At 37.8% G+C, this 72,089-nt stretch overlaps 1 non-coding gene across 1 annotated transcript; it reads left to right on the top strand.

Annotated features, from left to right (window-relative positions):
* The first annotated feature begins 55,620 nt into the window (after positions 1–55,620).
* LOC116271837 lies at positions 55,621–55,781 on the top strand. The gene has a single exon (XR_004180597.1). It is a non-coding gene; the product is annotated as a U1 spliceosomal RNA (small nuclear RNA).
* Positions 55,782–72,089: the final 16,308 nt, after the last annotated feature.

The following is a 72,089-nucleotide window of genomic DNA, read 5'->3' as shown; positions in this document are numbered from 1 at the left end:
AAGAACAAGTTCAAAGTTTTAGTGCCTTCCACATCACTTTTTTCTCTGCTTTGTGAAAAGGGAGCCCTGCATTTTTATTCTGCACTGAGCCCTGCAAATGGTGTAATGAACCCTAGTTCTAGGTATGCAGAGAGAGTCATAGAGATGGTGTAAAACGTGAACATTTCCAAGTTGGGGAAGAATGACTGTGAGTATTCACAGTGCAGTCTGTGAACTGAAGCTGATCTCTGAAGTGTTTCATGCTGAGATGTTAAGATGCAGCAATTGAGAGCGTTTGGAAAGAGTATAGCAATTTGACAGAATAATTTTATGTCTGTTGAATCTAGTCTGTTTAAAATTTTTATCGAAAAATAAAAACATTTGGGCTTGTGTTTTGTAGGTATTTGGGGTGTCTAATTCATTTTCTAGCCATTCACTTTTTATTCTATCTTACAAAAATATCAGATCATTACAAGTGGGAAATTAAAACAAACCAGTCAACAAAAACCTGCTCTTTCCTTACAGATCGTTTGAGAAGTCTTGATCTCTTCCTGCACTGTAGATTGTATGTGCTTTATCCACAAGCTGCTTTTGCTTATAGACATATTATTTTGTTTCTTCAAGGATGTGATCATTTTTAGGACAGATGTTTATTTCTTTCTAGAAGCAGTGACAAGGGATTGCTATTATTGTACAGCTACTTCTGGAAGAAACTGGCCTATAATAATCAAGAATGTCCCTAGTTAACCACAACATCCTCTAATGCTTTCTTTTCCTCCACACTTTGTCTGCTCCCAAATCTGAGTCTATAGAGCCTCCATCCTTTCCTGTCTTCCAATGCTACCCATTCAGCTCTCCCTGTCCTCATTGTGTGAAGGAAATACCTACAAGAAACTTTGATCCTCTCCCTCTTTTGTCCTCCATCTGGATTTGCCAAGTCTGGTGGGTTTTCATACCTGGCTACCTGTTACAATCACCTGGGGAGCTTTAAAAAAAAAAAAAAAAAATCCTAAACTTCACCTTCAGCTTTTTAATATTATTGCTCTGGGATAGGTCCCAGGGCATAGCGTTTTTTTAAAAGCTCCTTTGGAGATTCTAATGGACACGCTCACTGAGGCCCTTGGAAAACTCAATATTCATTTCCTCTGCAGCTACATTTCTGCTGTAGTTACGTTGTCAACTACATAATTTGCAGGGCTCAGTGCAAAATGTGAATAAAAATGCAGAGCATTAAAGGTGACATTAAATGTACTGAGGTATAAACCCTGTTGATTCCTTCCATGGGCTCTCTCTTGACTTGTTTTTGATGTTATTTGTTATTTAATGTCATTCTAAGTAAATAAAAATTAAAAATTTTAATTATTGGTCTTTGGGCTGCAGAACATGATAAACAGTTCCACAGTGGACCAATTCATTCTAATCCTAATGAAGTGATATGGTTCACCTGTGCCATCGGGGTTGCTGGTCATTGCTTTTGCTTATACCCAGTGGACCACTATCAGGAAAGACTGCATGTCTCAGAGAAACCTGTTCCAACAGGATTGCCTTGGGGATGGTGACTGTGCTGCTTCCTAGCTGTGTGACCTTGAACAAGTTTCTTAGCCTCCATGTACATCAGTTTCCCCATCTGTGAAATGGAGGTAATAATAATACTTGGGATTGTTTAAAATATTTAATAAGCAAATACAGTCATCTGCTGCATAATTATGTTTCAGTTAATGACAGAGCACATATACAGTGGTGGTCCTAGGTGTATAGTAGGCTATACCATCTAGCTTTGTGTAAGCACAGTCTATGACGTTCACACAACAATGAAATCATCTAACTATGCTTTTCTCAAAACCTATCCCCACCATTAAGTGATTCATGACTGTTTAAGTAAACTACTTTTATAACAGTGCTTGGTACATAGTAAGCAATGTCAATGCTTGTTAAAATAATAATAAATCAGATTTTCCACAGTACCTACTCAAGTGTACTTTAGGATACCTATCCTTAGTTCTCTTTCTCTCATTATGTAACTTAGTACCATATTGTATTGATAACCTTTGACATGAACTGCCTTGTTTTTTCTCTCTTTCAGTTAAATGTTTCTTTTTCATTTCACCTGTTCTTCTCTTTCCTGCCCGTCCCTGAGATCAATGTATTCTTGGTTCCTTTCACAGGTAACCACCCTCACCCATGAATTTCTTCCCATCTCTTGTTTCAAGGCCTTTTTCCAAACATTGTCGTCCCTCTCTCTTCTCTGTGGTTAGATCACTAGCCACACTGTAAAAACACACTCACGTCTTCTCACTCAAATAAAACCCTTCTTTCATTCTGTCTGCTGTTCAAATTCTCATTTTCCCTTCCTTTCGTGGCCAAGCTGCTTTTGGTACTCTTGCTGAAAGTTTCGTTGTGAGCAAGTTTCCTAAACTTATTAAACTTCTAAAGATCAGTTTGTTTTTATAAGTCTAATACTTCTGCTCAAGAATTCACTCAAGGCCAGGCTGTGGTGGCTTACACCTGTAATCCCAGCGCTTTGCGAGGCCGAGGTGGGTGGATCAGCTGAGGTCAGGACTTTGAGATCAGCCTGGCCAAAATGGTGAAACCCCTGTCTCTACCAAAAGTACAAAAATTAGTCGGGGGTGGTGGTGCATGTCTGTAAGCCCAGATACTTAGGAGGCTGACTCAGAATTGCTTGAATCCGGGAGGCGGAGGTTGCAGTGAGCCAAAATCATGCCATTGCACTCCAGCCTGGGCAACAAAAGTGAAACTCTATCTCAAAAAACCTTTCTCCTTCTTTGACTCTCATGATGTTCCATACTCCACTTCTTTCTTACCTCTCTATTCCTTTGCTGTCTGTATTTTCCTTGGCGAACACTCTAATGTGGTGTTTCCTAAAGATCTGAGTTGGACTCTGATATTTTATCTTTATTCTCTCTGCCTTGATAGCCACATTCAATGTCTTGGTTTCTTTATACAGATAAAATGGAATTCTCTCCCCGTTTCAGCCTGTATTTTCAACTACCAACTGGACATCACTACCTTTTCTAAGCCTCCTGTGTTTCCCAATTTTTTGAAATACATCACCTTCCTGGTGGTAAAACAAACTTGAAACATCAGTGTTAAATAGTAGGACGTCACTTTCCTTAGTGTTCTCTCCCTGCACCCCAGAATAAAGTCTACCAATTCTATCTCTACAATGTCTTTGACAATCAATTTCTTATTTCTGTTCTCACTGCCAAAAGCAGATTTCAGGACTTTGTTACCTCTTGGCAGAGTTTCTGCAATGACTTTGACTTTGCCTCTGGTCTCCCCATGTCTAATTTATCTTGGGCAGTATTTGCTACCGCAGAACTCTGATCATGTCACATTCCAAAAGCTTCAAAGGCTCCCTATTACCTAAAAAGTGAAGAATTAATATCTTAACCCAGTAATTGAGGTCTTCCGCAATCTAGTCACAACTTACTTTCCAGTGCCCTAAGCTAGAGCCAAACCCAACTACTCACTATTTCCCATCCATGTACTGAAATATCTTACTTCTGTGTTTTCCTACCTCAGCACCCTCTACCAAACTCCATTTACCTGACTATGTTCAAATTCTACTTGGGTTTTTTTTTTTTTTTTTTCTGTGTATGTGTGTGTGTGTGTGTGTGTGTATGTGGGTGGGTGGCTTGTGTGGGATTTAGAAACAAGGCCAGGGCCTTATCCCCCAAGATAAGGGCTGTTTGGCAACTGTAGCTGGAAAGGTAGACCTATCTACCTTAGGTCTCCATGATGTCAAGAGCACAGTGACATCATGGGTGTCACTCCACCTGGGTGAGTGATTCAGATGGTGCTCTAAAGAAGGTCAAAAAATTGCCGGAGTGAATAATGACTAGATGCTGAGAATTCATCTGCAACAGAAATCAGCATCTGGTAACAATAACAGTATGTGGATTGTTAAAAAGTTTATACACACACCTACACACAATACTTACAATCACTAATGCTGTGATTTTATCATTTAAAATAACATAAAAGACATAGAAGAGTATTTCAGACTTCATGTCCAATGGATGGTATTGTATTATGGGGGTGGATAGAATGATAGCAGTAGAATGCCTGAGCTGTATCTTATTCCAGCTTTGTCCCTTCTTTCCAGAACTCCCTGACACATCATGTCTTCTTTTTGAGCCTCATTTTTCTCACTCAGGGTTAGCCACACAGCTCAAGAGGTAGCTCTACCCCAAAATACAGCTCTCCCTACCTCTTCTCCTCTGCACCCTTAGCCTTTGCCACAGGCCACCCCCATGAAAAGTTTATTACCAATCACCTGATTCCTTTGGGGGAATAAATATGTACCCTGATTATACAATGCCTTTATTTTTCAGTTGATAACTGAGCTTTTCCAAGAGTTCAGTTTTACTTTAATAAGAACTTTTAAACTTTGCCAACTGAATGCCTTCTAAATGTTCCAGAGGTCAAATATATGGAGCAATAGGACTAGAAATGGAAAAGGAAAAAAAATTAAGATAAAATACAAAGGGAAAAGAGAGAAAGCATGGAGGGAATTGTGAAAATTAGAACTTAAGCCATGTGTAAAGTTAATATTTTGGAGAAAAAGACTATAAATTGAGGTTACTTTTGTAATGGTCTCCAGTGCACAGCCCAGCTAGGCCCTTCTTCCTGCACTATTTATGCTCAGATATTGCAAGGCAACAAAACATGTTCTCTTAAGTAGAGAATGGATATTTAAAGTCTCTTTGCTATAGGTCATTTTTATCTCTCTCAAAACACCAAATTACATCTAGTCGTTAGAACCATAAACCCTTGGGTTAAATTGCTTCTTATAAACGGTTCATGATATAAGAATGTGACTTACACTAAAGCAAGAAAAGAAGAGGCAGATAATTTGAAAATCCCAAAGCTGACTTCAGGTGTGACCGTGGAAAAGTCATGAAGCCTCTGGGCCCAAGTTTTTACACCATGGAATGATAACTTGGATTGTTATGAAAACCCTTTGAGCTGCTCTCAAAGCCAGCATATGACAGGGAATTTTTCCCAGCAGCCAAACATTCTCTATAACTAATGATGGCTTGATTTTTTTCATGCACAGAAAGATAGACACAAATATTAGAGATCAGTCAATGATTAAAGTTTTCTCCTGCACAAAATAATGATGCAAGTCTCCGGGACACACAAAAACTAAGTGTAATAATTCTACTAAGGTTTAAATACTCAGAGACTACCAAGGCAAAGCAATTTGAGCAGCATCAGAAACACATACACACCGTGGGCAGCAAACAGCCGTTTTACATTTAATTAGGCAAAGAAACTCCAGCTGAATGGGTTAAAAATTGCCACTATTTCACAGTAAGTGATTTTCTTAACCCCCAAGGGTTCAAATTACTTTGGCAGGAAAAGCAATTATGCAATTAATAGGGGAAAAATCTCAAGAGCTCTGTAATTTTCAAAGAGGTAAAGGTTCTGCGCTGGCCTGCAGGGGACAGCTGAGCTCTGAAGCTTTTTTCTTTTCCTTTCTTCTTTTTTTTCTCTTTTTCATTTTGACCACACCCGAAATAAAAACCAAGGATATTTTGAGGAGTAGGAAAGCACAACAGCTCAGATAATGTCCCCGCCAGTATATTCATGACAGGCTCATCAGAGTGGATGCCTGCAATCTGAAGATTAAATACCCATTTAGCAGCATCAGAGGAGAGTTTGGTTTTATAATGTATTGTCCTCTATTCCCCAGGAGGCTGCTTTGTTTGATAAAATGCTGAGTGTGGTGTAAAAATATCCCTCTCTCTGTAATTTGCACTCCTCTCCATTTAAAGCTATTCTTGCTGCAAACGAGAATTGAAAGCTGCTAAAATTAAGTGGTGTCAGTTCTCAATGACACTTTAATGATAGAGCGCTCAGCAAATGAGATGAGAATGAATTCCAGCATCTCTGCTAAAGATAGTAACCAGCCCCAAACACTATAACGTTCCAACTGGGCCACACTTCACCTGCTTCATTCATATTTAGTAGAACTGAAATAGAGAAACTATAATTTAAATGGTTATAAAAAGAAAGGTGAAAATAGCTGATGGCCATTGGTTCAAAGTAATTGAAGTTTGGGGTTGCAAGTCTAAGATATTCTCTCTGGCTTCTTCACCAAAATATTCTCAAAGATAAAGGGCATTGCATTTCAAGAGAGTAAATATCCTGTTGACCAAAAAAGTCTTCTCTGATTACGTAACTAAGAGGACATGAGGCACTGATTTATTTTATTGAATGAGTAAATACTCATTCGGATTGTTGGCTCGACGTTGTATTGGTGTGCTCCGACAGACTCAAGTGTCTGAAGCGCTTTTGTACTCTCACAGTATCAGTGAGGGAGAAAGATGATTCTGTTTTTACTATGATGGAGAAAAGAAGTTCTGGAGCAATAGCAGCAGTTTTTCTGAGTCTCCTCCTGTATTAGCCAACACCACACAAGAAGTGTCCTGAATAAAATTAGAGTCTAATTGACTCACACTCCTGTTCAGGGGCCAATTCACTAACATTTTCTCTCACAGGCATACAACTCAGTTCAATGATTAATTTCAGTGTCTAAGGCTACAAAGCCCACCCTAGGAAATTAAATATATATATTAATTAATTAAAAAACTAGACAACTGTTTATTTCAAATCAATACACAAACATGTCTACACCAAAAAGGTGCAGACTAGACGGATAAATATGGGAGGAAAAGAGCACTTTGTAACTGGCGAGGCCTTTGGTTGAGAATGGCTTCCTGGAGGAGGTGAACTGGGGGTGGTCCTGGAGGAAGTTAAAAACCTAGTAGATAAAGGAGAATAAGAAAAGTGTCTGGCAAGGAAAAAAAGGTGGAACACCGAAATGGGAGGACTGCCCTAACAAATACAGCATGAGCAGGAATAATGAAGGACAGGTTGACTGTCTAAGGTGCATATTGCCTGAATCCCTGAATTTTCATCTAAGGAGCTTGAATGTGACCTGATTAGTAACAAGAAGTCACCATAGATTCCTGAGCACCTCATGAGTGCATTGTAAAAACTGAATGAGATAACATATGTGAAAGCAACCAGCGCCGTGGTGCCCAGTAGGCAATGCACAATAAATGTTAGTCTGTTGCAGTGTTATTTCTGAATAGGGCTCAGATGTAATGAACACGATGTTTCAGGAACAGTGATCTGTGCAGGATGAACCAGAGGCGGGGAGAACGGCGGCTGTTGCAGCAAGCCGGCCACGGGGTGACAAGCCTGCCTCACCACTGTGCATGCAGACCATATGTCACTAGGTTTCCGAAAAGCTGCCATCTGCCAAGGTAGCAGTCTGATGGACCTCTGCTGCCTATATGATGCTAGCCAGGGACCTTTTGGACAATGTATCCTACTGTAAAACGTAGTTCACACATGTTTCTTGAAATTACAGCATGGTTATAGAAACAGGCAGATGTGCAGACAGGAAACTGAAGAAAATAGGCCCACTGATTGCTCTTCTATGCTCGGGCTTCATTAACAATCTGGAGAACCCTGGAATTCCTTATGGCAAGGTGTGTGAGTGTTTGTAAAAAAAAAATGCTTCAATATTTTAAATTTTTAAAATGAATGCCCACTTTGTAACTGTATTATAATGGAAAATAGCAAAACAATTTTATTTCTACAGCTCTTGAGAGCTTCAGTGGTCTGGCAACACAGCAAGGTGAACTGAAATCATGCTAGCCTCCTCTGAGCTTTCATCATCTTGGACATCCATCTATATGAGCTTGGCAACACTCAAAGAAGGGTTACAATGCATTATGATTTTATGGTTGCTAAAGGTACTAGCAATATGCTTGGCACCTGTCTATGTGACTATAATGTTTTACCTTAAACAATATAGGTAAACAAAGTGGTTGCAAGTTCTTTCCTTAATTTCAGGAAATGAGGGACACCCAAGTGAATTGCTTCATTTTGTTGAATTGTCTATAGTTTGGGTTTATTTTATTTTATTTCATTTTACTTTATTTTATTTTATTTTATTTTATTTTATTTTATTTGAGATGGAATCTCACTCTGTCGCCCAGGCTGGAGTGCAGTGGTGTGATCTCGGCTCACTGCAACCTCCGCCTACTGGGTTCCAGTGCTGCTTCTGCCTCAGCCTCCCGAGTAGCTGGGATTACAGGTATGTGCCACCATGCCTCTCTAATTTTTGTATTTTTAGTAGAGATAGGGCTTCACCATGTTGGCCAGGCTGATCTTGAACTCCTGACCTCAGGTGATCTCCCCACCTCCGCCTCCTAAAGAGCTAGGATTACAGGTGTGAACCACCACACCCGGCCTGTTTGGGTTTATTTTGAACTCATGGCAACTTTTTATCAGCTTCATGAAGGTATGATGTATGTGCTATAAACTGTATTTTAAATTTACATTAAGTGAGCTTTGACATTTGTATTTATCCCCGAAACCAACACCACAATCCAGGAAATGAATATTTTCTTCACCCCCAAAAGATTCCCTGTGCTTGCTCAAAGTCCATCCTTTCTTCCACAACCTCAGGCAATCACGAGTCAATTTTCTGTCACTATATATTAGTTTGCAGTTTGTAGGAATGTTATATACATGGAATCATACAGCATATACACATTTGTGTCTTGCGCCTTTCATTCAGCATAGTGACTTTGAAATTCATCCGTGGTGCTGCATGTGACTGTGGTTCATTCCTCTCTATTGTTCGTCATATGGATCTGCCACATTTTGTCTCTCTATTCACCTTGTAGTGAATTGTCATAATTTTATGTTGCCTCAGCATCTATTTTGAATATATGTTGGACTTTCTCATACCCGAAGCAAGATTTGGTCACCCTTGACACAGTTTCCAGTTCTCCCCCATCTTCCTAATTCTTCAATGTGGTGGATCCAGATGGCTGCATTATACAGCTGCTTCCTAGTGACCACCTCCCTGTGAGGCTGCTGGAGTAGTCCTACTCGATTTGCCCCACTGACTCCCACCAGCCCCATGGACTGCACCTCTCAGTCACAGCAGGATTCTGCAGAGCTCATACCTGCTTGCTGTAAACCCACCATTGAAACTCCCCGAGGGAAAGCTGCTGGGTAATGCCCTAAACCCCACAGGTGCCTCACTCTGTCTCTTGCTCCCCCTCCACCGGTTGAGCAAGAGCTCGTGTCCCAGACAGCTCCCCATTCCTCGCTGGGCGCGTGAGGCATGGTGTCCTCTCCTCTCTGGATCTGTAGGTAATAAAAACTGCTTCTGTTATTTCATGTATTTTGTTGTGCCACCTCCTCTGTGTCTCACTCGACTGACACAGCTAAACCTAACCCTCTTCCTGGGCAGGGCTTTCCTAGAGAGTGGCTGTTCGGGTAGGAATAAGCTGGACACAGATCAGAGAGGACCCATTAAGGGCATCTTCCAGCATAAACAAGTTTCCTGTGAGAGGAGGACCCGGTTGCAGTTTGGATACTTAGGCATTAGGCCATCTACCAGGATAAAGTAGTGTCTTGGAGCTGGGCACAGTAGCTCATGACTGCAATACCAGCACTTTGGGAGGCCAAGGTGGGAGGATTGCTTGAGGCCAGGAGTTCCAGACCAGCCTGGGCAACATAGTGAGACTCCATTTCTATAATAATATATTTTTTTTTTTAATAAAGGAAAGCCTTGAGAGCTATATTATAGGAAAAAAGAAATGAAAAAAAAAAAAAGTGCCCTGGGAAAGGTACACTGTAAACATTCACAACCAAATTCCTGGTGCCTATCAGGGCTGGGCTTGAGTTCACAATCACTCTGAAGAGGGAGACCTCAAGACCAAATGGAGTAAATTAACAAAATACCTGTTGGCAGGTATGCCGGTTGACTAGAGTTGCCTTAATAAATTGCCATTTAGTCTGAGTGACTTTTTAAAACGAAACAGAAATTTATTCTCTCATAGTTCTAGGAGTTGGAAATGGCCACACTCCCTCTGAAAGTTCTGGGAAGAATCGTTCCATGGCTCTCTCCTGGTTGCTGGTGGTTGCTGGCAATCCTCTCCATTACAGATTCATCACTCTAGTTTCTGCCTCCATCTTCACATGGTGTTCTTCTTCCCTGTGTATAACTATGTCTCTATGTCTGAAATTTCCTCTTTTAAAAAAAAAAAATTTTTTTTTTTTTTTTTTTGAGACTTGAGTCTCGCTCTGTCGCTCAGGCTGGAGTGCAGTGGCATGATCTCAGCTCACTGCAAGCTCCGCCTCCCAGATTGACACCATTCTCCTGCCTCAGCCTCCCAAGTAGCTGGGACTACAGGTGCCCACCACCACGCCCGGCTAATTTTTTGTATTTTTAGTAGCGACGGGGTTTCACCGTGTTAGCCAGGATGGTCTCGATCTCCTGACCTCATGATCCACTCTCCTCGGCCTCCCAAAGTGCTGGGATTCCAGGCGTGAGACACCACGCCTGGCCAATTCCCTCTTTTTATAAGGAGATTCGTCTTTTTGGATTTAGGCCCCACAGTAATCCAGTATGGCCTCATAATTAACTTGATTTCATCTGAAAAACCTTATTTCCAAAAGGGGTCACATTCACAGGCACTGGGTGGGCATAAATTTGGTGGGAGTGGCAGGGGGACATTATTTAACTTAGTACAGTGGGCATTTGATGTTTGTAATTTGCGCTATTATGAATAAAGCTGATATATGCATTGGTGTATAAGTCTTTGTGTGAATGTATGCTTTCTTTTGTCCTTGGTAAATATTAGTCATGGAATGTCTGGTTTGCATGGTAGATGTGTATTTAATTCATTAAGGAACTGCCAACAGTTTTCTAAAGTAGTTGTGCCATTTTACTTTTCTAGGAGTAATGTATGAAAGTTTAGTTGTTCCACACCCTTGTCAACACTTCATATGATCAAGTTTTTTTATAGAGTTCTCTTCCAGGTTGATATAAATCCTTCATCAGACATTCGATTTGAGAATATTTTCTACTACTCTGTGGCTTGCCTTTTGTTGTCTAGATGGTATTTTCCTAAGAGCAAAAGTTTATAATTTTGGTAAAGCCAAGTTTATCTATTTTTTATGGTTTAGCTTTTTATAGCCTAAGAACTGTGCCTATTATAAGGTTGCAAAGATTGCCTCCTTTGCTTTCTTCCAGAAGTTTTACAGATTTAACTTTGATATTTAGGCTGACATAACTTTTGAACTCCTGCCACTTTATTTTTATTTTACTTGTTTATTTATAGACAGGGTCTTATCATGTTGTCCAGTCTGAACTGGCTGTTCACAGGTGCAATTACAGTGCTCTATAGCCTCCAACTCCTGAGCTCAAGCAATTCTCCTGCCACAGCCTCCCAAGTTGCTGGGACTACAGGTGTGCACCACCATGCCTAGTGCATTTTACTTTTTACTAAAAGTTTCATAGGTTATATTAGTCTGTTTTGTGCTGCTACAACAAAATACCTGAGACTGGGTAATTTATAACGAACAGAAATGTATTGGCTCATAATTCTGGAAACTGGGAAGTACAATATAAGATACTGGTGTCTGATAAGAGCCTTCTTGCTGCATCATAACATGGTAGAAGGCATCATATGGTGGAAAGGCAAAGAGAGGGCAACAGAGAAAGCCAGAGAGGGCAAACTCACTCCCTTAATAACAGATCTTCTCTTGCAACAATGCATTTTGTCCATTCATGGAGGTGGAGCCCTCACGACTTAAACACCTCTTAAAGATTCCACCTCCTAATACTGGTACAATGCCGGTTGAGTTTCAGTGTGAGTTTTGTAGGGGACAATCATTCAAACCACATTTAAAAACCTTCAATAATTTATTTTTATGTTATTGCCTTTTGGATGATAGAAACAACACATGCTTACTGTAAACCATTTTGAAAGTAGCACAATATATAAGGAAAAAGAACATAAAAATACCTATAATTTCACTGTATTTCAGATGACAGTTTCAGCTGAGCCTAGGCCTTCCGGCTACCCTCACCAAGAGGTCAGATATGTGAGCAGATCATTTTGGACCTTAAAAAGCAGTCCAGTTACTCGATGAATACTATTGAATGGCATCAGTCGATGACACTTGGAGTCAAAGAATTGCCCAGCTGAACTCTGTTTAAATTTCTGACCCACAAAATAATGAGAGATAGCACAATAGGTATGTTAAGCCACTAAGGTTTGGAAGCAATTTGCTAATTATTAGCAATAGATAACTAGGACAGTATCTTTAATTAATCCACTGAGTTTAGCAAGTACATTTAATATTACCTGTAAACCTGAGTTCTTGTGATTAAAACCCATTTTATAAAATTGTAAAATATGTTTAAAAATAAATAGCAGTTTTCTAGTTCAGCAAGCCTAATGTAAGGGAATCCATCAGGCTGGTCCAAACTTTTGCACCAGTCTGATAGATTCCCTTAAGTTAAGTTTGCTGAATGAAGATAACTTCTAGACTGAAAGAAAATATTTCTTGAACTAAGTGAAGCTTGTTAATGAATTGAGTCTAGATGAGCACCAGACTTTGAATCAAGTTTCCATCTCCAGCCTTCCCACTTGCAAGCTGTATAGCTTGAGAAATGCATTTAACCTCGTGTTGATTCTTGCAATGTGTATGAAAACTATTACCTTTAGTTTTTTGATCTATTGACATTTCTAATTAGTTCTAATAGTTTTGCAGTTGATTCTCTTGAATTATTTTTGTGCTTACCTTCACTATAGTCACTTCAATTAATTTGTCTCTTTGCAGCCAGTGATCTCTTTAAAAAGCAAATCTGATCATACCAATCCCCTTCTTGAGCCTTTGAATAGCTTCTTACTGTCCTGGGATAAAATCTCACCCATGGCCTCAAAGGCCCTGTGTGATCTGGCCCATGCTCCTCCTACCTGTACTCCAGTCAGACTAGGCTTTTTATCAGACCGCTGTATCCCGCCTTGCTTTAGCCCACCTGGGAGCCTTTTGCATATGCTCTTTCCTCCATCTGGAATTCTCCTTCCTCCACTCTTGACTCAGTTAATTGATACTCATCCTTAAGTTCTCAAACTTCACATTATTTCCCTAGAGGGGGCCTTTCCCAATCCTCCAACCCAAGGGTTCAGGTAACCTGAAATTTTCCTTTCAGGAACCTGTCTAACATCCCTCCCCACAGTCCACCACCAACCCAAGGTTAGCTGCAGAGAGCAGGTACTGTGTCCAGCCTAAGAGAGGGCCTAGGGTGCTGCAGCACTCTTTTAATACTCAAGGACAGAATTAGATGAATGCATGGAAGACAGAAAAAGCATTTTGTGGACTATAAAATGCTAAATGTATTTCAAAAACCATAGTGCCAGAAATAATAGTGTTCTGCTGTATGCATCAGTTTATTTCTTAAAGAAAGACCTTATATAACACAACTGTCTAATCTATTTTCTCCAGCACCAATAAAATGTGAAAGTTGGTAATTAATTTTTCTAATATCCCAACTTACAGGGAAATCTGTTATTATTAATTCTGCACTATTGATTTGACCCTTAATCAAATACTGTCTTTACATGGCTTCAATATTACTACCCTATTGCATTATTAAAGTTTTGTTACATAAGTTTCACACAGGCCTCCTAAATGTGAGCATGTAAATGGAATTTATATTCTCCAGGTGAGGAGAGACTTGCTTTTTATTCCCTATAATACTGGCCCCAATACTCCAGCCAGGGCAATGGCATCCGTTGTCAAGTGTTTCATTACTCAACCATTAAATAAGAAAAAGATAAATTTATTCAATTTTTCTGAGATTGTGCTCTCTTAAATTAACTCAGTTAAACTCTTTCTTTTTGAAATGAATTTTCCATAGATGGGAAGGGAAAGATATGCCCTTAACCAGGAAAAACAAAAATAGACAAATCTATGTCAGTTCCATTTTAAATTTTATTTCATACATTTTCATGAAATCACAAAACCTAGGAACTGCTGCCTTACACACACACACACACACACACACACACACACACAGCATTCAAAAATATTTCTTAATTGACGAATAACTGAGGGAATTATGCCTTTCCACTTTCTTAATCCACAAATTACTTCCTGTGGGAACTGAAGCAGTTACATTCTTCCAACAGGCATCAGGTGGTTGCTTTGTGCATTTGATGGTCCTGTATGGGCATATGTGGGTCAGTTACTACAAGGCAAGTTTGGGACTTCCTGTGAATTACTAAATTGTGACTTTTTGAGATCAAAAGTACAGTAAAGATTATCTGTACCAACCACTCTTCCACTTGCCAGTTTTGAAGAAGAGGAGACTGGAACTTGGAGACATAATAGGGGCTACAGAAAGCAGAGACAGGTTAGAAACCAGGAATCCTCCTGTCCCTGGTAAGTTCTAACTTGTTTAATCAAAAGGACAGCTGGGGCCTAGCACGGTGGCTCATGCCTGTAATCGCAACACTTTCGGAGGCCAAGGCAGAAGGATCGCTTCAGCCAAGGAGTTCGAAACCAGCCTGGGTAACATAGCAAGACCTTGTCTCTCCACACACACACACAAATTAGCCTGGGAGGTCAAGGCTACAGTGAGTTGTGTGGGCTGTGATCATGCCACTGCACTCCAGCCTGGGTGACAAAGTGAGATACAATTTCCAGAAAAAAAAAAAAAATCATCTGGACTCGTGTGCCTATGCAGGTGTATTGTATGAATTTCACAGGACAGACAGAGAATAGACCTGCTAAGAGAGACTGCAAGGAAATGACCCCTGATATTTTCTAAAGCTGAGAAGTAAGTGCTGAAGGCAAGCCTGAACATCTGCTATAGCATCATCAGTATTGATGACAATAGAGTCCTGGGAAAAACATTAAACCAAGGGAATTTGGCTTTGTTACCTCCAATCTCCATTAATTTTTTTTGTTTGTTTGTTTTGGTTTTTTTTTTTTGCCTTTCTTCTATTTCATGACTCCTGACATTTCCTCCTAGCTGGATGATGCCCCTTTCTCAAGAATGTTCACCAGGCAGCCCTTTAGAGAGTACACCATTCTCCAATACTTTCTCCCCAAATCTGAACCAGAAATGGGCTATTTTAGCATGCTTTAAGAAAAAATAAACATGGTTAAAGAAACTCATATATAATGGGAATGAAGTGAAAATCTCACCCTAAGGATACCTGCTTTTTAAAAAAAGAAACTTGGCCAGGTGCTGTAGCTCATGCCAGTAATCTCAGGACTTTGGGGGACAAAGGCAGGAGGATCGCTTGAGCCCAGGAGTTCAAGACCAGGTGTAGGCAACATAGGGAGACCCCCTTCTCTACAAAACAGGACGAATTATAAAATGAATTAGCTAGGCATGGTGATGCATGCCTGTGGTCTCAGCTCCTCAGGACCCTGAAGTGGGAAGATCTCTTGATCCTGGGAAGTTGAGGCTGCAGTGAGCTGCAATTGCACCACTGCACTCCAGCCTGGGTGACAGAGCAAGACCCTGTCTCAAATAACAACAACAACAAAAATAACCCATTGGGAACCAAAGGCGATGCCTTATACGTTGTTGGTGGGATTGTAAATTAGTTCAGCCCCTGTGAAAAGCAGCTTGGAGACTTCTCGAAGAATTAAACATAGAATTACCATTTGACTCAGCAATCCCGTTACTGGGTATATATCCAAAGGAAGATACATTGTTCTACCAAAGACACCTGCACTCCTATGTTTGTCACAGCACTATTCACAATAGCAGAGACATGTAATCAACCTAGGTGCCCATCAACTGAGGATTGGATGAAGGAAATGTGAAAGAAAACTTAAACATCATGGAATACTACACAGTCATAAAAAAGAATGAAATCACGTCATTCGCAGCAACATGGATGCAGCTGGAGGTCATTATCCTAACTGAATTAATACAGAAACAGAAAACCAAATACTACATGTTCTCACTTATAAGAGAGCTAAACATTGAGCATACATGGACATAAAACAAGGGAACAATAGATAATGGGGAATACTAGAGAGGGGAGAGAGTAGGCAAGGGTTGAAAAACTACTTATTGTGTTCTATGCTTACTCTCTGGGTGATGGATTCAGTTGAAGCCCAAACCTCAGCATTATGCAATATGCCTATGTAACAAACCTGCACATGTACCCCTGACTCTAAAATTTAAATGTTTAAAGAAACTTCTTAACTTATGTTACTCTTTAAATGGGTTTTAGGAGAAAGAAGTTTTCCTCCTCATTCCCTCCTCTCTCCACTCCACCATGTCTTCAAGTTAGATGTAGACCAGAAACACAGAAGTAAGCCAACATACAATTTCTGAACACTTTTGTGTATATTTAGTTTTGTTTTTGTTTGTTGGTGCCAAATGGAAAGAGAACATATAATCACTGGAGCCAACATAAAAGTTGTGATGTGCTGATACGCAATGATTTTTTTGATAACAAAACTTGGCAATTCATAAATAAGCAGAATTGGAATGATTTACACCAGTTTATGTGCAGTTTAATAGATAAGGAACAAATTATTTAATGCACTTTTCCCCCTAGGAATTGTATAAATTACTCCAAGCATGATGTTAATCAAACAGATGGGATCCCAACTTTTCAATTTACTATATGTTGGACTAAGGGAACATTACTTGAATTCATGATGCACCAGGCTCCTCCTCATACCTTCAACAATAAATGTATTGATTTCCACCAATTTTCTGCGCACTCTTTTAGGCCCTTGGATATATCAGTAAATGAAACCAAGGTCCCTGTCCTTGTGGAGCTTACATTCTCATGGGGGGAGACAATAAGCAATAAATGCAATGGATTTGCAACTTTATAGGATGTTAGATAGTGGAAAGAAACAGGTATCATTGAGAATAGGGAATTTGAGAAAATACGTGAAGGACTTGGGGGATTTGGCCATGCAGATATCTGGGAGACGGGTAGGTCAGGAAGAGGAAGCAGTCAGCACAAATGTCCCGAGGTAAGAGCATACTGGAGTGGAGTAGGAGATGTAGTCAGAGGAGAGAAAGGGCTGGATCAAGCAAGACCTTGTAAACCATTCTATGGACTATAGCTTTTACTCTAAGTTGAAAAAAGGAACTGTAGAAGGGTTTTGAGCACAAGTGTCACATCATCTGATGTACATTTTTAACAGAACCATTCTAGTTTTTTTTTTTTTTTTTTTTTGAGAATCCACTGAAGGAGGTCAAAGGTAAAGGAGGCAAGGAGACCAGCTATGAAACACTGCAGGCATCCTGGCAGGAAACAATGGTGGTTCAGACAATGGTGGTACGATGGAAGAGGCAATAAGGGGTGAGATTCTTTACATATTTCGAAGCCAAGCCAAGGAATTTCATAGTGAAAAAAACACATTTATATATATGTGTGAGAAATAGTGAAGCCAAGGATGACTACAGGATATCTGACCTGAGAAACTAGAAGGATGGAATAGTTAACAACAGAGATGGCATAATTACAGGTAATGCAGGATACATCAGATGGCCAATGTTGGATATGTTGAGTTGAGGCTCTCAGTTAGATATCCACTTGGAAATATCAAGTAACTAGTTATGTTTAGGGGTTGGGAGAAAGCTGTGGCTGGAGACATATATTTGGGAGTTGTTGGTATAAAAATGTATTTAAAGTTATGAGACTAGATGAGATCAATAAGGATATTACTATAGATTAAGAAGAAAATAGGCCAGGCTCGGTGTCTCACACCTGTAATCCCAGCACTTTGGGAGGCTGAGGAGGGCAGATCATGAGGTCAGGAGATTGAGACCATCCTGGCTAACTCAGTGAAACCCCATCTCTACTAAAAATACAAAAAATTAGCTGAGCATGGTGGCATGCACCTGTAGTCCCAGCTACTCAGGAAACTGAGGCAAGAGGATCGTTTGAACTCGGGAGGCGGAGCTTGCAGAGAGCCAAGATTGCTCCACTGCACTCCTCCAGCCTGGGTGACAGAGTGAGACCTCGTCTCAAATGAAGAGGGGGAGGAAGAAGAAGAAGAAGAAGAAGAGGAAGAGGAGGAGGAGGAGGAGGAGGAGGAGGAGGAGGAGGAGGAAGAGGAAGAGGAAGAGGAAGAGGAAAAGGAAGAAGAAGAAGCAGAAGCAGCAGCAGAAGCAGGAGGAGGAGGGGGAAGAGGAGGAGGAGGAGGAGGGTGAGGAGGAGGAGGGGGAGGAGGAGGAGGAGGAAAAGGAGAAGAAGAAGAAAATAAGCCCAGGGACTGAGCCGGGACCACTTTAACAATAAAGGAACTGGGAGAAGAGAAGAAACTAGCAAGGAAGAATGAGAAGGAGTTACCAATGAGGCAGGAGAAAAGCTGGAAGAGTGTGGTGTCCTGAAAGCTAAGTCAAGAAAATTTGTCAAAGAGGAAATGATCAATTGTCAAATGCTGATAGGCCAAATAAAATGAAGACACAACATCAACCACAAGCTTTCTAATGGAGTTTATTAGTGACCAAGACATAAGCATTTTAGACACAGGAAAAGAAGTGGATTAAAGTAGGTGTAGTAGAGAATGGAGGATATTAATTGGAGACAGCAAATATACACAATTCATTTCAAGAGTTTTGCTGCAAAGTAATAGTTCAGTAGCTGGTGGAGAAAATGGAATGGAGAGATTCATAAATGCAAGTTACCTTGAAAAACTCTTTTAGTAGTTGTACACATTGATCAAAATGAATGTACATTAGATCCGAGTTGCGCAGATTACAGTACTTACTATACAGACAGAGAATTAAATACATTTGACTGGTTGGGAGTAAATATGGCTGGCTGGAGGTCACATTGGTTAGGACTGCTTTGATTGCAAATAACAGAACCTTTCTGAAACCACCTTAAGCAAAAATGGAGTTGATTATAAGAATATGAGTGTTTTGCAGAATCTGAGGGCACAGATGTAGCTGGCCTTTGGAACAGGTGGGACCTAGGTACTGGATACCTTTAGTACTCATTCTTCATCTGTATCACTTCTCATCTCTGTGAATCTGCTTTATCTATTTTATTTTGTTTCACAGGCCAGTTTCCTCTACATCTCCTGCTGAAGTCCTGAAGCACATCTCCCTCAGAAACCTCCCCAGTTTACCTGTCCTTTGCCCACTCCCAAAACCAGTTTTCCTCATTGACCAAACCTATGTCAAGTGACCATCTCTGACCCAAGCAATTGAAGTAATGGGGGTTGTCTTACATTGTAAAACCATGGCTGAAAGAAACAACTCCTGTGAGAAGAATGAGCAAATTCCAGACTATGTGGGAGCTAAGCCAGGGGTAGACAACATAAACTGTAAACACTACACAGGTGAGAAATCTGAATACAATGAAAGTGGGGGGAACAATGATGAATGTCAGCCAAAACAATTAATTTATACATGTATACATAATTAACAAAATATGCACGTATATATGTGCATATGTATACACATGTACATAAACATGCATATATATTTGGCTTGAGATTGTATTATATAACTTTACTGGAATATTTATCATCTTAATTGTGATTTACTAGGATTATAATAAAATATCTTTATATTCAATTAACAGTGAGTTTAGACAAGATAGAAATGGATGGATAAAGGAAGTCCCCAGTAGTTACCTACACATGCATCCAATCGCATTTTCCTGATGAAGGTATTGAGCTATCAATGATAGTGACAGGAGAAAGACAAGTTCCTAGGCAGACAAGGATGAGTTCCCAGTGAAACTCGACCTTCAGGTCAAGGACGGTCGGAAGCCTGAAAACTGAGCGGCCAGTTCTGGATAGAGTCCAAGACTGGAGTGAGAAGTTCCATCCCTGTCTTACCCACTGTCTCTCAACTGGTTCCTTCTGAATGATCCCTTTTAACCAATCGAATGGCGCCTTTTCCAAGGGCATCCATGAACCAATCAGCACACATTTCCCCCATTCTAAGCTCATCAAAACCCTAGATTCAACCTCACAGATGGAAACCCGCTTTCGGGTCCCCTCTCACTGCTGAAAGCTTTCCTTCTGTGGCTCAATAAAATTCTATTCTGCTTTACTCACTCTACGATTTCCACGTATCTTATTCCTCTTGATTGTAGGACAAGAACAAGGAACTTGTCAATCTGCAGGAGTGAAAGAGCTATAATGCTGCCATTCGCCAAGCTGCGGGAGGCGGAAGGGAGGAAGCTGCTGGGCGCCACTTCCTTCCATTCACTGAACTGTGGGAGACAAAAAGCTGTAACACTGAGAACTAAAGTGACATGCTTAAGACCTTTCAGCTGGCTCACAGAAAACCAGAACTTTTTTCACCTACTTTAATCCTACCAATTGGGTAAATACTGCCTGAATCTAAACTTTGAAAGTAAACACGTAATATTACACAGGTAACTAAGGTATGTTTATAAGAAACTATCTTCATTTTTCAAGATGAACTGATAAAGATCATAATTGTTGTGAAGATTGAAGTTAAAAGTATATATGTATAATTTATATGTATATATATGCACCTTATATATATGCACAGACCCATATGTATATATGCACCTTACAGTTTACTATGCTTAGAAAACAACTGTCTGCCTGATTTGTAGCTGTAGCAGCATTTTATAAATGTGAGAAAACCAACCTTGAATTAAATGCATATTATAAGAGGGGACAGCTGGGACTGCCCCTGAGGCAGCCTGGAGCCCTCTGGGAGCTGGGAGATGGCCAGTCCACAAGAGCAGAGGAGGCAGCACATCACTTGCACCAAGTTCCCTTCAGCTCCAGCATGTCCTCCAAGTGGCAGCTGACCCCTTCAGACACTGTTAAGAGAAAGAGCAAGAATGTCCTCTTGTTGAGCCTGTCACAGAAAACATCTTACCAGCCTAGTTAGCAGAGTCATCTTTTCCTAGATCTTGTGTCACATCTTATTAGATTTAGGATACTATTATCCTACTTAGGAAATTTGAAGTGTCCTTTTGATGGCTAATGCCATAGGTAAAATGTTAAACTATAGACATGTTAGAATAAAGAATCAGACTTGTCTCCCTAAAATTATACTGGAAAACTCTCAGGGTTTCTTTCAAGTTTGTCCTGGGTTCCAAGTTGGTCTTATCAGCTCTTCATAATTGACACAATACTTACTCTTTCTGAACCTCTCTTCAAAACAAAGAAGATAACAATAGCTACTTGATCGAGTTGACTTCAAAATTAAGTTAGATAATTTATCTAATGTGCCTAGCTTCTAACTTCTGCTAAAACAGAACACAACAACAAAAATACTTTTTCCCTTGTTTCCACACTGCTATGGTCTGAAAGTTTGTTTTCCTCCAAAACTCATATGTAGAAACCTAATCACCAATGTGATGGTATTAGAAGGAGTGGCCTTTGGGAAGTGATTTGGTCATAAGGGTTGAGCCTTCATGAATGGATCAGTGGGCTTATAAAAGAGACCCTAGAGAGCTGCCTTGCCCCTTCTACCTTGTGAGGATACAGCAAGAAGTTGGCATCAATGAACCAGAAAACTGCTCCTCACCAGATATGGAATCTGCTGGCACCTTGATCTTGTTCTTTCCAAGCTTCAGAATTGTTTATAAGCCACTCAGTCTATGGTATTTTGTTACAGCAGCAATAATGGACAAAGATACCACCCTTCATCCTTACCATATCATTTCCGCCCCTACTCCTGCCCCAATCTCTTCTAGTTTATGGTAGAAAGAGTGAGCATTACACAAGTTTCTCAGAATCTCACTTACACCTAAATATGTTATTTAATGCACAAATCCTGTCACATTTTACTTCTTATTTAACAGAGAACTTTCATTACAAATGTATGATTCTAAAAAAAGGTAAAGAATCTATATTAAATTAGCCCAATGATGACCAATTTAGTCATTGCTTTTTTGACTATCAAAAACCAGTCATTTGTCTTTTAAGTCGTTCAGCTAAGAAGAAATTTGAATGGGACCGTAATACTGTGAAATATATACTTGGTCTTTGTCCTTGTTTCCCTGATGAATAACTCCTACAATCCTTGGAATCTCCAGAGTGATAAATGTCTTTTGTATGCTAATGAGATGATTAGTGTCTGGGAACCCCTAAATAGCTTCAGGATGGGGGCTGGTTGCCAAGGGAACCAACCAAGTGATTTAGTCCCGCCCACCAACCTCTGAGGAAGGAAGAGGGACTGAAGGTTGGGCTGACAAACCAATGACCAATGACTTAATCAATCACGCCCAGGTGATGAAGTTTCCCTAAAAACCCAAAAGGATGGAGTTCTGGGGTCTTCCAGATAGCTGGGTCCAGAGAAGTTCCTGGAGGGTGGAGTACCTGGGACAGGACTCCACCTCCATGCCTCTTCCCATACCTGGCTCTCTGCATGTCTCATCTAGTTGTTCATCTGTAACCTTTGTCATATCCTTTCTAATAAATGAGTAACTCAGTGTTACCCTGAGTTCTGTAAGCCACTTTAGCAAATTAATCGAAACCAAAGAGGGGGTCGTGGGAACGATTTACAGGCAGTGAGTCAGAAGCATGGGCCACACCCTGAAATTTACAACCAGTATCTGAAGTGGAGAACAGTTCTGTGGGTTTGAGCCTTCTACCTGTGAGGTCTAGTGCTATTTCCGGGTAGACAGCATCAGCACTGAACTAAATTAGAGGACACTTAGCTGGTGTCTACTGAAAAATCAGCTGCAGAATTGCTTGGTGTGTGGAGGGAAAAAAACCCACACATCTGAGTCAAAGAAGTGTTCTGTGTTGTGAGAGTTCAATAGGAAAAACTGACTTTGTTTATTCTTATATCCTTACGGGGGCAATCATATCAAAAACCACAGCAGAGGTCCTCACATAACTGCCAATCTTATTTTAGTTATAAGAGAGTCTTGGTTGCTTTATGGGCAGTTCACACTTAAAATATTGAGTCTGTGCTTTTCCTCAACATTCAATCAGCAAATTTTACTTGATACTCTACTACATGCTCATCCTAGTTAATAAGGGATACATCACATGTACACACATGCATGTAAGTATATACATATGCATATACTTACGTATGTGAATATATGCATAAAGTTTTGTTTTTACTCAAGTGACTTACAATCTAGCTAGGATATTCTTTATTTTTTAATCTAAAAACCTAAGATTCTCCATAGCTGGGATATTCCAACAGTAAAGACTAATAGGCAAGTCTTGTGATATAAATTATACTACAATTATAATATCAGTAACAAATTTTTATGCTATGGTTTAAAATTTTTAGCAATATTTGAAGCAAAATAAAGGTAAGAATCGGAAGAAGATGATCTGCATGGTCTCATGAAGCGTATACTTTCTTGTAATGCAATATAATTTGTAATACAATGTCAATGTGGTAAATATGGTGTTTTAGTCAGTTTCATATATATGTATATATGAGTATATAAGTATATATATATGAATACATATATATACATATATATGTATATATGAAGAGAGGGAGAGGCAGAGTCTCACTCTGTTGCTCAGGCTGGAGTGCAGTGGCATGATCATAGCTCACTATGGCCTCAAACTCCTGGTCTCAAGCAATCCTCCCGCCACAGCCTCCTGAGCAGTTAGAACTACAAGAACATGCCACCACTTCTTAAAAATGTTTTTATATGAAATCTAGTTTAAATTCTTATAGGATACTAAATAACGGCTGCTTATTTATACCAAGAAAATAAAATGTATGTGTTGCAACTAGGCCAGATGTATTCTTCAGGAGTTGGAGCCTTTGAAAATGGGCCATTCCTATTTTTTGAGGAAAGCATAAAAATATTTCATCAAATAAAAGTATTCCAATGAGCTTTGGCTGTTTTGATTTCTGGATTCAGAAATTATATTGCATATTTTCTGACTTAAATCCATAGATATTCAGGGAATGAAAAATAAAACAGGATACCATGTGGCTGTTTCCAATATATAAATAGTTAATTGATGTTTTGTATTTTCATTGTATAGTGTAACTACATAGACATAGCCAAGGAGTTTTATCATCACACATAAGCTGTTTATGTAGCGTTTACTAAATTCTCTCAATTGAATCCAATTTTTGTTTGTTTTATCCTTATAGTGCAGAAATTATATTAATTACATGTAAATATGTTTCCAAAGAATCCAGGGACCCATTGCAGAAATTCTTTCATTCAGCAAGTATTTATTCTGTGGTTGCATTCACCAAGCACTGAGATATAATAGTGAGCAATAACAAGTAAGATCCCTTCCCTAATAGAGCTTACATCCTAGTGGTTAAGAGAGCCATCACTCAAATAATTATAGAAATCCATGTAAAATTGCAGCAATAAGTACTATGAAAGTTTGCGGTGCTACAGAAGTTTATCTTAGTAAAATCTGATTTTGTCAAGGACATCAGGGAAGAGTTTTCTAGAAAGTGATCCTTGAATTAAGCTCTGAAGGCATCCATTAGGAAAATAAAGTTCCAAGGAGAAGCACTAGAATGTGCAAAACCCCTGGATACACAAATCTGATAAGGCTGGGGCAGAAAGAGATCAACGGTGATCTTTGTTTAAGAGCATGCAGAACAGGTGCATTCAAACATGACCATGCAGATCATTTGATAAATTTTACTTTTAGCCTAAAAGAACTGTGAAGCATCTAAGAGTTTTAAGCAATGGGGTGGCATAATCAGACTCATATATGATAAATAACCCTCTGACTTCTGCTTAGAATGACAGATATAGTGTATAGGAAACAGAGTAAATACTGGTAGACCAATTACTAGGATATACAATCAAAATGAAAAATAATGGCAGCTTGGAGATACAGGAAAGCAGTTATATTTAAAAAAAAATAGTTAAGAGATTCTATTTTCGGCCATGGTAGTATAACTGTTATCAGACTTGTCTTTCTGCAGTAGGTAAGTATAAAACTGGGCAAAATGTTCAATGCATTGTTTGCAGGTATTAAATAACAGAGAGAACTTGAGAGAAGAAAAACTCATGAAGTGAGCTTCATAAATGACAGTCCTCTGAATGGGGGCACTTTCTCTACTGCTAGCACAAGAGGAAGAGCTCAAACTACAGCAGGCACACTGAGCTGAAGGAGAGAGATGCGTATTAAGGCAGCTGAAGTGGCTGGGATTTGCAGGACAAGGTACATGAGAAAAGGGAGTTGTGCAAGGGTTGGGGGAAGTTCACCATGAGTCTTCATTAGTAGTTCACCATGAGCCCTTACTTCAAGGTTAAGCTGTACATGAACAGGGAAAACTATGCAAGACCTAGCAGAGAGTGACAGCTATGGGATGGAATGTCAAATGATGGTGTCGAGTCATACAGTATTGGGAGACATTTGAGGCCCAGCTCAGCCAGAGAAGAAAGAATTCAAAAGCCCTTTGTGCATTTAGCTGAAACTCCCAAAAAGACACAATTTTGGAGTAAGGATAATGCCACACTCAATGACTAAAGTAAAAATTCAAAGAGATTCACCCTCATAAAAAAATACAACCATGCTTGACATGTTCAAAAGAAACTGCCAGAAATTTAATTGTCTTCCAGAACAAAACTAATTAACCAATTAACAGACGCTAACATAACCCAGTTAACAGATGCTAACATAACCCAGAACCTCTACAACATACCACCCCAAATGTTTAACATAGAATTTTGACAAATCCAGACTTGTAGGAAAATATGATCCACAATCAAGAATAAAAGCAATCCACAGAAACAGAACAGGAAATGTTTCAGGTCTTGGAAATGGCAGAGAAAGACTTTAAAGGAGTTATTGTAAATACGTTTCAAGGCTTAAAAGAAAAGATGGCTGAAGTGAGTGAAGAGATAGAGTTTCTCAATACAAACATGAAAATGATAAGAGAATCATTTGAAAAATCTTGATCTGAAAGTATAACATCTGAAATTTAAAATCAAAACAAAACACAAAAGGGCCCAATGGTAATATGAACACGACAAAAGATCCAGTGTATATGAGAAGAGATCAGTAGATAGTATTAGATCTAAAGGGAAGAAAGAAGACTAAAACAATCCTCGACAAAACAAAGCACAGAAAAACAAAGCCTCAGTTACATGTAGGATAATATGTTGACGTCAAATGTTCATGCATGGAAATGTTCCAGAGGGAGAAGGGAGATGAAACAAACCAAAAAAAAGCCTAAATAAAAATAGCTAAAAATTTTCAAATTTTGTAGAATTATAGTACAAAAAGAACCAGTTAGGTACATCATACTCCAATTGCTGAAAACCACAGATACAAAGAAAATTGTATAAGCTTACACCTCAAGAAGCTAAAAAAAAGAAGAGTAGTGAACTCAAAGTATATAGACACAAAAAATAAAGATAATAGCAGGATATCAATGAAATCAGAAAAAAGAGAAAATTAACCAAGAAGTTGATTGTTTATAAAGTGTAATAAATTGGCAAGTATTAATATTACCAATATCAGGAATGAAGAATATATACACTGAAGACATTTGAAAACTAAAAAACAAAGAAACAAACAAAAACTGTGAATAACCAATAATTAACAAAAGTAGACATCGTGGACAAATTGTCTAAGGAACACAATTAACTGAAATTGACACAGGAAGAAATAGAAAACTTAAATTACCCTATATCTGTTAAAGCATTGAATTCATCCTCTAAACTTTCCCACCAAAACACCCTCAAAATCCAGATGGCTTTGTTAGTAAATTCCATCCAATATTTTAGAAGAAACTAATGCCAGTTCTACAGAAATTATTTTTTAAGATTAAAAAAAAAGAGTGAATTCATTGTATGAGGCCAGCATAACCCTAATAACAAAAGCTTTACAGTAAAGATGTTACAATAAAGTAAAATTACAGACCAATATCCCTCATGAACATAAATGTAAAAAAGAATAAAAAAAGAATAAATTGCTGAAATTAAAAACCATGAGGCTCAAAAACATGTTGAATGAAACAGGCCAGATCAAAAAATATGTATTTTATAATTTCTTTTGAAAAATGTTTAAGAAAAGGAAAACAAAATCTGAAGTCAGAAAAAAGAGATGTGTACTTTCTTGAGGTATGGGAAAGAGGTGGAAATTGGTCAGCAGGGAACATGAAAGAACAATCTGGGACGCTGGGTGTGTTCTATATCTTGATTGAGGTGATGATTAAACAGCTATATAGGTATAGATATAGATGGACATAAGATAGCTAGCTAGATGTTAATAAATAGAATAAAAACTCATCAAATAATATACTTAAGATCTGTGCATGCCCCTTTACATATATTTGACTTCAATTTTTAAAAAAGATGACTAGAAGGCAAAATAATTGTAATTTGGTGGCCAATTACAAATAGTGTGTGTAGAGAGAAATGCAGTTATCGAGTAGAGATACTCAGGAAGCAAAGTGAAGTTTGAGAAAACGTTTTTCCTGCCTTAAAACTGCTGAAATTTCTCTACCTGGTGTGTACAGATGATGATGGATGCAGAACCAAATAAGAAATACCTTAAAGGAGTTCAAAACCAGCAAAGGAGTGAGAAACATATGTAGTTCTGATGTAGTCAACTGTAACTCATTCATTCTATAATTGAAATATAACAACATCCAACAGGAAATGGAATAGGTTGTTGATAGTCTGTGTAGCCAAGAAGTTTGCTGAAGTTCATCTACAAAAGATTTTCCTGGCTTTTAAACTGCAAATCCTAGAGGTTGGTTTTTTTTTTTTTTTTTTTTTTTTTTTTTTTGGCAAATAGAATGTGCTGCACACAGAAAAATGATTACTGCCAAAGAAGGGGACAGTAAAAGAACAAAGGGAAGAAAATAGCACGGGAAAGCATTGCTTTGTAATTCTACTACATGTTGATTGATAGAACTGGCATCTTTCAAGCTCTGTCACAACTGCATTATAAAGCCATCACTGCACAGGATATTGATGAATACTTAAAACATGCAAATAGCAGGAGAGATCATTTTTCACAAAGTTTTGGTTAATCGGGATGGCTTGAGTCCCCAGGGGAAGGGAAGGGAGGAAGGTCGGCCTTTGCATTCATTCAGAGCAAAGCCATGCCACCCCGCTGTGCTTTAGAAGTTATGATGAGTTACAGGAGCTCTCTGCCAGCATCCCCCTTAGAGTGGGATGGGAATCTGCAGCCTCACCTCCTGCTAATTGGAGAACACAGACTCTAGTTTAAAGAAAATTCTCTTTTCTCTTACACATAAATGTGTGAATTACACACAAATGTATAAGAATTCTCTTACACACATTTGCAAGCATGATAGCTTGTAGTTTTTTCTAAGAAAAAAGCACAAAGCACATAGTTCAGATATGTCATATCTAGCATCCTGTCAAAATCAACAGAGGTATGAAAGGATAATATCAATGATTAGCCATTGCTATGTATTTAAAAGTAAGGTCAAATCTAGTATTAATTTTTAAGAATGTGAATTAAGTCAAAAGACTTATCTTGATATTTCACCCCCTCAATCTGTCTTGTAAGTTGAAATTGTTTTAGAATAATAAACCCAGAGATAGAAATTAAGATAAATATATGTGTATATATTTGTATACATGGATATATGTACATATAGAAATACATATATGTAATTCTCTATTATTATAATAATGCTTATTATAAATAATCTCTATCTCTCCAAATTTTCATTGAGTTTATTTAGAATTTTAGATGTGATTTTAAATAATTAATTTTATAGGCTACGTATCTTTCAGGAATTATTTTGATATTTGCATTGTTTCATAACTGTGCTGGAACTAATGTGAATGGAATCCCACGGAGATATGCACTGGGTTGATTAAGCATTTTATGGCCCTATTGCTCAGCACTTTCTTTTTTAAACTAAGTCTCTCTCTCTTTCTTTGTTTTTTTTCAAGATGGGGTCTTACTCTGTCACCTAGGCTGGAGTCAGTGGCATAATCATGGCTTATTGCCACCTTAACCTCCCAGGCTCAAGCAAACCTCGCACTTCAGCCTCCAGATAACTGGGACTACAGGCACATGCCACCATGCCTGGCTAACTGTTTTTATTTTTTTGTAGGAACAGGGTCTCACTATGTTACCCAGGCTTCTCTCCCTTTCTTAAATTCTTTATTGTGACTCATTTCTCAGTCTTCTGCAGATTTCTTTTCAAAGATCATCTTTTCCAAAAAAGTTTGAGAATGATATCTTTTTATTTAGTCCTTTCATGTCAGAGAAACTTTATGTACTTGTTTTTGTTTTTTTGTTTGTTTGTTTATTTGTTTGAGTCACAGTCTCACTCTTTTGCCCTGGCTGGAATGTACTGGCATAATCTCAACTCCCTGCAACCTCTCCTTCCCAGGTTCAAGCAATTCTCTTGCCTCAGCCTCCCAAGTAGCTGGGATTACAGGCATGTGCCACCACGCCCAGCTAATTTTTTGTACTTTTAGTAGAGACCGGGTTTCACCATGTTGGCCAGGCTGGTCTCAAACTCCTGACCTCAAGTGATCCACCGCCTCGGCCTCCCAAAGTGCTGGGATTACAGGCATGAGCCACCGTGCCCAGCCTTACATGCTTTTACATATAAAGAAAAAATGGGCAATAGAATTTCTGGGTGATAGGTCTTCCCATCAAAATGTTGGGAAATTTCAAAGGTTTCTGTTCATTTAGTGCAAGGAGAAATCTGATACTAAAAGGAAGTACTTTTGTTTTACAGAAAATATGTTTTAATTATTTTTCTTTTCTGTATACGTATAAATGTGTTTTTCTTATATTTTCAATTCAAACATCTCACCAGCAAACATAAATATAGACCTTATTCACTGATTTTTCTCTAATCCTCAGTGAGCCCTTGCTATAGAATTTATTTAACAAATACTTATTAACTACCTTTTTTGTGCTAGTCACTGTTCTAAACTCTAAGAACACAAATATGAACAGAAAAGACAAAAATCTTTGCCTTCATGAAACTTAGACTCTAGTTGGAAAGAAATAAAACTAAATAAGCAATAGATTATGCTAAATGAAACTGCTGTTTTTGTAGGTCAAAACGGTTTACTGTCAGCTATTTCATATGGCTCAACATATTAAATTTATAGTGGGTTAAATGGTGGTAAGTGCTAGGGAGAAAAACTATAGCCTGATTAGGGGAAAAGAGAGTACCTGGGAGAAAAGGTGTTCAAAATTGTTAGTGGTTGTCTGTACTCTTATGATGCATATCAGACCCATAACATGCCCTATAAGGCTTTACCCGCCCTAACCCTACATACCTTTTCAGCCTCGTCTCAAATCATTCTCCACTTCTGCTCCTATCGCATCATCTGTCATACCCGCTATTGAACATACCCATTCTTCCTCTTCTAGTCAGATGTCTCTTTTACTAAGTTTAGTCTTTCACTTGCATTTCAAACCCTGCTCTGATCATATGACTGAGTTCTACCTGCTCATCTCATACCCTTCCCTTCAGCTTCAGCTGGACTCAAAATCAGCTGGGAACCTCAGCTCCTCCAGTTCTGAGAACTGTTCTTGCTGGTTTTTGTCCCTCTAGTAGTTAACATTACACCCTAATTGTTTTCAGTCCTGATGGCAGATTTTATTCATTTGGAAGCTTTTTAATATTTATTAATTTCAGTTCCATCCTAGATTGGCTAAATCAGAAAATCTAGAAGTAAATCCCAGTATAGATATATTAGCTTGTTCTCATGCTGCTAATAAAAACATATGCAAGACTGGATGATTTATAAAGGAAAAAGATTTAATTGACTCATAGTTCCACATGGCTGGGTAGAAGGCAAATTACGAGCAGTCACATTTTACATGGCGGCAGGTAAGAGAGCTTGTGCAGGTGGGCTCCCCTTTATACTAATCGATCTTGTGACAATTATTCACTATTACGAGAAGAGCATGTGAAAGACTTACCCCCATAATTTAATTACCACCCCCCCCGCCCCCGCCTCTGGGTCCCTCCTAATACATGTGGTAATTATGGGAGCTACAATTCAAGGTGAGATTTGGGTGGGGACACAGACAAACCATATCAATAGATAGTGCTTAAAAATTACCCCCAGGTGATGCTAGTTTGCTTATAATTTTAAAGAGCTGTATAAAATCCTGACACCTGAATTCTATACCCCTCCTCCTCCATGAGACTCTGATTTTGTTGCTTTTGGGTTGCAGACTGGGCATTGAGATGTTTTAAAGTTTCTTAGGTGATTCTACTGTGTAGCTCAGGTAAGAACAACTGGTTTGGGTGGTGGATGGTTGTGACCTATAACAGGACCAGGAAGAACCTACAGAGGAAGAAGTTACTGATTTTGTAGGGGGTAGGTGGGGAGTATAGGAGAGAAAACAAACATTTTCCTCTACCTTCTTAAATCTGCAGCTAGGCCTGTAAATTAAACTGACAAAGGCAGGTTAATAGGAGAAAAGACTTAAAATTTTTATATGGTGTTAACATTTTAATTTCTATGTTCATGGAGGCCTATGTAGGAAAGAAGTAGAGACTCAAAGAAATGGTTAAAAGGCAGATAGCTTTTTCTGTGCTTGCTTTTATTTGGTTGCCCTCAGCTCAAAATAATTTTTATTCCAAAATCAGGTATTCTGGGGATTGCATATTCTAATTCCTTTCAGGGGAAGAATGTTAAATATACATGCAAGAAGTAATTATAATGTCAGCAACTAAGTACGTGGCACATAGTAGGTATCAGACAGTTTTCTAAGTACTTTGTATATATTTACTCATTTATTCACCACAAAAAATGTGATTCTGTTCCTCAATTTACAGACAAGAAGACTAAGAAAAAATACATGTAGTTTCTTGTCCAAGATCTACATCTAGTAAGGAGTCAAGATTCAGAGCAACTCATGCCAGAATCTACTTTCTCAATCACTGGGCTAGACTATCTTACCTCTAAGTGGCCTAGAATAGCTCCAAGACTTATTTATTTATTTATTTACTTTTGAGACAGGATCTCTATCATCTAGGCTGGGAAACAGTGGAGTGATCTCAGCTTACTGCAGCCTCAGCTTCCTAGGCTCAGGCAATCCTACAACCTCAGCCTCCCAAGTAGCTGAGACTTCCAGGCCCCTGCCACCATGCCTGCCTAATTTTTATATTTTTTGAAGAGACAGGGTCTCACTATATTACCCAGGCTGGTCTCAAGCTCCTGGGCCCAAGTGATCCTCATGCCTTGGCCTCCAAAAGTGTTGAGATTACAGGCCTGAGCCACTGCCCCTGGCTTCAGAGACTATTTTTATGTAACACTAAAACAGTTTTTATTGAAATTAACTCATGTTACATTAAAATGGGAACAAAAATGCATTTATAATTACCTTTCTGCAAATGCTTTGTACCCAAGACAATCCAAAAACACACCTGAACTCCATATTCTAACTTGAAGAGGGTTCCAAGCATGTAATAAAATCCAGAAGTGACCTTTATGACAATCTAAGACTATATTTTCCAGTTTCCCTTCAAGATAGTAAGAAGAGTAGTCCATGAGATATTTTCAGTATTTTGAAAGCACCAGTGGAAATTGTATATGTACCTAGCCCAATGTGGGCCAGCACAGGCCAGCTAAGACATTGAAGTTGTTTCTGGCTGAAATTATATCAAATCAGAAGAGAAAAACTGGTATCCCAGCTAATCTAAAGTTCTAGTGGTGGCAAAAAGCTCCAAGACTGCATTTGGTTTGTGTTTAGTACATACATACTGCTAGCGAAGAAAAGAGTACCTTTTTCTTGCATACTCTAGCAAATGATTTAGGAGAGCTTGCACAGGACAGGCCTGAGTCATAAACCCCCTCTGAGAGCCTGGGAGCAGAGTCAGCCCCACCTAATTCCAGGACAGGCTTTTTCCCAAGAAGGTCCTGCACTGACCAAAAGGGATACATCTACCAGAGAAAGAAACTATAGCTTAACCAGATGATCTTAAACAGCTGTAAATATCGAAGTTATTCTAACTCTATTTGACATTACATTCTGTGAAAGTTTTTCTGTTGACCAGAATCATATGGAAACTCAAGTGAAAGGAAATTACATAGTTAAACCATAAAGTTTTATATTCCTTAAGACATATTAACTCAGTTAATTCCAATAATATTTTTTCAGGACTTTAATTATATGAGATATATTACATTAAAAAAAAAACTTTAACATACTGCTTTCACATTTCATATGATGATCTTGGCCTCTATTCTTCTTTGCAAAACAAAGAATAAACTTTGAGATTCAAATTGGACCTGGATCGAATTGCTCTAAACACATTATCATAGGGAGATCCAAACTCTCCTGCTTAACACCCAGGGTATTCAGACACCATTCTCATCCCTTTCAGACATTCAAAGTGAGTTGAATCTCACTTAATGTCAGAGTAAGCCTTTAAAAGCAAAGAGCAGGAACTGTGCTGGATTTTGCATTTCGGTAAGCCAAATGGAAAAATAGAGACTGAAACCCAACAATGAGAATTTCTCATGCTTCTGCTTTTCTTGAAAATGAGCCTCCCCTGTTTGCTGGATGTCTTTAACCTTCAAACTGTCCTTTCCCCAACAGCCCCACTCCTTTAGAAGATACATGTTTACTTAGAGAAATCTAATTTGTGTTTTGTTAATGTGTGCTGTCTTTACTTGCTATATTACATTAAACGAGAAATAGAGTTACCAAAAAATCATCTTACTTGAAATCATTCATAAGCTATCAACTGGGGAATCCATATACCAATTTCCTCTTTGCTTTATAACTATCCACAGCACTAACTTGACCTTTACCTAAACAGGACCATAATTGCAGTTAAGATTATATAATTTACAATAACAACAAAAAAATTACTTTGGAGGAACTGCTACTGGGCACAAATGTCTCACAACCATTAAGTGTATCATTCATCTTGAGAAGAAAATTATTCTTATCCACATCGACATTTTTAACATAAACTGTAGTACTCTCTGTTGGCACCATTTTACGTACCCATTAATCTCAATAGTAAAGTCTCAGTCTCAACCACCTAGTCTCCGAAGTTTGGATGTCACTACTGTGTACAATAAAAATTGTATATTCATGAACTCCATTTGTTTTATGTCCTTCTCTCTGTCAAAGCCTCCCAAGCAGCATATGCTTTGCTCTGTGGAGAATAAAATCAAATTTGTCTGTCTTGTCATATTGTCATCAAAGTGATAGTATCACAATTAGATTAACATTTTGTGAAGGAGCTGAAGGGAGGGAAATGAAATAGGAGCACATTATAATAAAATCCACTTAACCCTTTCAGTCACAAATCCCTTTTTCTCTTGCACCCGGAGGCAAAGAAGGCAATCAGACTCTAAAATAAGTGACACTGTCAAATTATTATGATCTATGTTGGAATCAAATAGGTCAGTTACTAGGCCTGCGAGGTACATTTTCATTTGAAGGGACCATTAAGATTTTGTGACAACAACAATCATAAGAAATAAGATGCTTTCTGGGGTTCTTTAAACTAATCAGTTTGGGATTAAGTCAGCAAGAATTGGTCAGAGTGTTTGGTGGTACCATTTGACCCTTAATATATTACCACTCATTGAAGTCTTAGGCTCCAAACTCAGGGAAAATTCCATGTTCTCAAATGGCTAGGTTGTTGGAAATTTATTATATTAAACTTTCTGTGTACACCGTAGAAATTTTATTTTCATTTTTAAAAAGTACTATGAGGCTCAAACAGAAAATTTGGTGAGACAGAAGTGAGCCCTGAACTAAGAATGGACTACAACTGAATAGCAATTCTAGCATCAGTTATTCTGACAAGTTTTTCCTTTTTCCCATTGTGTGGAGAACAAAAGAACTCACACATGCAAAGAAAGGCACCAGTTAAAATGGAACTTATATCCACTGTCTGTTCTTACACAGAAAGGAGAGAACTATTTTCCTGCACGCTGCCTCCACTAAGGCACCTCAGGAAGGACAGGAGGAGTCACCGCACCACTCACTGCCCACGAGGGTGTTGGATGAGAGGCACCCCAGTGCCTGAGGCTGCCTTGGGCCTCATGGTCTGCACTGACATTGGGAGCAAGGTGATCTCCTCATTACCCTTTTCTCAGAAAGGATGCAACATTTAAAGGATTAAGACTCACAGGACTTGAAGTATGTCATATCTCAGTCAGCCTCTGTTGTCCGTGGAATTATGTAACCTTTCCCCATCCCAGAGCCATCCCCTGCCTTAAACTCTTTTAACATCACAGTACTGAACAAGCAATTTAGCACTAAGTCATGTACCACACAGTATTGTTTTCTAATTAATTTATACTAATCAGTCTTACCCACATCTCCAGCATCGTTGCCTATCAACTTTACAGGTCACAGTATTTTCCTTGTCCCAACAGTTGCCTCTCACATACATGTCCATCCCTTCACACATGCTCTTACTTCTTAGAATGCTCTACCTGTTCCCTTCACCAGGGTTCACTTGGCTTCAGACTTGGCTCAAGTGTCATGTCTCTAAAGAAACCCCTCCTTTGGACCTTCGTGGCACCCTGCCATAATTTCCCCATAAAATTATAATGACTACCTGTATTTCCTTAGGCTATCAGACATCCAAACAGTAACTATTCTTTATCTCTAATGTAGAGACTATTACCTAGAACATAGAAAGTACTTATCAACTCAAAATAAAGAATAAATGAAAGAAGAGTCTCTAAACATTTATGAAAGACAATGATGGTCTCTAGAATACCAGAGATTTACAGAGGAAATATCTGCAAATATAATACAGATAATTGGTATTGTCTGTTACATAACAACAATTTGTTTCATGTTTGGATTGGGTTATTTACCTATATCAGAAAAGTACATGATACTTCTTGATTGGAGCAACCTATGTGACAAAATCTCTCATTTTATTTTTGTGAGAAGGAGAAGCATGAACTGAGTGCTGATCCAACTAATAGGATATATCACTCAATAAACAAACCAACAAAAACCCTCAAATCATTTTGGTTATTTGACCACCATTTCCTGGAAGAGATTTGGAGTAGCAGGAGTAGTGACATATGGGATTTGGTCTTGCCTTTGAATTCTTTATTACTTTAAATCAATTTATTAAACAGTAATAATAGTAATGATGTTTAAAATACTGAATTTACTATAAACTTCATATACATTAACTCATTTAATACTTTCTAGAACCCTTTGGGTTAGGTATTACTATTACCCTCACTTTATAGATGAGGAAACTAGGGCACAGTGTATCTGATGACATGTTGATCATATCTGGAGATAACATAAAGCTGAAATAAGGAGTTATCTATTGGATCATAAAAGCAGGTTTCAACAGAGCTCAGTAGACTGGAATAATGGGTGAAAAATTTAATTACTATAGTATGGAGTCTGGAAGAAGTTTGTAAGAAAATGAAATTGTATTAAAGGCTGGCAAAAGATCGGAAATAATAGTGTTTTTCAACTATATGAAAAATTTGGTTAATTTATTTACTGACTCTTATTAAATCCCCATTACTGCCAATACAAGCCAGGTAGATTTTTAATAGCATGCCTTCTTGGAGATGAAACTCAATAATTTGACACCAGATGCATCAGAAATTTCTGCACATGGAATTACTGAAGCCAATCCAAGTGCTATTACAACATTCCATTACCACATTCCAGGATAACCTGCCAAATTCACCTCTTGTCCTTCAACTTTGTCATTCATCATCCTTAATGATGGTTTCCTAGCCTCAGAACGAGCAGCTGTTAGGTGCCTATAGGATACCCTCCTCGGTTATTTCCTCTCAGGTGATGTCTTCTCACCCAAAGTATAGGAGGGAATTGAGGCAATTTATCCACATTCAATACTACTTTAACTATCAACATTTAGATCATTTAGACAGGAGTATTTCGAACTTTTAGGGCACACTTTACATGGAAATTTGTAGCAACTCTCTACTTGATTTTTTATGAATGATCTACAAAACAAGCAATTTAGAATAAACTGTATATGTTATCAGACTTTTTTAAAGAATATGATCCTTTTCACGTTATACTCTTCACTCCATCATTTCTAGTGAGGCTTCCAGAAACTTTATAATAACAAAGGTAGAAAACTTATATCCCACAACTAATTGTATAGATTAGACAGGTCAGAAAGTGGTGGTTACAAGGAACTCTCAAGAGTAGCGGTGAAACGGCAACAACATGAAGCAGCTCTCTTAGAACTACTCTTCAAACTCATTTGAAGAAATAGATAAAATGACAAATCGTTTCTTTGATTTTCAAATCATTTCATATTTATGTCTATGATTTCTTTTTAATGCAATTTGTTGTTATATTTCTAAGCCAAAAGTGTAGCCAAGTCTTTAAATAATTTTAGAAATTATGCTCTTTATTTCTCAAATATTTCCAACTGGGTAGTGTATAGCAAAACTGTTCCACTAAGAACTAAATGAGCCATTAAACTAAATGAATGCTACCATTTCTTCCCACCCATCCTCCCCAGTAGGAATTCTAATATCTATTTTAGGGTGTAGCATCTTATATCAATTACGATATCAAAAGAAAATAGATACAGGTTTGTAAAAAACATTTCTTGTGATTGGCAAGTTGTAGTTTTCAAGAAATTTATTCATTTAATTCAAGTTGATTAATACATTGGCATTTACTTATTTTTATTATTCCAATACTGAATTTTCACATCTGCAGAGGCAGCACTTTTGTAATGATTTTTTAAGGAGCTTGGCCAACCCTTTTCCCACTTTAGCAACCATTTAACTGATAAAAATTATAAAAAGAAAAAAAAAATAAAGTGTCTAGAAATTGACCATGAAAATATAGCAAATAGAGAAACACTAATTGAAGAAAATCTGTTATCTCAGTAAGAATAACAATAGTCTAGTCCCCATCATCCTCCCTTCAGCCAGCAACATTTTATGGACGCTCATCTCAGCTCTAAGGGGCTATGGTTTTACCCTGAAAGGAGCAGGCCATTGTTATTTTTCAGCCCAGCTCGGTGTTGTAGAAGTTCTGTTTTAAGTGATCATAACCCAAAACATTGGACTTCCTTTGCCCACTCAGCTCTTGGATTCAAATTTTTAAGTTAGTTTCAGTACGCATTCATTTATTGGGGCTTAATGTCAACACTTCCCCCTCTGCCATATTCCATACCCCTGTCCCAGCTAACTTGTGGAGCAGAGGTTCAATGTCAGGAAGGGCAAATCTAGAAGACCAGGAGTTACCATTTCCTCTGTGTCTGCAGAGGTGTCATTCTGGAAAAAGTGGGCCACTGTCCACACCACAGCTAAAGTGCAATAACTCTGAGGTTATGCATAGGGGAGGAAAGGCAGACTGTGAAGAGCTCCAGAACTCAGCCTAAGGGGACTGATTTTATTTGGTACAGAATGTAGAGAACTCCATGCCTAACATCCTTGTCTAAAACAGTGAAAATCTTGGTGGACAGAAATTAAGAGGAGGCTACTAGCTGCATGAAACAAGCAATATCTCAGTGTAGTTAGACATTTAGAAGATAAATCCAGGGAAAGGAATAGCCAAGAAGAGCTTTGCTGGTATCACAGTCAACTCTGCAATCTACAAGGCTGAATGTAAGCACTAGGATGCACCCACACCATTGGGCCAATCAGAGAAGGACAAGGGGCAGATTTGAAAGTATTTCCCAAACCACTCACAGATCCGTTAGCAAGTGACAGCAGACTTACTGGTTCAAAGGGCTTCAGTAAAACCTTTGACCAACCACTGACTAAACAACAAGCTACTCTGGCCCAGAGGTGGCTCCAGGAAATTTAGAATTAAAAATAACCCACACTCATTCCTGACAGTCTGGAAGACTATTGCATACCCAAGATTGCATTCTCTCAAGCGTAGCCAGTAATAGCACTTTTGGGCTACTAGTTCCTGGCTAAATGCACGGCCAGAAATGTAAAAGCAGTCTCCAAGATACAACCACATCTGATAGCAAAGGGGGAAAATTGAACTGGCTAAGGGGGTTTATACACAAACCTTGACCAGTAAGTGACTTTTAATGACCTAAGGTGACTCATAGGAAGCTAAGAGATAAAACAAGGAGAAAAACCTGAGGAGGGATATCACAGACTGAAAAATGTAGGGAAAAAAACTTCACTGATTGGTTCAAACAAGGCAGCAAAAAAATAAACAAACAGCTGAGCAAACAAGAAACAGCCCCACAGGTATGGAATCAGTATCCAGAGTTGCTTCAATAAATTATACATAATGTTCAAGTTTTAACAAAAGACATGCAAAGAAACAGGAAAGTGTGAACCATATCAACATTAGTTTCTTAATTGTAACAAATGTACCTTACTAATGTTAGATGTTCATTATAGGGGAAACAGCTTGGGAACTCACTGTGATATCTTTGCAATGTTTCTGTACATTTTAAACTGTTCTATAATACAAAGTTTCCTAAGAAAAAATAGAACCAAATGGAATTATAGAGTTGAAAATTATAATAACCTAAATGAGAAATTTATTAGAGAAGCATGATAGTAGAAAGATGAGAAGAAACATAAAATTATTTGAAAAAATAATGATTAAAAACTTCCCAAATTTGAGGGAAAATACTAATCCACACATTCAAGAGGGTCAACAAGCACATCCTCCAAGTAGAATCAACTCAAGGAAATTCATACCTAGACACTTTATGGTCAAATTGTCTAAAGACAGACACAAAGAAAAACTTAAAAGTAGCCAGAGAAAAATGATTCATAATGTACAAGGAAATTGCTGACTTCTCATCAGAAATAATGGCAGCCAGATGTCAGTGAGACAACATATTTAAAGGACTAAATGAAAACTCTGTCAGCCAAGTATTCAGCAAAACTATCTTCCTAAAGGTGAAATAAAGACATTCCCAGATAAGCAAAATCTGAGAGAATTTATTTCTAGCAGAACCACCTTAAAAGGAATATTAAAGGAGTTCTTAAGGCTAAAAGTAGCACCAGAGAGTAATTTGAATTCACACACACACACACACACACACACACACACAAACCCTGCCCCTACCCACACACAAGCACTCTGATAAAAGTAATTATGTAGGTAATAAGGAAAGACAGCATAATTGCATATTTATTTCTCTTTCTTCACTTATGACACATGTATTTGTGATCTTCTGTCTTCTCCTAGCATATTTAGAAGATAGAAAATTATATAATGCAATAATTACAATTTATAATATATATATACACATACAGTATGTGCAACAATAATATATCAAAAAAGGAGAAAAAATAGGGAGCCATATGAGGTAATTTTTCTATATCTTACTGAAATTAAGTTGGTATAAATCTGAAATACATTTTGATGCAATAAGATATGTACTGTAAGCCCTAGAGAAACCACTAAGAAAATAACAAGCAAACAAACAAAAGGTAATGTCTGTAGGATCTGTAGTGATATCTCATCTTTCATTCCCAATAGTGACAAAGGATGTTTTCTCTCTTTTCTTTTTCCTTGATCAGTCTGGCTAGAGGTTTATTAATTGTATTAATCTTTTTAAAGAACAAATTTCTACTTTGTTGATTTTTTTCTTTGACTTGTATTTCATTGTTTTTCATTCTTATCTTCATTATTTCCTTTATTATAGTTACTTTGGGTTTAATTAGCATTTCTTTTTCTAGCTTCTTTATGGTGGTAGCTTAGATAATTGATTTTGGAACTTTTATCTTATCCAATATAGTCATTTTAAAACAATGAATTTCCTCTAAGCACTTCTCAGGGTGTTCCCTCAAATTTTGATATGTTGTGTTTATATTATCATTCATACATTCATCAATATCATTCATACATTCATGTTCCTTTTTATTTCTCTTCACTTTCTGGTCATCTTATTATATGTATATGTGTGTACTTAATGGTGTCCCACAATTCCCTGGAGCTTGTTAATTTCTCTTTATTCTTTTTTTTTCTGCTCTTCAGATTGCATAATCTCTATTTATCTACAAGCTCTTTGATTCTTCTGCCAATTCAAATCTACTGTTGAGCTTCTCTAGTAAATTTTTCATTTAGGTTATTGTAATTTTCAACTCTGTCATTCCATTTTATTCTGTTTTTTTCTTAACAAACTTTTTTTTTTTTTTAAATTGAGATGGAGTCTTGCTCTGTCACCCAGGCTGGAGTGCAGTGGTGTGATCTCGGCTCACTGCAAGCTCTGCCTCCCAGGTTCACGTCATTCTCCGGCCTCAGCCTCCCCAGTAGCTGGGACTACAGGCGCCTGCCACCACGCCCGGCTAATTTTTTGTATTTTTAGTAGAGTTGGGGTTTCACTATGTTAGCCAGAATGGTCTCAATCTCCTGACCTCATGATCCACCCATCTTGGCCTCCCAAAGTGCTGGGATTACAGGTCTTAGCAAACTTTTTATTGTAGAACAGTTTAAAACATACAGAAAAATTGTAAAGATAGTCCAGTGAGTTCCCATTCCCAGTTTTCCCTATTACAGTCTAGAAAGAGATGTCATAATCTTCAACTATGATTTGGTTTCCTCCTTTAGTTTTCTCAGTTTTGCTTGTCTGGAAGTCAAAAAAGTTTTGTTATTAGATTCAAACATATTTAAGATTGTTATGCCTTGTTTGCAAATTGATTGTTTTGTCATTATAAAATGACCCTTTTTCTCTGTCAATAGCACTCTTGAAATATACTTTGATAATAATATGAGCTTGACAGTCTTGTGTTTAGTTTCAGTTGGTGTAGCTTTTTCTGTCCTTTTGCTTTCAATTTGTTTGTGTTCTTCATATTTTAAGTACGTATCTTGTAGGTAGTAAAAAGTTGTCTTATTTTAATTATCTGGTAATATTTGCCTTTGAACTGAAGTGCTTATTCCATTCATATTTAATGGATTATTGATAAGATTTGGTTAAATTTACAGTCTTTCTATCTGCTTTATATTCATCCACTCTGTTCTTTCTTCTTTCATTACACCTTTTGGAAATATTTCAGATTAAACAAATATTTTAGTATCCCATTCTATCTACTCCATTGGCTTTTACTCGTATCTCTTTGTATTTTTTAGTGGTTTCTCTAGAGATTCCAATTTGTGTTTTTAACTAATCATAGTCTATCTGGAATTAGTATTACCCACTTCACACATAGTGTAAGAATCTTGTAACACTGTATTTTCACTCAGACTTCTTCCCATCCATTGAGCAATGTTATTACGTATTTCACCTCACATGACCTGGACCTTACTCTAAAATTTTGTTATTTTTTTTAACAAGTCTACTCAATTTTTTAAAATTTGAGATAGGGAAGAAAATATTATTTTATAATTACCATTTTCAGTGCTCTTCTCTTCCCAGATCCAAGTTTTTCCTTCAACTTGAAGAACCACTAGTAGTACAGTTCAGCCGATGACAATCTCTTAGCTCTGATACATGGAAATATCTGTAATTTACCTTCATGTATGAAATATATATTTATTCAAGATACAATTTTAGATTGGTAATTTCTTTAATATTTTAACAATGTACTTTATTTTCTTCTGACCTCCATTGTTTCTGATGAGAAATCATCTATCATTCTTATTGCTGTTCTCCCATATGTAATGTGCAGTGGTGAACTGGTAGATGTTTAACAATTGGTTCTTTGTGGGGGAAACAGCCTGATTTGCAGTGTTTGCTGATTTCCACAGTGTAAATGCCCTGACTGTGGCCAATTTCAAGGTACCAACATCACATCATAGAGCGCAGAGTTTAGATTGTGAGCACAGATTGTAGCATACACAATCAGCTCTCATGAGTCAGTACAAACCAGCTCCAGCATACTACGGATAATGCATCTTTTTTTTTGGGGGCTGATTTTAGAATTTTTATCTTATCCTTGGTTTTCTGCAGTTTGACTATAACGTGTTATTCTTGTAGTATTTATTCTTCTTGGGGTTTATTCAGTTTCTGAATCTGTAGATTGCTGTTTCTGAATACATTAGGAAATTTTTAGCCAATTTTTTTTATGTCTTTATGTCCCATTCTCTTTCTCTCTTTCCTTTCTGGAACTCTTTGATATATTTTAGACCACTTGATACTCTCCTACAGGTCACTGGGGGGCTCTGTTCGTTTTTTAAAACTTAAAATACTTTCCAATTTGGATCATTTCTACTGGGTCCTTTCTTCTGCTATGTCTAATCATTGGTTAGTTGCATTAAGCCAATTTTTAATTTCAAATATTATAACTTTTAGTCCCAAGATTTTCAGTTTATTCAGATTTTACAGTGTTCATATCTCATTGAGGATTTCCCACCCTTTTATCCATTAAATTCATCATTTTTGTAGATTCTTTAAAATATTTACTATAGTTTTTTGTTGTTGTTTTGCAAAATGGGGATAACACTCATCTGACAAAAGTATAAGAATTAAAAAAAATTAACGCATGTGAATCAGCTATTATAGTATTTGGTACAAGATAAATATTAGTGTCCTTCCCAACCATAAGATAATGCAAAATGTAACAAAAGATTGTTCTTATAGAAAAAAAAGTGTTCAAAAGGCTTTTCATATAATTTAATTTTTAAAGACTGTAAAATGTTAAAGTCAATGTTAGAAATCATCTAGTTTAACTCCTTCATTTTATTGGTGAGAAAACAGATACAGAGTCACCATCCCCTATATTTTTAATAGATTTTAAACTTTAGGATAAAAACTGTTCCTGAGTTTCCAAGGCCAAGTAAAGTAGATCATAATAGGTGCTGGATAAACATTTATTAAATACCAGAATGAAAAAATGTGATTATGAATTGTCAAACATCATATTTACTATGTTTTAATGAACAAAATGCCACGCATTGTACCTTATTTTATGTACCACTAATAAAGAAAAAGCACTGTCAGTTAAATGACGATATGTCATTGATCATAACCATCCTGTTTTCAGGGATATTAAAAGATGACCAAATATCTTATTCAGCCCATATTGCATTAACAAACTACCATAGACTGAGTGGCTTAGAAACAATATAAATTTATGTTTTACAGTTCTAAAGGTTGGAAGTTTGAGATCAGGGTGCCAGCATGGTTAAGTTCTACTGAGGGCCATTTTCTTTTCTTTTCTTTTCCTTTTTTTTTTTTTTTTTTTTGACAGTTTCACTCTTGTTGCCCAGGCTGGAGTGCAATAGTGAGATCTCAGCCCACTGCAACATCTGCCTCCCAGGTTCAAGAGATTCTCTTGCCTCAGCCTCCTGACTAACTGGGATTACAGGCTTGCGTCACCATGCCTGGCTAATTTTGTATTTTTTTTTTATGTATTTTTTTTTTCAGTAGAGATGGGGCTTCTCCATGTCGGTCAGGCTGGTCTCAAACTCCTGACCTCAGTTGATCCACCTGCCTCAGCCTCCCAAAGTGCTGAGATTACAGCCTTGAGCCACCGCACCTGGCCCGGGCCATTTTCTAAGTAGCGGATGGCCAACTTCTCATTATGTCCTCATATGGCAGGAAATGAACTAGATGGCTCTCTGACCTCTTTTTTTTCTTTTCTTTTCTTTTTTTTTGAGATGGAATCTTACTCTGTTGTCCAGGCTGGAGTGCAGTGGCGCGATCTTGGTTCACTGCAAGCTCTGCCTCCTGAGTTCAAGCAATTCTCCTGCTTCAACTTCCTGAGTAGCTGGGACTACAGGCACATTGCCATCATGCCTGGCTAATTTTTTGTATTTTTAGTAAAGACAGGATTTCGTCACATTAGCCAGGATGGTCTCGATCTCCTGACCTCGTGATCTGCCTGCCTCAGCCTCCCAAAGTGCTGGAATTACATGCGTGAGCCGCAGCACTTGGCCTCTGGCCTCTTCTTATAAGGGCATCAATTCCATTTATGAGGACTCCACCCTTGTGACCTAATTGCCTCCCAAAGACCTCAACTCCATACACCATCACTTTTGGATCAGGGTTTCAACATATTAATTTGGGAAGGGGGAGGACACAAACTTTCAGTTCACTTGCATCAAACATGTCTTAGAATCTATGATATAAAGGGTAAATTAGTGATGGATAGCTCTCCATCTCTTGATTCCTAGTTCCAGGCTCTTTTTATAATATCACATCTTAATCATTCAATAAAGACTTTTATTATTCTCAAAGATAATTAATATTAAAAAATTGTTCTTTTAAGATTTTTCTATTCAAATGAAAATGCTCATTAACTTTAAATCCTGATGAGTTTATATCTAAAGATTTGTTTTTTCTTCAAATGATTTCCAGACAAAAGAAACATGACTTTGAATATGACACATAGATAGGCACTTGGTTAAAAAAAAATGAAATGAAAGGTGTATCGAATCTGGAGGGTAGATGGTAAGAAACAGGGAAATGGTAATTGGGAAACTACAAGGAAAACATTCTGCCAACTTAAGTTTTGCCCCAGTTGCCCTTGATTACTCTAACTTGTTTACCTTAGATCCTGGAGGTGGGGAGAAAATTTTCTTACTAAAAATTATATGATAGCCTAGAGAAAGTGGTCCTGATGTCAGATTCCATTCTTTGCTAGTCATTGATTATTATGTGCCAAGCTATTTTCTTAACTATAGTCCAAAAATGTATCCACAACTTTACGAATGCACAAAGAAGCATTTACAGCTGCAATAATTACAGTAGGTCACAGACTATACAAAAATGTTGTTGAAAAGATAACTAGAAAAACCAAAGGAATGTAACAATTATTTGAGAGGAAAGATTTCTGTGTATATACTCAAGTCAAATTGTAATTATTTACTCTAAAATCTACTTTTACAAATAATCTAAAAATGTCAGGCATAGCACTAGGCACTAGAAAACATAATCAAATGTGGGTAAGGCACAGTCATTGCCTGAGAAGCTCACTTCAGTAGGAAGGCAGATGTGGACAAAGCCAGAATGTAACACACAATTGCAAGAACAGACATTGCTTAAAAGTGCCTTTAGGACAGGAGAGGGAGCAAATAATTCTGCATTCCTAGGGACTGGAGTGGAAATTCATAAATTTGAGAAGACTACAGTCAGGAAGCTACAATCCAGATGAATCTTGGGTGTCTAAGCATTGGTCAAATGGGCAAGATGGAACGTGCCAGTCTAATTTTGAGTTTAAGGCTTGCAAATGAAAATGTGGAAAAGGCACAGCACACTGTCTGTTTCGTGATGCATACTGGACAATGTTTCTGCAGTTTATGATTCTCACTATTTGTGGTTCACTTTCCTCCTCCCAGAAAATATTAACATGCTTTGGAAAAAAACACTCTGCAATATATTTACTAAGTGTCCATAGGATAACTATTTTTATGTATTTCATCTGGACTCATTGGACATCTTACAACACAAGACTACAAGGACTTTCAAATATCTACTGCTATCACATGGCTCCACTTGCTTGGTGTCTTAGTTTCTTAGTTTCTGCTGTCTTGTTTCTGGTATAAACCACTAACTGTATCTGCACCTGAAATGTTCAAGGACATGCTGTTGACACAATGGTGTCTAGAAGCCAGATAGACAGCTTCAGGCCAGAGAGCTGCTGTGGAAAACTATCTACATCCACCTAAATTAGAACTGACAACTCAGCTCCGCATTTATAAGGCAAAATTCTTCAGTATGGAACACTGGAACCTAGCTAGAGAAGGAAACAGAGCAAACTGAGTTTTTCTGTTTGTTTTGCTTTGGGGCACCTCCTTTGTTGTCCTTTGCATAAATGTCTCTTTGTTTTAAAGGAAAATATTTCTGATGTTAAATGATTAATCAAAAGTAGTTACTCCATTTTAATGTCCAAAGGGACTTGACTGTAGCACATAGTGAGCGTATGTGCCACAGAAATAGGACGGCACAAAGACTTCTAAAGTATGTTACCCTCTCACTGGCTTGGTGTGTAGCTTTTACTACGTAGAATTTGTGTTGTGGAAAAAGTTGAGTATTACCAATATGTAGGATGCATTAATAAATTATTACCTCTTAGTTTATGCTAATGTTTGGCTATTTTACCAATGGTACTATGACTTTTGATAGATCTGGAACCAGTTCCCCCAAAGCAGGGTGCCTGCATCCACAGGATTTGTGGGAATCCTTTAACTCAAGCTTGTCCAACCCATGGCCCGCAGGCTGCATGCTGCCCAGGATGGCTTTGAATGCAGCCCAACACAAATTCGCAAACTTTCTTAGAACATTATGAGATATTTTTGCCATTTTTTAGCTCATCAGCTATCACTAATGTTAGTGTAGTTTATGTGTGGCCCAAGACAATTCTCCTTCTTCCAAGGTGGCCCAGAGAAACCGAAAATTGGACACTCCTGCCTTAGCTACAGATAATAAAATAAGAATCGTAACAATACAACTTTTATTTTTATTCATTTTATGTATAAATTGTCAGAGGAAAAAGCCAGGTGTGATGGCCTGCCTGTAGTCCCGGTTACTTGCGATGCTGAAGTGGGAGGCTCACTACTTGAGCCCAGGAATTCAAGAGCTGCCTGGGCAACATAGAGAGACCCTATCTCCTAAAAAATACATAAATAACCAAAAATTTAAGCTTTGCTAACCTTTAATACAGGGATGGATACCACTTGCCCTTTTGGTTCCTATGTGACATGTAGAACCTGCTACATCCTGAGGGAAGAGGTGAAAGCTCTACGATGCAACGGTAGACAGCACATCTCTCAGGCCTTCATTTGTCAGCTGCAATATATTTCAGTTTACATGCTACAGGATGTTATCAATGTGATTAATTTTATAAAAACAATTCTTTTTAATAACCTAAAAATTTTTTTTAAGATGATACCTTCATAGTGTATAAAATCCAAACCACTTCAGAGTATAAAGTATGAAAAATCATCCTCCCATTCTGGTTTCCCATCCCAGTCCACATCCTGGAGATGATCAGCAGTACTAGGCTTTTTTTTTTTTTCTTTTCTGAGACGGAGTCTTGCTCTGTCGCCCAGGCTGGAGTGCAGTGGCACGATCTCGGCTCACTGCAAGGTCCGCTTTCTGCGTTCACGCCATTCTCCTGCTTCAGCCTCCCGAGTAGCTGGGACTACAGGCGCCCACCACCATGCCTGGCTAATTTTTTGCATTTTTAGTAGAGACGGGTTTTCACCATGTTAGCCAGGATGTTTTCGATCTCCTGACCTCATGATCCGCTGATCTCAGCCTCCCAAAGAGCTGGGATTACAGGCGTGAGCCCACGCCTGGCCAGCAGTACTAGTTTCTTATGGTTCTTCTAGAGATACACTATGCGTATACTACAAGCTGGCATTTCTCCATATTTGCCTTTCAACCCACTCTCTTTTTATTTTTATTTTATTTTATTTTATTTTATTTTATTTGGAGAGAGGGTCTCACTCTGTCACCCAGGCTGGAGTGCAGTGCACAATTATAACTCACTGCCACCTCGAACTCCTGGGCTTAAGCAATCCTTCTACTTCAGCCCTTTCCTAGTAGCTGGGACTAAAAGCATGCACCACCACACCTGGCTAATTTCTTTCTTTGTGTGTGTGTGTGTAAGATAGGGTCTTACTGTATTGTCCAGGCTGGTCTTGAACTCCTGGGCTCGAGTAGTCTGCCTACCTTGGCCTCCCCAAATGCTAGGATTACAGGCATAAGCCACCTATGCCCAGCCTACCCCTCTCTTTTATAATAAAAATAGTTGCATCCCAAAACATTTTACATCTTAATTTTTTAATTTGCTATGTTATGGAGATAGTTTCATATCAATTTGTAAAGACTTTTTGTGCTCTTCTTAATGGCTGCATAATATTTTCATTTTTTATTGTAAATTAACAACATAATTATATAAATTCATGGTAGTACAAAGTAATGTTATGACTTATGAACATTATATGAAATAATTAAATCAAGCCAGTTAAAATATCCATCACCTCAAATACTTAACAATTTTTTTTTGCTAGAATATTTGAAATTTACTGTTAGTAATTTTGACATGTACAATACTCTATTATTAACTATATTCACCATACTGTGTAATAACAAGTGATGATGAGCATTTGGAGAAAAGGGAATGTTTGTACACTGTTGGTAGAAATGTAAATTTGTACAGCCATTATGGAAAACTGTATGGAGGTTCCTTAGAAAACTAAAAATAGAATTACCATATGATTCAGCAATCCCACTTCTGGGTATTTACCCAAAAGATTTGAAATATTCCTTTTTATAGATATGCCATGATTGATTTAGCAATCCCCAAGTGATACATATTTATGTTGTTTCCAGTCTTTTGCTAGTGCACATAGCATTGCATTGGATAGCCATGTTTTACGTGCCATTTACACACATGCTCCTATGGCTGTTGGATACATTCTTAAGAGGTCGAATATCTGGATCAAAAAGTGTGTGCATTTGTAATTTTGAAAGATACTGCCAAATTATCTTCATAAATGTTGTACCAATTTACACTCCCACCAGCAATGTATGAGAGTGTCTGTTTCCTGACAGCCTTGCCAACAATAAATACCTTTGCATAATTGGAGCTTGGGATTGAAAAATGAGCATCATAATTTAGTAAGATGAGCCAACAATGAACTTCTTCCATTTGGATCTATCTTTCTTCATGAGATGCCTCTTTCCCAGCAATGACATCCCCTTAAAACTCTGCTAAAATAAAGGCTTAAAAACCAGATCTTCAAGTAACTATGTTACAGAGAATTAACAAAATTTCTTTCAAAATTAATGAAGCATATTTAACCACAGTTCCTATTATATTATACTCTTTATAGCATCAGGAAATAAAATAAAAAATATTTTTAATGTTGTTGATCTTATCTATCTTATCCCTTTTAAATTTCTATTTTATGTAGGTTTTATATGTACGTACTATATATATACACACACACATAGTTTATATATGTTTTATAGTAAACATACTCCTAGTATATTAGAGTATTATACAAATTTCAGGTAAAAACTTTTATGTAACTTTTACGTAGTTTATACATGTTTTATAGTAAACATACTATTAGTATATTAGAGTATTATATAAATTTCAGGTAAAAACTTTTATGTAAGGGAGTTGTACAATACTTTTTTGCTGATGAACTCTAGGACAAAAACTTTTTTGGTATGTATATAATTCATATACTCAATGATTTATAAAATAAAGAATGTTTAAAATTAGCAAGCATTTAAAATACGTAATTCTTTCCTCCAACTCTCTTTCCCCAGGCAATATGATTCTGGCTGGAAACTGAGGAAAAGGCTCAGTTATTATTACTCACGATTTGTAAGGACCAACCTAGACTGGGCATCAGATATCGCCAGATTTCCAAAAGAAAAATATTTTTTTCTCTCCTCAGGGAGGATTATAATGAAAAGTCTACAGTCTTCACTCTTCCCTAAGCAGGCAAGTTGAGCAAGAGAAAGACTGGCCCTTTCCATTTGGATGATACCACTGGTGAGGCGGATGGAGAGGTTGGTGGCCTTCCTGCATAAAGACCATGCATTGCTCCCAAGGCATTTCTTTGTGAAGTCTCCTGACAGCTGCTCCTGGAAGCTGCTACTCTGGCCGGGGCATCCTTCCCCAGCAGCCATGAATGCTTCCCCTCTTGGCAGCAGCTCCTGATCACACCTCCTATGGCAACCAGTCTTTCTTCTAGTTTATGGATTCCTCAGTCCCTGGACCATTCAGTGCAACCTCTGAGGAGCATCTTAGCTGCACACTAAACACAGCTCTTTAGGATCAAAACCATTTAAAAACACTTTTTGTGATTTTTAAACTTGGAAAACATAGAAAATGATAAAGAAAAAATTTACATTAACCATAAGAAAAAAACAATTAATCATGTTATAATTCAGAGATAACTACTATTAATCTTTTACCGTGATTCCTTTCAGTCTTTTCTCAGTATGCAATATAATATTTTGCATAATGGGATTACATAGTATATACAGTTTTGCATTTTAATTTTTGCTTTCAGTGGAATGCCATGAATATCCCCCACGTCATTGAAAGCACTCCCCAAATACCTTTTTGATGACTATTTAATAGATCATTGTATGGCTGACTCTCATTTAGGTAAGCCACCACTGTTGAATGCTTGGCTTATTTCTAATGTTCTATTCTAATTTTAATTAACGCCTTGATACAATGAATTTTTGCCCAAATTTCAGGTTAATCCCTTACGATTAATTCCTGACTGTCGCGGTACTGTATTGACAGCTCTTAATCTCTGGTCATGCAACATTGCAGCCAGGGGCTCTGTCTTACCAACTCACGCTTAGTTGCTCTTATTCACTGCTGATTTCAGAGAAAAAAATGGTAACTTGATACTGATGTAATTTGAATTCTTTAATCACTAGTTATATTGAATTATTTTTCTTAAATAATTTTTGTGTGATAAAGTAGTATAAGCTCGTCAGGAAAATGTCAAAATGGAAACGTATAAATAAAAATCATTTGTAACTGCATAACTAAGAGATATATTTCCCATTAATAATATTTTACTTTTTATGGTTTAAATCTTATTCCGATGAGAATTTATATGTATTTTACATAAATGGATCATATAGTATATATAATTTAGAAGTCTGCTTTTTATTGATAGCATTATTCTTATTCTTAAAAAAACTGAAAATATAACTTTCCAACACAACTATTTGAAAATAGTTACATTATTTCCTATGCATTGAATGTAAATAATTTATATCTTACCATCTTTTTAAACATCTAGTTATAATTTTTGTTATAAATATCGTATTGTATTGTTATTTAATTAGCAGCTATATATTACAAATAAAGTTGAATTTCAAAATGCTTCCACTGTACTTTTGCACTATAGATTGCCAGTTTATATCCTATCTCTCATTTTCTAACTGAAATTAATGTCTCTTATTTATAACAGCTGTTACAGATTTTAAATATATTAATCCATTATCAGTCAGATTTATTACATATAATTTTCACATTTTAGTTGTTTGACTTAAATTTTCATTTGTTCTACATCCAAAACTTTTAAATTTTTTAAATTTGGTCAAATTTATCCATGCTATCCTTTGAAACTCTGTTTATTGTCCGTATGCATTTTTAAAAAGTGTTTTGTTTTCTAATCCAGATAAATATTCAACTATGTGTTCTTCTATCTTTTGTTTCATTTTGTTTTTTAAGTGCTTTTATGTCTACATTGAACTATTAAATTTATGCAGAACTTGTTTTAGCCCATGGTGTAGGAAGATGGGCTAATTTTTTTTCCAAATAACACACTTCCCAGGTTTTCCTTTTTAATCTGAGAACGTTTCTTTTATACAGAGAAGTCATTATATGCGATGAAACTCATACGTGGTGAAAATCCCATATATACAGGATTTTCCAGGGTAATCTTAACTGTACATGACTTTCACCATATATAGTAAAAAAAAGCCTCTTATATAGCACCCTGAATATACAATATATAGTCTCTATAAATTCAACACAGCCATCATCTTCTTCAGTGTTGGAACAATGGATATTTTTTTAATGTACAGCGTGATGTGAACAAGTTAGCATGGGTTAGTGTTTTTGTTTGTTCATTTGTTTGTTTTGTTTTGTTTTGTTTTTTTGAGATGGAGTCTCACTCTGTCACCCAGGCTGGAGTGCAGTGGGGCGATCTCGGCTTATTGCAAGCTCCACCTCCCGGGTTCATGCCATTCTCCTGCCTCAGCCTCCCGAGTAGCTGGGACTACAGACGCCCGCCACCACGCCCGGCTAATTTTTTTATTTTTAGTAGAGACAGGGTTTCATCGTGTTAGCCAGGATGGTCTCGATCGCCTGACCTCATGATCTGCCCGCCTCGGCCTCCTGAAGTGCTGGGATTTCAGGCGTGAGCCACCGCGCCCGGCCAGGTTAGTGTTTTTTGAGCTCTAGAATAATACTCAACATAAGAGTTCCACACCATGGGAAGCACAAAGGAGCTGATATTGAAGAAACATGAGGTTTCTATGTCTCTTTCACACTTGTTCACTCTGGGGCATGTGGTGAAAGAATGCAATGGAGGACACTGCAGATTCACCAGTTCTACTTAGGTCCTATGTGCTCTCCAGCTCAGTCTAAGTGTTCCTCTGTTTCTCTCGTTCCTTTAACATAAGTTGAAGATGTGTATGTTGTGACACTACCGTATCTTCTCAGAAACCTCTTGAGACCCTCTAGCTGTGAGGTGAGCTGACACTTCACAGTATCACACTTCTCTGCGTTCTTGTGCTGTTCCTGAGCCGGATCTCAGGCTCAGTCCTCAAAAGTGAGTCCTGGTGGTCTCTAAAAGTATTCTCCAAGCCATGGAGTTCCATCCTAAAATCCGTCACTTCCCTGAGTGTCATATTAAATATCTGAAAAGCACTGTTCAATGGAAATAGGATTCAAGCCACATATTAATTTTTAATTTCCTAGTATCCACATTTAAAAAGGTAAAAAGAAACATGTAAAATTAATTTTAATAATAGATCTTATTCAATCCAATAGCTCAATCATTTCAAAATGTAATCAATGTGAACATTATTGAGACATTTTACATCCTTTTTAAAATACTAAGCCTTAAAATCTGGTTTTTATTTGACTCTTGCAGCACATCTCAATCTGAACTAAGGATATTGTAAGTGCTCAGTAGCCACATGCAGGTAGTGGCTACCATATTGAACAGTGCAGATCTAGAGGACTTGCTAACAATCTTAAATTCATCATTAAATTCAAAAGTGTTTGTGTGCTTTATGTAAGTGTTCTGGATATCCTATATTTTCCAAACAAGGTTAGAGAACTAACGCCTCAATGATCCCATGCTACACCATTTAAAAAGTAAGTCATAGTTATTATTTCTTATAGCTTCTTATTTCTTTTACTTCTCTTCTCTCCTGTGTCATTTCTTTTCTCTACAACCATATCCTTCAAATTCTGTTTTCCAGAGAGCCTGTCACTCTGTGTTGGGCACAGGCAACCCTAGATCAGGGGAAATGGATGAGATGCTGAGATCCCAGGTAGAAAGCTCTCAATAAAAAACAAGAGTCAGAAACATTAAAACTTTTTTCCTTTCCTCAATGGCTTCAAATCTATTCCCATCCCACCCCAACATGTCTCCCTTTCCCCAGTTCCAATAGGATGAAAGATTTAATTTTATTTTTAATCAATATATATGTGAAAAAATCTGCATTTTCTGATTGCTGCTTATTTTAGGGTTGTAAGCGTTAGTAAATAATATATACCTTCAATGGTGGCCTGTTTCTTTAAAAGAAGCATGCAAATGTGGCTTTTGCTGGCATTGTTTAAAAACGAACAGAATGCTCTCAGTAAACTTTTACATTACTCTGCAACATGTTTTGTTAGAAAAACCTGTCGTAGTATCTAAAATTGTGTAAATCATCAGTTTTTAATCTGGCAGGAAGTAGATAGTGGCCCATTAAACTTTCGTAATTAAATTTTCCCTGTACTCCCCCATAGAACCATTATCTGAGTTTTCTAATTAACACAAGAGGAGGGAGTCAATTCAGATTGATGGGATCTAGAGCCATCCCCTTTCATTTTAATGACCTTTAATAAACTTTTATTACTATTGATATTGATAATTATAATACACCCTTTAATTCTGCAATGTGATTCTAAGGACCTTTTCAAAAATTGCAAAATTCACCTTTAAAGCTAGAGTAGGCAGAATTATTATATTCCTAGAGGCTGCGCATTTAACAGAGTGACTTTAAGTCAGCCGAAGAGTAGATAGGCGTTGAGTCAATGGCCTTTCCTTTACTTGAGCCATAGTGCTGGACCTCTGTCTTTACACAGCCTCCACATTCCACAGGACAGCTCTCGCGAGCATGGCAGTTGGTCTAAGTTGGGAGGTGGTTTTTGAGAAATAATAGGTGGAGCCTACTAAATTTGTTTTGTTTACAATTGGAAAGGCATTGAGACCAGGAGGCCAGATGCCCAGGAGGATAAGTCATTAGGCAAGCAGGCTGATTTCCCAGACTGTTTTCAGGAGATCTTGCCAGAGTTTTACATAATTCTACATCCTCTCAGAGCTTCCATTCCTATCATTGGAATTGATCTTTCCAGGTGAGAAAATAAATTTCCCAACCTAAGCACATAAGCACTGGGAAGAACATTTCTATTTTTACTTTTAATTTCCTTCAGAAATTGGGGTACTAAGAAGATAAGTTACCAAGGTCATGTATATAGTAAATGATGGAGCTAGAATTTAGCTTATGCTATTACTCATCAAGTTATGCTGTCTGCAAAATGGCAATGGGTACCCCATGTTGGATTTCTAGTGCCTTGGTTAATGAAATAGTAAGTTGGAAAAATATGAGATCTACCAAACTCAGAGTGTTTAGGAGATAATTAATGGTATGGTTTCATAATCCCTTTATTGATCTAATGGGAAATAAAATACTTTATTTCATAGAAATGTTGTGAGGATTAGATAAGATATAAAACATGTTTAGCATACGGTCTAGTTCCATAAATGTTACATTTCATTTTATTATAAATATTGTTTCCATAGTATCTCACCTATTATTATTTTCAAAGTTCAGATGTTTGGTGCTTTGACATCTCAACATATGAACAAAAAAGTATGTATTAAAAATTAAAGTCTATATGCTCTTAATTATAGAGCTGCTTAAAGAAGACAAAAATAGAAGTCTAGGGGCTGGGCACAGGGGCTCACACCTGTAATTCCAGCACTTTGGGAGGTTGAGGTGGGAGGATCTCTAGAGCCCAGGAGTTCAAGACCAGCCTGGGCCACATACTGAGATCTCATCTCTACTAAAAAAAGTTTAAAAATTAGCCGGATGCGGTAGCACACACCTGTAGTCCCAGCTAATCAGGTGGCTGAATTGGGAAGATCACTTGAGCACAGGATGTCAAGGCTGCAGTGACCTATGATCATGCCACTACACTCCAGTCTGGGTGACAGAGCAAGATCCTGTCTGTAAAATATATAAATAAATAAATAACAAAAACACATAAAAATCTAATACTTACCTGTCAGGGGACATACCATGATTCCAAAGGTGGTTTTTCCAGGGCTAAGCTCATCCACTGCACTCCAGGTGTGCTGACCCCTGCGATTTCCCCAAATGCTGGAAACTTGACTGCATGATTTGTGGTAGTAGAGCCCATGTTCATGTTTACCCCTGAAAAAAAAAAAAGTTTAATTTAAAAAAATATTTTAATAAAATAAAATAAGTCTAGACTTACCTGAGAAGACATAGCAAGGACCCGTTTGAGATAACAAATATAAGATATGATCACTGAATTCAAATATGTTTACAATCTACCTGTTACAGTAATCTAAGGATGAGGCTTGTACAACTTGCTCTTATATAATAGCAGGAAAAACACAGGAGAAAGGAAAAATCAGACAAACTTTTTCTTTTTTGAGAGCAGTGGCATGATCTTGGCTCACCACAACCTCTGCCTCCTGGGTTCAAGTGATTCTCCTGCCTCAGCCTCCCAAGTAGCTGGGATTACAGGCATGTGCCACCACACCTGGCTAATTTTGTATTTTTTTAGTAGAGATAGGGTTTCTCCCTGTTGGTCAGGCTGGTCTCGAAATCTGGACCTCAGGTGATCTGCCCACTTCAGCCTCCCAAAGTGTTGGGATTACAGGCGTGAGCCACCACACCTGGCCTGGAGAGACTTTTAAACAACAATAATCACCATTTATAGCTCTTTCTGAATTTAACTTTCCAAAAGAAAAGACATGTTTTAAAATACTCGTTGGGGAGAAATTCCATTTCATGACATTGGAGTACCTGAAATCAAACATACCCTCCTATTGAAATAACTAAGAAATGGGGAGGCAGAATATATGAGGCAGTGGTTTTTGGATAGCACAGAACTAGGATCCACTATAGAAGGGAAGTAAATGAAGTGAGCCATGTAACTGCCATATCTTTCTGTCTGGGAGCACTTTCCAGATTGCAGTGCAGTAAGGAGATCCCTCAGAATGCCTGGCACTCTCACTGAGTTGAGTAGACACAGATCAGAGTTTGGGAAGATTGAGGTGGCTAGAAAGAAGAGAGCTGTGTGGGGAAAGGGCTCCAAAAATATTGACGCAGATCCCGTGACTCTATTGTTGAGTACTAAATTATATATGAATAAGGTAAAAGTCCATGAGGTCAGCAAAACAGCTCAAGAGTTGAGGGGCTGAAAGATACCTTCACTGAAGGCCCCAAGTAGTTACACTTTCATAGTGATGCTAAGCTGGCCTTAGAATAAAGGAAGCTCTGGATCAGTGATCAGCAAAGCATGGTGCCTGGGCCAAATCCGGTTGATGACCTGTTTTTGTTAGACCCATCAGATAAGAATGGGCTTCACACTTTTACAAGGTTGTATTTAAAAAAAAAAGGAGGAGGAGAAAGTTATGCAATAAAGATTGGGTGTTATCTAGAAAGCTTAACTTAACATTTACTACCTGGCTCTTTATAGAAAAAGTTTACTGACGTGCCTTAAAAAGTCTAAAAATAATTCTTGAAATAATCAAACTGATTCTCAGTTCACTTAACTTCCTGCCAAAGTCTAATACTTTAAATAAATAAAATAAAATCTGGCACTTAACAGGGTACAATTCAAAATCCCTGGCACCCAATAAAAATTATTAGACATGCAAATAAGCAGGAAAATGTTATTCATAATCAGAAAAAAATGACTCAATAGAAAACTCAGAAATGACAGGTGATGGAACGTGCAGACAAGGACTTTAAACAGAGGTTGTAAATATGCTCAAGGATTTAAAAGAGAACATAAATATAATAAAGAGAGAAATAAAGGATATATTAATGACACAAACTGAGCTTTTAGAGATACAAAACACAATCTCCCAAATGAGAAATTTGCTATATGGGACTTAATTCTGCAGAAGAAGGCCAGGTGCAGTGACTCATGCCTATAATCCCAGCACTTTGGTAGGCCAAGGCAGGTGGATCACTCGAGGTTAGGAATTTGAGACCAGCCTGGTCAACATAGTGAAACTCTGTCTCCACTAAAGGTACAAAAATTGACTGGGTATGCTGGCACTCGCCTGTGGTCCCCGCTACTTGGGAGGCTGAGGTAGCAGAATTGCTTGAGCCTGGGAGGTGGAGGAGGTTGCAGTGAGCTGAGATTGCACCACTGCACCACTCCAGCCTGGGCAACAGAGAAAGACTCTGTCTCAAAAAAAAAAAAAATCTGCAAAAGATTGGTAAGCTTGTAAACAGAGTTTCAGTGACTATAGGACAAGATGAATTAACATTTGAGTAATTAGAATCCCAAAAAAGAAGGATGGAGAGGAAAAAAATAGGAAAAGAAATAATGGTCAAAACATTCCAAGTTTGATGAAAACTACGAAGCCCTAATCCAGAAAGCTCAATAAGCCCCAAGCAGGATAAACACAAAGAAATCACACCAAGATAAATCGTAAACAAAAATTTGTGGTAAAGAAAAGACATTGACATCGAAAAGTAGCCTATTGGCTGGGCACAGTGGCTCATGTCTCTAATCCCATCACTTTTGAGGCTGAGGAGGGTAGATCATGAGGTCAGGAGTTCAAGACCAGCCTGGCCAAGATAGGGAAACCCCGTTTCTACTAAAAATACAAAAATTAGCCAGGCGCGGTGGTTGGTGCCTGTAATCCCAGCTACTCGGGAGGCTGAGGCAGGAAGTTGCTTGAACCTGGAAGGCGGAGGTTGCAGTGAGCCAAGATGGCACCACTGCACTCCAGCCTGGCAACAGGATGAGACTCCATCTCAAAAGAAAAGAAAAGAAAGAAAGGAAGCCCATTACACAAACGACTAAAATAAGAATGAAAGTGAGCCTCTTGTCTCAAACTATGCTGCCATATTCTAAAAGAAAAAATGTTAACCTAGAATTCTAGAATTATATATATATACATATATATAAAAAACATCTATCAAAAATGAAGATCCATGCCAGTAATTAACATTTGGAATTTGAAATTTGCTAATAATAGTACCACTTATAATACTACCAAAAATTACATATATAGATATATACCTAACAAAATATGTACAAAATATGTACAAAATCTATAAGCAGAAAACAACAAACTTTGATTAAAGAGCTCAAAGAAGATCCAAATAAGTGATGAGACAATTCTGTGATTCATAGATTGGTAGACTCAATATTTTTAAGATATCAACTCTACCCAAATTAACCTGTAGGTCCAATGCAATACCAATCAAAATCCCAGTGAGATATTTTTTAGATATCAATAAAATTATTGTAACATCTATAAGAAAAGGCACAAGATGTAAAATAGCCCGAGAAAAAAGAATAAAGTTGAAGGACTTACACTACCTGATTTCAAAACTTACTATAAAGCTATGAGGTTGTAAAAAGACACACATGAATCATAAACGCCCATTTCTTAAAGAAACCAATCTCAAAAGGCTAAAAACTATATGATATTCTAAAAAAGATAAAGCTACAGAGATGATTGAAAGATCAGCGCTTCCAGCCTGAACAACATGGCAAAACCCCATCTCTCCAAAAATAAAAATTAAAAAAGTTAGCCCACATGGTGGTACACACCTATGGTCCCAGCTACTCCAGAGGCTGAGGTAGGAGGAACACTTAAACCTGGGAGGTGGAGGTGGCGATGAACTGAGATGGTGCCACTGCAATCTAGCCTGGGCAACAGAGCAAGACTCTGAATTAAAAAAAAAAAAAAAAAAATTAGTGTTTGCTAGAGGTTTAGCAGTGAGGAGCAGAAGTCAAATAGATGAAGCTGGGGATTTAGAGTAGTGAAACTATTCTGTATGATGCTATAATTGTGAATACATGATATTATGCATTTGTCAAAACTTACTGAATTTTACAGCCCAAAGAGTGAATGTTAGTATAGCATACACAAATTTGGAGAGAAAAGGTCATTTAGGAGGTCTAGAAGGTTGGGAGAGTACCAGGATAGAATCCTAAATATGACAAAATAATCTGGCTGTATTACAAATGTATTAAAAAATCACACTGAAGGGGCTAGAAGAAAAGATGCTGACCCAAGTAACTTTAGAAATGGATTTTCATTTATTTGTTTGTTTTTAATATGGCCTTACTAAATCAATGGCAGAGTTTTTAAAGCAAAACAGAAACAAGTGTACATAAGCACTGTACTCTAGCTGATAAAGTTGTACCTGACAGAAATATGAATTAATAATTCTGACATTTCCGAATAATGGAATTAAACACTAGTAAATGGATGGTGAATGGTAGAATTTGAATTTCTCACTCTTGGAGTGGGAGTTTACAAAAAAGGAGTTAGTATATACATCCATGTTTTCTTTCTGTCAGCTGAGAGGGCCTAGAAGCAGTGACACTCTAGTAGCAACAAGCACACCTAGTACCCAGAACTTGGTTTCTAATATCACTCTCCAGTAAAAAGAACCAGGGCTCTTTGGAGATGGATGGATGGATGAATGGATGGATGATCATAGGATGGATGATTCTAGGACTGGAGCAAGAAATATACAGGTGAGCCTGGAGCCTCTTGTCATGTCAGAAAATAAAGAGGTATTCAAAACATATAAACAAACCAAGCCCCTCAGTGATAAAAGTATGTCAAAGGGACAGAGGAGAACAATATGAGCAACAAGATAAACTAGTGTTGTACTAAATCACAATAAATAAACTATTCAAAAAATAAGAGAATCCTTCTAAATTCTTTTATAAGATAGTTTTAGTCTAATACCAAAACCAAACCGCCAAAAAGAGCTACAGGTCAAATCCCTCATAAATACAGATACAAAAATTCTTAACAAAATAGTATTGGCTGGGTGCAGTGTCTCATGCCTGTAATCCCAACACTTTGTGAAGTCAAGGTGGGCAGATCGCTTGAGCTCAGGAGTTCAAGACCAGCCCGGGCAACATAGTGAAACCCCGTTTCTACTAAAATTATAAAAATTAGCCAGGTGTGGTGGCATGTGCCTAGAGTACCAGTTACTCAGGAGGCTGAGGCAGGAGTATCGCTTGCACCTGGGAGGTCAAGGCTATATTGAACTGTGATCATGCCACTGCACTCCAGCCTGGGTGACAGAATGAGAGACTGTCTTAAAAAACAGAAAAAGAATTCAATCAAATTAAACAATATGTAAAAAGGATAATTATGGTTGATTTGTATTGCATGAACTTAGCTAAGCTGAAATTGCATTTTCCAGAATTCTTATCCATCCATAATTTTAAGTTAGCATTGGCCTGAGGACACATTTTGCTTAAGATATGAAAGGTGCAAGTGAAGCTGCCACCATATTGCTTTTACACATGGAAAGTTGATGTGGGTAGCTGGTGCTGTTACAGTGCACACACATTGTTGCTGATCTGGTGGCTTACCTTGTTGGCACTGCACAGTAGCTGGGCTTTCAGTTGCTTTACTCCCACTGGATCACCTCCTTCAGCTTTTCTGAAACCAGTGCCAGAGTGTACAGCTCCAGAAGCAGCAGCTGAGCTTGCAGCTTCTCCAGCTCCCGCCAGATCTCTTCCTTCAGGTTCTTTGAATCGTTGGCCAGCATGTGCAACTCCTGGGGCAGTCTCCAAGTCCACAGCTCTTCCAGCTCCTGGAGGAATCTCTTCCTCCAGGTTCTCTAACACTTGGGCCAGTCCCAGCACCAAAGATAGAAGTGATAGTAGTACATAAAATGTTTTGCTAGCTCCCACAATTACATAAAGTCAAATCCTTGTAATATACAAATTCCGTAGTCTATATTGAGTATAGTGGTTCTTTTCTTCTGATCAAAACTTAATTGACACAATAATACATCATGACTATGTGGAATTTATTCTAGGAATGTAAGGTTTGTTTAACATTTAAAAATATATCAATGTAACTCACTATATTAATAGGTGACTGTGAAAACTCTGTGATTATCTCAACAGGTACAGAAAAGAGATGTGAAAAAATTTAAACTGCAACAGCCATGTATGACATAAATGATCAGCACACTAGTTATAAAAGGAAACTTCTTCAACCTGATAAAAGGTTATCTATAAAACCCATAGCTAATAACATAATGGTGAAAGATTCAATACTTTCCTCCTATCAGGAAGAAGGCAAGGATGTCCAGATCCATGACTTTTATTTAACATTACACTGGAGGTCCTGGCCAGCGTAGTAAAGCAAGAGAAAGATTTTTAAAATCATGTAAATTGGAAAGGGAAGAAGTAAAACAGTTTTTATTCATAGATGGCATGATCATGTGAATCAATATTGTACGAAATCTGCAAAACAGATCCTACAACTAATAAGTAGATGTGGCAAGTTTGCAGAATGTAAGATCACTAAGCAAAAATCAATTGCAGAGTAGCTTCAAAACACAAAATATATAGGGATAAATATAATAACTTGTGTGTAAGATTTATATACTGAAAATTCTCTCACTTTGTGGAGATAAGCCAAAGATAATCTAAGAAAGTGGAAAGACTTCCTAGGTTCAAGGATTAGAAGACTCAATAATGTGAAGCTATTAATTCTCCCTAAATTGATCTATAGAGATCTCAATCAATCAAAATCTAAGTTGGATGTAGTAAAAATCAACAAGCTGGTTCAAAAATGTATGATGAAAATGCGTGGGACCTAAAATAGTCAAGGTAATTTTGAAACAAAAAAGTTGGAGGAGTTACATACTACTCTGATTTCGAAACATAATATAAAGCTGCAGTAATCAAGGCAGTGGGTATTCATGTAAGAATCAATGGGATAGAAAAAGATCCACACATATATAGGTGATTGGTGTATGACAGGAGTACCAAGGTACTTCAATGAGAAAGGGATCGTCTTTTCAACAAATGGTGCTATCGATATGAAAAAAATTGACATCCGTCTTTACTTCACACCATATACTGAGGTCACATACTTAAACAAAGAAGTCAAAATGATAAAACATCCAGAAGAAACTTAGAGAAAACACTTTTTTAGCCTTGTAGTAGTCCAGATTTTTTAGGATACAAAAAAGCAAAAACTGTAAAAGAAAAATATAGTAAATGTTCTTCATCAAAATGTAAAACTTATGCTTTTAAAACACACCATTGAAAAAAAATGGCAGAGCATGGTGATTCATCTTTGCAATCCCAGCACTTTAGCAGGCTGAGGCAGGAGGGTTGTTTGTGCATAATAGTTTGAGACAATATGAACGACACTTCTCAAAAGAAGACATTTATGCAGCCAACGGACACACGAAAAAATGCTCATCATCACTGGACATCAGTGAAATGCAAATCAAAACCGCAATGAGGTACCATCTCACACCAGTTAGAATGGTGATCATTAAAAAGTCTGGAAACAACAGGTGCTGGAGAGGATGTGGAGAAATAGGAACACTTTTACACTGTTGGTGGGACTGTAAACTAGTTCAACCATTGTGGAAGACAGTGTGGTGATTCCTCAAGGATCTAGAACTAGAAATACCATTTGACCCAGCCATCCCATTACTGGGTATATATCCAAAGGATTATAAATCATGCTGCTATAAAGACACATGCACACATATATTTGTTGGAGCATTATTCACAATAGCAAAGACTTGGAACCAACCCAAATGTCCATCAATTATAGACTGGATTAAGAAAATGTGACACATATACACCATGGAATACTATGCAGCCATAAAAAAGGATGAGTTCATGTCCTTTGTAGGGACATGGATGAAGCTGGAAACCATCATTCTCAGCAAACTATTGCAAGGACAAAAAACCAAACACCGCATGTTCTCACTCATAGGTGGGAAGTGAACAATGAGATCACTTGGACACAGGAAGGGGAACATCACACCCCGGGGCCTGTCATGGGGTGGGGGGATGGGGAAGGGATAGCATTAGGAGATATACCTAATGTAAATGACGAGTTAATGGGTGCAGCACACGAACATGGCACATGTATACATATGTAACAAATCTGCACGTTGTGCACGTGTACCCTAGAACTTAAAGTAAAATTTTAAAAATAAAAGGTAAAATAGAAAGTTACTGGAAAAAAAATAGTTTGAGACCAGTTTGGGTGACATCCCATCTCTACCAAAAATAAAAATGTTTTAAAAATTGGCCGGACATGGTGGTGCATGCTTGTAGTCCCAGCTACTTTTAGAGGCTAAGGAGGGAGGATTGCTTGAGCCCAGGAGGTCAAGGTTGATCATGTCACTGCACTCCAGCCTGAGCGGCAGAGCGAGACTCTGTCTCAAACAGAAAAAGAAAAGAAACAAAGAAAAACCTCTAACTGGAAGAAAACATTCTGACAAAAGATTTGAATCCATATTTTATATTGAACCTACAGCTGAGAAATTACTGATATCCAGAATTTGTAAAGAATTCTTACAACAATAATAAGATAAAATCTAGTTTTTAAAAATTAACAAAGATTTCAACAGATTCTTCACAAAAGATTATACGCAAATTGCCAACTATCACATAAAAAGATTCTCAATATTATTAATCTTCATTAGTCATTAAAAATGTTCAAGCAGTTTAATTTATAGTAGCTAAAAACTGAAGATAACCCAAATACCCACCAAAACATAAATGTAGAAACAGATTACAGATGCTCGTTGACTTACGATGGGATTATGTACCATAAACCCATTGAAAATTGAAAATATCATAAGTCTAAAATGCATTTAATACAGCTAACCTACTGAACATCGTAACTTACCTTAAATGTGCTCAGAACACTTACATTATACTTTAATCGGGCAAAATCATCTGGCAACACAGTATGCTGTAGAGTATTGGTTGTTTACTCTCACGGTCATGTGGCTAACTGGGAGCTGTGGCTCACTGCCGCTGCCCAGCATCATGAGACAGTGTCGTACTTCATATCATCAGCCCAGGAAAAGATTAAAATTAAAAACTCAAAGTACAGTTTTTACTGAATGCATATCACTTTCACACCATCATAAAGATGAAAACTCATAAGTCAAACTGATGCAGGGCAGGTGAGCCCCAAAGTGGGGCTTAGGCCACAAGGGTTCTTTGCTTCGTCCAGGAAAGAATTCAAGGGCCGGCTGGTGGTAGGGTGGAAGAGGCAGCGTTACAGCTCCTGCAGTGTTACAGCTCCATGACTGCTCCTGCGGAGCAGGGCTACCCCACAGGCAGAGAGTAGCAGCTTAGGGTGGTTTTGCAGTCATATTTCTACCTACTTTAATTACATGTAGATTAAGGGTGGTTTATTGCTAGGGAAATTGCTAGGGAAAGGGGCGTAACTTTTGGGTCATGAGGTTATTGCCGTGGAAAGGGACAGTAAGTCCTGGGTGCTGCCATGGCCCAGGTAAACTGACATGGCACACGGGTGGGCATGTCTTATGGAAAAAGCTGCTTCTGCCCCATCCCTGTTTTAGCTAGCCCTAAATTTGGTCCAGTGTCCAAGCCCCGTCTCTGGAGTCAAGTCCCACCTACTACCTCAAAACCATCATAAGTCAGGGACAGTCTGTACTGAATATCCATACAATAAAATATTACTCAGTAATAACAGATATGAAGAGTATACACATGAAGAGTATCTAGCTTGAACACAAGAGTATATGTATTTATTTTATGTAAAGTTGTAGAAAGGGGAAATTACTATGTAATGGCAGAAAGTAGATTAGTGGTTGCCTGGGATCAGGGCTGGGTGGGAGACTAACCGCAAGCAGATGCAAGCCTGATCTGGCGGCAGTGATTACACAATGTATACTTTTGTCAAAACTAGTCAAACGACTCACTTAAAACTAGTACACTTTACGAAACGAAAATTATTCCTTAATAAAATTAATTTTTAAAAATTATTATTTTGTACCTTAGAAAGAAGGAATTGAGTGTTTGCTTGACTGCTATTCCTTTTGCCACCACACTAGTACAGACCTCCATCACTTCAAAAACATCACAATTCCTCATGGTTTAACACTTCTGATAAGGAATGATGCATTCTCCAATCTTTATAAAATTATAAGCACATCTTAAAATCCAAACTGATAAAATGTTATTACCACTGAGGATTGAACTGAGTGCCACAACCTCCCAAACTGGGAAACGGATGGCACTGAATGACATGGCATATATTGTGAGGGCATTAATTTTACTCAAATGTAAGTAATTTAAGGCTGAGCACAGTGGCTCACACCTGTAATCCCAGCACTTTGGGAGGGCGAGGTAGCCAGATCACTTGAGCCCAGGAGTTTGAGACAAGCCACAGCAACTTGGTGAAACTTCATCTCTACAAAAAAAATTAAAAAAAAAAAAAAAAAAAAAAGCTAGCCAGGTATGGTGATATGCACCTGTAGTCCCAGCAACCCAGAAGGCTGAGGTCGAAGGATTGCTTGGGCCCAGAAGGTTGAGTTTACAGTGAACTGAGATCACGCCACTGCACTCCAGCCTAGGAGACAAAAATGAGATCCTGTCTCAAAAAAAAATGTAAGCAGTTTAAGACAATAATTTTCAGATGATGCACCACTAATTTGTGAGTTAGAATGCAAAGTGAACATGCTATTTTTAGATAGAAAGTTTGTCTTTGACAAAACCACCAGTTTGTCACTGTCCGCCGTTGTCTAGGTCTGGATTGTTGTGTGAAAAACAGAGCAATTTTATCATTGTAATAAAGACAAAGTTTTTAGGTTTAGATGTAGGATTTGAAAGGGTCTAAGACAGAAATGTATCATAGGAGGCTGAGGCAAGAGAGTCACTTCAACCCAGGAGGTGGAGCTTGCAGTGAGCCGAGATTGCACCACTGCACTCCAGCCTGGGAGACAGAGCAAGACTCCATCTCAGTAATAATAATAATAATAATAATGATAATAGAATAAGACATTGCTAGAGAATGGAAATTAAAAACTTTAATAGCGGTATATTTACTATATGTTAGAATTGTTCAATTTGTTTTTGTGGTGGTGGTGGTGATTAGATTTTGTTTTGTACCAAAATGCTAAATATAACATTTGATTCATACAGAAGAGTACATATATATATATATATGTGTGTGTGTGTGTGTGTGTGTGTGTGTGTGTCTAAGGTATGAAATTAAAAAATAGCATGAACATTCATAAACCTACCACCCAGTTTAAGAACTCTACCATTACATCTGCTGGTGTGCTCTTGTTCTATTGAACCACACTGTCACCCCTACCCTCCTACCTCTACCATTGCCCTAAGTATATATATAATTCCTTTACTTGTATTTTTCAACACTTGGGAGTTATACTTTATTATGTTTATAGTTATACTGCATATGTATATGTCTCTAAACAATTTATTGCTAAAGGTTCACTTGTTTTCACATTTCATGAAAATATCAACTTGTATGAGTCTTCTGAGAAATTGATTTTTGCCTCTATATTACATTTCTAAAATTCATTCATATTACTGCATATAGGTGTAGTTCATTTTCACTGTTATGTAATTTTCCATTACATGATAAAACATTATATATCCATTATCCTTCCAACAGATAAATGGATTTTCCCCAACTTTTCATGACTATGAAAAATGCAGCAATGAATATTTTAAATTAATTTTTAATAAATTAATTTTTTTCAAGACAGGATTCTTATTTTGTTGCCTAGGCTGGTCTCAAACTCCTGGGCACAAGCTATCCTCCCACTTCAATCTCCTGAGTAGCTAGGACTACAGGCACATGCCACCATGACTAGCTTGAATATTTTAAGTGTATTTTTTGGTACACCTGAATAATATTATCTCTAGTATCTCTAACTAAGAGTGAAATGGCTAGATCATAGATTATGTAAAAGTTTGATATGATAAGATAAAGCCAATATGAAGTTACATTTCCAGAAGCAATGTATAAAAGTTACCCTTTCTCCATATTTTTACCAATATTTGTTATTGTCAGACTTATTAACATTAACCTGTCAAATGGATACAAGTAAAAATGGCATCTCATTGTGGAGCTAATTTTCACTTATCTGGTAACTAGGAATTTGAACAATTTGTCAGATATTAATTTACTGTTTGTATTTCTTCAACCATAAAATAAATGTTCAATTGAATTTTTGTTTGTATGATCCTAGTTCTTTGAAATTGGGTTGGGACTTATTCATGGTATAGGGATGGTTAATTTTTACAAACGTGACATGTATGTCACAGAAAGTATTCTCTACTAGATTAATGCACTTTCTAAATCTATTAAATAGATCCTGTTAATTGTGTTATTCAAAGAGTCAATATCATTCCTATTGCTTTTGTTTATTTGCCATGTATATTAGTTTCCAGGTCTACCATAACAAAGTATCACAAACTGAGCGGCTTCAAACAACAGAAACATATTAATTATCTCGTAGTTGTAGAACCTACAAGTACCAAATCAAGGTGTCAGCAAGACCATGCCTCTCTAAAGGCTCCAGGAAAAAATCCTTTCTGCTGTTTTCTAGCATCTAGTGGCTACTGTCAACTACTGGCATTTTTTGGCTTGTAGCTGGCTGCATCACTCCTGTTTCTGCCTCCATCTTCACAGGGCCATCTTCCTTCTGGAAGTATGTGTGTCTGTGTGTCCAAATCTTCCTCTTTTTCTTTTCCTTTTTCCTTTTTTTTTTTGAGACAGAGTCTCACTCTGTCACTCAGGCTGGACTGCAGTTGCGCAATCTCAGCTCACTGCAACCTCCGCCTCCTGGGTTCCAGCGATTCTCCTTTCTCAGCCTCCCGAGTAGCTGGGACTACAGGTGCACAACACCACACCTGGCTAATTTTTGTATTTTTACTAGAGATGGGGGTTTCACCATGTTGGCCAGGCTGGTCTCAAATTCCTGACCTCAAGTGATCTGCCTGCCTTGGCCTTCCAAAGTTCTGGGATTATAGTCATAAGCCACCGTGCCTAGCCCAAATCCTCCTCTTTTTCTTATAAAGACATCAGTTACCGGCATAAGGGCCCACTTTAATTCAATATGACCTCATCTTTACTTGATTACAACTGCAAAGACCATATTCAAATAAGGTCATATTTACAGGAACCAGAGTTTAGAACATCAATATATCTCATCTTCTCGGGGAGAAGCACAATTCAACCCACACTCCTCAATCAAAAATTGAGAACTTTCACAATATTTATCTTGGAAAAAAACTGAGAGTTTTATTGAAGTTTTCTTCAGTGAGAAAGTCATTCTGGTGATGGCGAACTGAAGTAATTGATAAATTCTCTTCCCCCCCAAAAAATTATAAAACTGGACAAAGTTGCAAAAAAGAAAACCCTACCATTTCAGGGATCTGGAAATTGACCAAAAGCAAACAACAAATTTAGAAGCATGATTCACGAAAAATGCCAAACTTTAGGTAGGAACAGTGAGATCAGTTAGTACAATAGTGCGACCAGGGCAGGGCTGGCTGTGAAAACCAGCAGCTTTGCTGACTGAGGTGGGTAATTCTTTGAAGCAGAGGAAGAAGAGCTCACACAGTAGCGCTGTCAATAAAAACACTGAATTCAGTGAGAAACGAAGGACTGCAGCTTTGCAAGGCTAAAGTTACCATCCCACTGGGGTGAGCAGAAAACTGGTGGACTGGCCATAAGTTTGACAGGAAGAGCCTGGAAGTGAAGAGAGCCATAGAGAGGCTCTGTATGCTCTCCACACATCCCCAGCTGCATAAAAAGCTGTATACCGTCATAGGGAAAACCTGAGAGGGCATAATCACTCCATATTTATCTGGCTGACTGGGAGCCTAGGTACACATGCACAGCAGACCCAGAAGGGCCTGGCAGAAAGTAACGGCTGGGAAGACTTGAAAGCTTCTTGAACTTTGACTATGTTCCCCAGCCCCCACACAGAGCAGTCAGTCAAAGAGGAAGCCTTTCTGGAGAGACGTATTTGAACACAACCTCCGATTAAATATTTACTGATCACTATGCTCTACAAACACAGGTCAGTCCTTAGGAAGTCAGGCTAAAAAATAAAATTATTTTAAAAAAGGAATGTTGTAGAGATATCAGCAGCCATACACCATTGAGAGAGAGGTTCTTTAGAGGTAAGTATAGGCAATTTATTAAAAACTAAACAACAAAAGTCCTCACAGAAAAAAGTCAGAATCCCAAAATGCTGCAATATATTATCTAAAATGCCCAGATTTGGCCGGGCGCGGTGACGCACGCCTGTAATCCCAGCATTTTGGGAGACTGAGGCAGGTGGATCACCTGAGGTCAGGAGCTCGAGACCAGTCTGGCCAACATGGTGAAACCCCATCTCTATTAAAAGTACAAAAATTAGTCGGGCGTGGTGACAGGCACCTGTACTCCCAGCTACTCGGGAGGCTGAGGTAAGAGAATTGCTTAAACTGGGGAGGCAGAGGTTGCAGTGAGATGAGATCCCACCATTGCACTGCAGCCTGGGTGACAGAGCAAGACTCTGTCTCTAAATAAATAAATAAATAAATACCACAGGTTTTAACAAAAAGTTATGGGAGAATATGATGACAATGATTTGTCACATCAAATAAATCTTAGTTAAGAAAACCTAGAAACTGTAAAAAATAATCAAATGGAAATTCTGAAGATTAACATTATAATAACTGAAATTAAAACCTCACTATATATGCCTAACAGCAGATTTGAGGTTGCAGAATAATCAATCAGTGAACTTGAAGTACATAAATAGAAATTATGCAATCTGAAGAAAAGAGGAAAAAAAGATGGAAGAAAATTAAACAGAGCAACACAGACATGTGGGACAGTATGAAGCACGCCAAAATACATGTAACGGGGTGGAATCAGCTTGCTACTGCAGGCTCCATGAGACAGCGGAAAAATTGTCGCTGTCCAAAGTGTGAGACGGGGAACATCCGCCCGCTCACTGGGGAACCTGAAAGTCCAGATCATGACAGAAGGATTTGACCTTTCCTGGAGCTGAGACAAATTTTAGAGAGCCAAGCAAAATATAGTGGTAGAGGAAGAAGCGGAAAGAACCTCTGGGCCCTCTTGGTCCCCAGGGAGGCCATGACTTTGTCTCACAGGATCCTCGGGGAGGGCTGCCAGTGTCACTGGGGAAAGACCACAGGGAGAAGGAAACTTCCAGCTGAACTTTGTAAAAACATCAACCAAATGCAAAGTTTCCTGACAGAATCCAGGGAAGGGGGCAAACAGGGAGTGCAGATAGGAGCACAGAAACCACAGCAGATGGAGAGGCATGCAACTTGATAACCCTTCTCACTCTCTCAGCAGGGAGACATGTAGCCTGGGGCAAGTTCTTAGCCCTGCTCACTGGCTGCCTGGAAATAAACTTGGTGCTGTGGGAGGGGCACGGTGGGAGTGAGACTGACCTTTTGAAATTATATCAAGTACTCTCTCAGACCACAGTGGAATAGAATTGGAAATCAACTCCAAAAGGAACTCTCAAAACCATGAAAATACATTAAGTAACCTACTCCTGAATGATTATTGGGTCAACAATAAAATCAAGATGGAAATTTAAAAATTCTTTGAACTGAACAATCATAGTGACAAAACCTATCAAAACTTCTGGGATACAGCAAAAGTAGTGGTAAGAGGAAAGTTCATAGCATTGAATGCCTAAATCAAAAAGTCTGAAAGAGGACAAGTTGACAATCTAAGGTCACACCCCAAAGAACTAGAGAAACAAAAACAAACCAAACTCAAACCCAACAGAAGAAAAGAAATAAAGATCATAGCAGAACTAAATGAAATTGAAACAAAAAATTAGAAAAGATAAATGAAACAAAAAGCTGATTATTTGAAAAGATAAACAAAATTGATAGATCATTAGTGAGATTAACCAAAAAAAGAAGAAAGAAGATCAAAATAAGCTCAAATAGAAATGAAATGGGAGATATTACAATCAATACCACAGAAATATAAAAGATCACTTGAGGCTAATATGAACATCTTTATGTGGACAAACCAGAAAATCTAGAGGAGACGGATAAATTCCTGGAAATATACAACCCTCCCAGATTAAACCAGGAAGAAATAAAAACTCTGAACTGACCAATAACAGGCAGTGAGATTGGAATGATAATTTTTTTTAAATGCCAACAAAAAATAGTCCAGGACAAGACGGATTCGCAGCTGAATTGTATCAGACATTCAAAGAAGAATTGGTACCAATCCCATTGACACTATTCCAAAAGATAGAGAAAAAAGAAATCCTCCCTAAATTGTTCTGTGAAGCCAGTATCATCTAATACCAAAACCAGGAAAGGACATTAAAAAAAACGAAAACTACAGACCAGTATCCCTGATGAACATAGATGCAAAAATTCTCAAAAAAATACTAGCTAATTGAATCCAACAGTGTGTCAAACAGATAATCCACTATAATCAATTGGGTTTTATACCAGGGATGCAGGGATGAAACACACTCAAGCCAATAAATGTGACATACCATGTAAACAGAGTTAAAAACAAAAATCACGTGGCCATCTCAACAGATGCCAAAAAAAGCATTTGACAATATCCACCATTCGTTTATGATTAAAACCCTCAGCAAAATTGGCATAGAAGGGACATACCTTAAGGTAATAAAAGCCATCTATGACAGA

This window comes from Papio anubis, chromosome 1 (genome assembly GCF_008728515.1).
Source record: "Papio anubis isolate 15944 chromosome 1, Panubis1.0, whole genome shotgun sequence".
NCBI classification, from domain to species: Eukaryota; Metazoa; Chordata; class Mammalia; order Primates; family Cercopithecidae; genus Papio; species Papio anubis.
Note: the sequence above shows the minus strand (reverse complement) of the source record. Positions and strands in the feature narration are given on the sequence as shown.